Here is a 72,089-nt window from a genome sequence, read left to right as displayed (position 1 = left end):
AGCCCTATGTGTTCAGCCGCCTGCCTCAGCGCCGAGCATATCTCCGAGGTGCTGCAGGTGTTGTCCGTCACCGGAATTCTCGCGTCGAGGATCCTGTCCGCTATCCCCAAATACCCGGATGTTGCTCAGCACTGTGTTACGGGTGGATCAAAACACTCTGTCTTGCAACGTCTAAAGACAAGCGAGGAAGAGCAGGACATGACATTACAGCAACGAAAAGAAAGTAAGGCAAGCACGTGAAGTGGGTGCAGTTATCGTAGGTTTGCGCAAAGATTTTCGTTCGTAAGTGCGGTTTGCTGTTGGCCGGCCGCCTTCACTATATATTAGTATGCCCAACATCACGATTGACTCACATCTGCTCTTAAGAACAGTTACAGCGTAAGAATTTTGTGCGTGTGCGTGCGCGCGTGCGTGCGTGCGTGTGTGTGTGCGTGCGCGCGCGCGTGTGTGTGTTAGCGAATATGGGGCCCTAACTCTTTGTTGGGCAAGCTTGTGCCCAGAAAGACAAATAGCGCTCAAATAATAAGGATAGCAGCGAGCACACTCGTCAGTGATCGAATATGACCTCGCGGGTCGACTGCGTCCGCTACTTATACGTGACTCGCCTTTCATTCCGTGCAGAGTAATTGCCGACGCTCCAGTTCGTTCGAGAATGTAGAGTACTATTCGCGACGCGCGTACGATCTGATCAAACAAGCCTCCTTCGCTTGAGAATTCGCAGCGACGTTCGAGAACTTTTAAATATTTTAGGTGCAGCTTACGCCGAGCGTCGGCTTCATAACAACGGCAATCCGGTGAAAACCGGCACTGGCAAAAAGGGAGGTCATGACGCGTGGCAATACAGGGATCATCGACTATTTGTGGAAACGGCCAGCCGATGGTAAATAACACTTAAAAACGAAAAGCTTTGTCGATTTAGTCGCTTGTTCTCTCAGAAGGATAGGGCAACAGAAAACTAGTTATTCTGTGCACACTTGATGCCGACCTCGCTATATTCTGAGAAAGAGAAAAGCTTCAGTTCTCCGAATAAAATTTTCTCATGCTTCTGGTAGATTGTTATGTGGTTAGTTTCGACATTACACTGGTTAGCGTGAGCAAAGCGCGCCTTGTTTGACTGTAGGAGTAGCTATAAAGATCACCTGCATTCTAAGCTTCAGGTAATCCCCGCCCGAAATTATTACAGTTGTTGATAGAATGTTCTATGCTCGTTCTACTTATTTGTGAGTACCAACGCTTATAATAAAAAATCATCTTCCAAAGACTTATGAAACGAAACTGTAGCACAAAGGCAACCAACAAAACAAACTGGTAGCATTGTGCCCAGGCTTAATAACGTGAGACAACTGATTACACGCACAAACGTGTCACGCTGTCCCAAGTTTGTTCGCTTCATAGAAAAAGAGAAATAGGAAAATTTTCTTCCTCAGCAATAAAAGCTTCATTGAACCAAGCAAAGAACGATGGTTGCAAGAGTCGGCGAGTTCATTTATCCATCGCTCATTTCCTGGTCCTTCTGGGCAACATTAAAATGAGCTTCTGTTCCTTCAAATCAATACGTATTTTAGTGTTCGTGGGGGAATAGCAAATGTGTTCTCTTGGGCCCACGCACAGAAGCAGCGAAAGAAAGTACATGTAAATGTCAAAAGCATTCCTTTTTTTTTTACCCAAAGAAATGTAGAAAAAAGCAGAGCCACTGTGCAGAAAGAGCGCTGAATAGTTGGTGACTTGAAATTAGGCTTACTGATTTGCCCTAGATATTTTTTCTTCCCTCCGCGCCTCTATTCAAGTAAAAGAAATGAATGCTTTCTTTCAAATTTTCCATGTTGTCAACATTTACCGGCACTTACAGATTACTTCATCATGTGGTTTTGTTTTCAGAACATACAGTAATTTGCTAGTCTAGACAGTCATAACTGATTACACAATGAATAATTACATTATACATTTGATTACATGATGAATAATCAAATTTATTTTTCCTTCACCTCAGCGCAGCAATCGTACTCGGTTGCAGAATTCTAATGGCGGCATTTGGGCGACCGCTGTTACTGGCACTTACAGGTTGCTTCAAAATGTGGTTTTGCTTTCAGAATGTACAGTACTCTGCAAGTCTGGACAGTCATAACTGATTACACAATGAATAATTACGTTATAAAATTTATTACACGATGAATAATCAAACCCATTTTGTTTTGCAGCTCTGCGCAGCAAACATACTCGTTTGCAGAATCATAATGACGACATTTGTGCGACCGCTGATTTATAAAGATCGCCCAAGGCACTCTTAATTTCATAAACTCGAGAAAAGTGCGCTAATTTGCAAATGCACTTCAGAGGAAACTTTACCTCGTGAGTACCTCAGTAAAAATATGGGAATGGAGAAATAGTTTTGCAAGGCATCACCCAAATTGAGGAAGTTTATTGTACTTCAAAGAAATGAGCGAGCTTCTAGTGAATAGCAAGTTGATTTTTTTTACTTAGGCAGTGAATTTTTTTACAAGAATTGTTGAAATTTTCAAAATTAAACAGAAATTCAAGTGTTAATTTTTTAAGTAATAGATAACAGTAAATTAAGTAGTAGATAACAATATCGCATACTTGTTAAGCTGCACATATAGAGGCGTCCAAGCGGACAGAATCGATGCGTAACGCACCACTCGGTAATACATCGCTGATCTGTAGGAACGACTTTCGCAACACCCTCGTGAACATTGTAACAATTACACGTGAGCTGTGTGCCACGCTTATCCGAATAATCGATATCTTCAATTATTCTATCGAATACATGCTATTCAATATTTGCTTCGGTTCGAATTTGACTATTCGTAATTTGAAAAGTATTCAAAACGAAGGACTATGAATGTTAAACCATGTACACTCGGCAGTTCCGGCTTTGGTAAGAAAGTCGTCTAGCCATCAACATTGCTCGTGGTCAAGACAAGCCCAAGACGAACAATTACAGTTGCTGACTGTGCGCCGGCCGATTTTAGGACCTGCTCGATTATTCGAACATCCTTGCGGCACCGTCACTTTCCCTATCGAACTAATCTACAACGGCGACGGAAGTTTCGAACACCGCGCGGTGTATCGCTCGATTTTTTTTCAACGTGATCCGAGCTCACAGTGTTTGAAAAATGGCAGCTTTGAAAAAATTCGGTGCCATTCAGGTGGCCAACCGTACTCTCGCTTTCGTTGGCGATGTTTTGTTGGCTTCAGGAGAGCCGTACAGCCGCTGCGAATAGAGCTGCTTCGACTCAGCATCGAACCACAACACTGAAGAAAAGGCAATACTCAATTCATGTATTCACAAAACAGTACTTGCGCTTGAATTGTTCGCACGAGCATACGCCAGTCTGCCGAGAGGATGGACATACAATCAGCGAAGGCGGCCGGCCAATGGCAAGCAACACTTACGAACGCTAACCTTTGTGAAAATCTTCTCTGTACTGCTGGCTCTGTAAAATTTCTCATCTTGTGTTTTTGCATAAAGATACGCATTGAAATAACAGTACCCTTAAAAAAAAGAAAGAACGATTAGTTTCAGACATGAAACTGCTTCCAATTCATTGCAAGGAGCCTTATTTGTCCAGGTTTTCCAATTATTCGCTGTTGCTTCAGTGTTTGATGTAAATCCGACTCGAACTAATCGCTTCGGATTTATTCGACACTAAATTACTAATTAATAACAGAAAGATTGATACTTGCACAAACCTACTTTAAAATGTATCGAATTTGTCTGCTTCAGGTGTTTTACAGATGGAGCCAACAGAACTGCATTATCGGTGTTTAGTTCAGAGTTATGATTTGTAAACTTCATGAACTTTTGTTTTAGGCTTGCCGATTTTCGGCAATTTCTTAAAAAAGTGTGAGCTCCTAAATCAAAATTACATTTACTACAGTTGCTAGAGCTTCACTCTCTGAAATGCAACAAATTTCATGCAAACCGGTCGAGCGGTTGTCTCATTTGAGCATTTGTGCGTTTTACGTGTATTTGAATAGGCAAATTGCAGTTGGCCCCGAGTTAAAGCTTCATCCTAACTGGCAATCAATGGCGGAAGTAGAATTTGTTCGAACATGGGGGCCACTTTCGCAGTAAGGCAAGAGCGTTTACCGTTGATGTTCTCTGCTAAAATCCTTTTACCAAATGCTCTTAATTTACTCGCAAAATGGTCCCTAGAGCTGAACAACGCAAACGCAGACGAAGGACAGATCTGGTTTATGAAGTTGGTTGGCCCATTTTCAAAGGCTCAGCGCAAGGGAAGGAAAATCGACAAGAAGATACCGACAAGATGGAGTATTGTCTTCTGTTTGTTTATTCTTCTCTTTTGCCCTTGCACAAAATTACGTCTGTCCATTTTAACTTTTCACTCGAGCCCATTCCGTGCCATAAGTTTTACTACATTATACAACTAACGTCGTTGTTTGTCTTGAAAGGGTGTCTTGATATTTAATCAACATTCATAACAGTCGCAAATTATCAATCACTGACAATGGCGAGAGAGAAGTCTAGTTCAAGCGTACATTTTGGCCTAATATAGCCATTTGCGCCATTCTGTATTTTGTGCTCCGTAATGTGAACAAGGTCCCCGTAGCAGAAAGTGATACTAAAGGGGCCCCAAACGAGGGCCAACAAGGCAATGAGGCTCAGAAGCGATTATAACGGAGGAGAACTTGCACGTTAATCTTGTAAACAATATGACTGTATTACACTGAACGGGAAGGGCACACTAACTCTGTAGTCCATGCATTGATTCAAGTCAGTTTGGGGCCAAATTATAAAATATCTCCGAGAAGGAGGAGCAGGAGGATGTTGGCTCCAGGCAGATTTATAGCCTTGCTGGAACTGCCGGCACCGGGCCAGCGCCGTCTTTAAGAAGAGAAACCTGAAATCTCTAGGTGCGTCGTTCAGTGCGCCCTCATTCAAAGCTCATCGCAAGACTGGAGAACAAGGCGACAGAAGCGGACTCTCAGCGCCAAATTTGACAGTGGAAGGCTGTTTCCACGCCTGGCCTCGAGCTTGTGCATAAGGTTAAAGCAACGGAAAGCTGAGTAAGGTGGGAATGATTTGGGATTTTAAAAACAGGTGCAAAAGACATGGACCCAACAGAGAATGAAAGAACGCCACTAACAGCCGCGTTGTGCTTAAGATTATATAGGGTTGTACGTTTTCGAAGTTTATTTTTGAGCTAACTCACAGGGTGTTTGTCGAAATTAGCATTTTAAAAAACACATTCGTAGTGTTTCGGTGCGTTTAAATTTAGCATGTGGTTACATGCTCCAATATCGGAGTTTTTCGGGCTTTATTGATTTCTTTCCACATTTAGCAACTGTTCTCTAATACAAGGACACATTGTTATCACTAAAAAGCTTTATTGAGCAACTGGTACCAGAATCATGGTCGCTGGTTACAGCTTGTAGTGATATGTACAAGCACATTTTCTAATATTTGCATCCGCAACTGTGCACGCCCCTTCTTGTTCATGGCACGGAACATAAGAGAGCGTCTTTTCGACGTTCGCACTAGATACTGGCAACGCTTGGAGATGCAATGCACAACATGAAATGAGAGGTCAGTCGAGAGCACGCACGCATACTCCAGAACACCATTGGCTCAACAATTTCTTTCGCATCATATGCCTGATACTGCAAGAAGTCTGCCGCAAGTGGGGGCACATAATTCTTATCCGGTGTAACTATGACAAACAATGGAAAATATGCCTCGAGTGTAAGTCTCGAATCACTGTTTACGTTAGGGCTTGTAATTTTCACTCAATGCCAGAATGAAGCGCTGTTACACTGCAGTCCACTGGCAACGTTCCTTTCGACAGCACGATTCCGCTTATCAATCACTGTGTGGTAGTACTTCCTAAAAGAAACAACGGCTTCCGATCGCTTTTCCTCCTCAAGAATGTCGAGCATACAATAAATAAACGTAAAAATCAAATTTATTATAGACTGAAAGCACAGCAACCTCTACTGCGGCTTCAAACCATCGCTTCGTTTGTGAGCGAATCTTAAGCCTAGACAGCTACAAAATTAAGCTTGGTGGTGCCACCCACCGCCCCGTCACAAAGGAGACGCTCCTAGCATTTATCCAGGAGGGGTCTGCGCGTGTTCAAGGCGTGTTCTGGCAAAAACGAAAGCACGTGCAGCGTGGCCGAATGGGAGCTGGAGATACAGGAATATACTCTAAAGCAAGGAAACTCGCTTAGAATATGTTTTGCCTCTCCAACTAAGTTTGTTGGCGTGTGGCGTGCGACTTTTTGCTAAAGGTGCCATGTATTACGGGGTTCGCGGTGAAATGCGTGGGCAAGTCCGAGAAACAAAAGCCATTCTCGTTTACTTTAAGGCTACAGTCCCTCAGAATCGGGAGTTTCAAGGATAATTCCGAATTCGATAAAAACGTTACCGGCCAGGGTTTTCCGAAGTGTTTCAGATTTATCCAAAAACGCAAAACCCTAGTTTTATCGCCAGAAAAGCGTATGGCAACAGCAAGGCGCCGCATGAACACGTCACTGGAAAAACTTAGCTAGAAAGAATCTGCAGCTGCTATCGGTGTCACGGGGCTTTTATTTGGAAGCGGTTTAGTATTTTAAGTTCTCATTTTTCCCCTTCACTTTAGAAAATAAGAAATATACGTATTCTCAGTATGAACAGTATGCAGTAAATCTCGTAGGAGTATGGCAATAAACAGAACGCGGCCGAATGGCATGCGACTTTCCCATACCGTGTCCGTCACCAACTGGGAACTCTAGCTTGCGGTAGAGGGCGGCCACGCGTTCAGCCCGGAATCCGCACGTCTGGCAGCGCCGATTCCACTCTTCCCAATCCTCAGTGGTGGGTCTGGAGTGGATCATGCAGTAGAGGTTGGAGCTGCCACCTAATGCTTTCCCACGGGGCCACCGCAAACTCTGCGTTCAATTGCGATCGTCCGCTGAGGAGCGTTGACGTTCGGCTTTGTTCGCAAGGCATAATTTGGATTGTTTGAGAGCATTTAGAGACGGCGACAGTAAGTGCGACACACGCAAGCGCTAAGAATAGCAAAACCCTCCTTCCGTGCGAGAATTAATCAAACGCAAAGAATGTTCCTTGAGAAAAGAGGCAGCCCGCTTTAACGGGATTTTTCAAGGAACTTGCTAACAGCGGGTGATTACGTCGACAGCTTCGGTGACGCACTGGGCTTCCTCAGCTTCAGGTGCCTGCCGTGATAGCCGTTTGAACCAACGAGAGCGGCTCCACCGTCGAGTGTTTGGGCTCAATCGCCAATTTGCGACAAAGGGAGAGCAGGCGGCTCACGTGACGCGGTTGGTTGTGTGAGTGTCCGTCAGGGCACCTAGACAATCCTAAGTCTGCGGAGACGTTTAGTTTAAACAAAGCATGAAGAGCTTGCCCTTCAAACGAGGCGTCTCGCTTACATGCGAGGCCATTTTGGGCAGTGGCGCACCGACCACGCTCACCGTTGTTATTTTATCTATCTATCTATCTATCTATCTATCTATCTATCTATCTATCTATCTATCTATCTATCTATCTATCTATCTATCTATCTATCTATCTATCTATCTAAATAATAATAATAATAATAATCCAAAGTTGTGTCATTTGGGTCATTGTTCTATAGAGTAATCAAAATAACTTCTAGCTTTGCGGATAAGAGTGGCATTTGTTTAGCTGTAGTGACTAGACTATTCACTTGGCTAAATGACTCAAGCAGTTTTACGGCGTGTGCGGTCGTTTCCGAGGTTAACAACGGTACTGTTTAGGGCGTTGGCATTATTGTGAAGGTGGCACTCACAGTACAAATAAAACAGATGGTTCCTCAAGGATCTAACTTAAGAGGACGCGTTACCATGGGAAATATATCTTAATATATCATAAATGAGATATCGTTTTGTTCAGCGTCCTCTGAACTTACTTCAATGAGGCATGTTGCATGCAATAGAAAATGTTAAAATATACCAAGTGCTGGCAGAAGATCTCCTTTTATTTAAGCCAACAACTGTTTTACAGACTTTGCAGAAAGTTGAAAATTTTCGATACATAACATTATAGCCTTGTAACTCAGCAATAAAAAAAGATATATTGTAAACTGCATTTATTGGGACTCCTAAAGCAAACAAAATTGATATGCTACGCGCCGAAGTACAGAACAAATTGTGAGTAGGCTCTTTGCAGAACTCGCGTAAACAACATTACAATTTGACCCGAGCTGTAAGTTAATAAGTAATATTTGTTCGCTTTGGACTATCTAACAAATAATTTGCAGAATTGTGAGACCTGTTTTGGGGCACATCTACAGAGCTGTAAACTTAGTGCTCTCATATTTTTTATTTGCCCATTATTGGTCAATTCTTGCAACTCTGTGGCTCTATGCCGCAATTGTCTATCCAGCAGTCAATATATTTAGAACTGCAGAAAATTGAATTCAAATCTTTTCAACGGTATCAATGGAAGCCGTCTTACGTTTCTCATATACTTAAAATGGGACATCAGAGTTGGCTCCCGTCTTAAGCTTCCTCTTGAATGGCATCCACGAAACAATGATCGAGCTCAAATGAAGGAAGAAAAACGTGGAGATGTTTGCAGAGATGTGTTAAGTTAAAAAAAGAAGTGGACAGCATTTTCTCCTGTCGTTGGTTGATAAAGGCTACCTGGTTGTAGTAGCACTGTAGAGCGTCTTTCTGCGGCGCCGTCACGAAGTGCCAGTCAATGGAGGTCGCTTGTAGCGCCAGAGAGAGCAGCGGCACAGAGGCGTACCACGGAGCTTCACCGCGGCCAGCTTCTACAAGCAGAACTTGCGCCGGACTACCGTCCACCCCGACGGCGCCGTCCAGAAGCCGCCGAGCCAGCACGGAACCGGCTGTTCCCGCTCCCACTTCGGAAGTTTTCAGACGAGTCAAAAGGAACGAACAAGCCAGATTACTCAACGAAAACAAGCTAACAAAAAACAAACAAGAAAGTCGCAGTTTTGCCCGAAAAGTGAAGCATCGATTGTGATAGCAAATTAAAACAGCTATACGAAGTAAGGATAATAGTTTTATCGGCCGTATGAAGTTGTAAACATTCGTTTACTAACTAAATCAGCAGGCATGGTGTCAGGCGCGCACAAGCAAACACGAACACATATCTCACTCGATGAGCGTGGATACTCGCTGTTAAAACGCTGGAGTGAGGAAGTGCGGCAGCTGCAACGAGCGAATTGACCTTCGTGCTGCCCCTCGCTCCAACGCGAACTAAGCGGCAAGAACACAGCGCACACGAATCTGCGAGCCCTCGGCGCACTATAGACTGTACTCATCGCAGATCGCTTTCAAGCTAGGGCCCGCGCGGCTTACTGTGCTCATGGCAGATCAGTTTCAATATCAAGCGCGCGCGGCCGGGCCATACACAGCCGCCACGGGAGTAAAAGGCCGTCTTTCACTTGCTCCTAATTCTGTGGTTCGGATAAGACGGTCAATTGGAGAAATCACTGATGACACGAGGGGCCGCGAACTGACAAAGCTTTTGTTCGTAAGCGCTCTTTGACATTCCCCGGCCGCATTCGCAAATATGTTCACTACAAGGCGCATCTCCGCACGTGAACCACTCCATAGCATGCAAGCTTTTTAGCGAATGCAGGCCCGGACTGTAGTGCACGTCGCATTTCTGGTTAATATCCTTGCCTTCTCTCTTTCTTTCCTTCTCCTACGATGATTGTCATGTATAATAGTTAGTAACAGGAAGTTTTACAGACATATTGTGCAGCGTATTCAGCCTAACGTGCAGGAACCGTATCGCGCCAGAGCCCGTATTCATTAAACTTGCCCTACGTCAGAACCATCCGCGATTGGACATCGCAGAGGCGGACGTCTTGTTATCCCATTGATCGCTATCCTGAGCGGCGGGCACCCGAACGCCAGCCAATCAGCAGATTTATTACAGAACAGAGGTTTTGTGTGTACGATTCGGCGATGATTATAGCGAGTAAGAAAATGTTTATAAACATGTACGTGAGAAGACAGTGATTTCACGGACGTAATTATTCCATGCAACCTTGAAGCTGTCAATTTTGTATGTAGACGGTCGATAATAAGAAAAACTTCAGCGTTCCAGTTGTAGGTAAAGTATGGTTAAGAAAAGGGGCAAGGACAGCTTTCCAAAATCTGTTCGCTCATAAGCGCTTATTCTGATTGGTCGGCCCTTTGCTAATAATACGTTCGCTGATTTTATTGCGCAATTATATGGACACTCCAAACGCATTTCTGCCGCTGTTTCTGTATAACGTCTAAGGGCGATAAAATGGTCACCGTGCGCCGTATGCTGTATGCGAGAGTGAAAGCAGGTGAAGGTGAGCCGGCAATCGCGGCTCAATCTCGCGCACGGAAGGTAGGAAAGCGGGGAGGAAGCGGCAGTCTTCCGTTGCGCGCAAGGCTCCAGAGGGAGGCGAGGGGGTGGGAAGGGTGTTCTGGTCCGGGCGGCCCGGGCGGCCTCACGCACCGTCCCGGGCTGCTGTATCTTGAAAGCCACCTGCGACGGGTGCAGAGTCTGCCGTGCGCTGTGTTTTTGCGGCTTAGGTCGCGTTGATGCGAGAGGCAGCAAGATCTATTGACTCGCTTCTGCTGCTGCCGCGCCTCCTCACTCCAGGACGTTGACAGCGAGTTTTTACGGTCATCGAGCGAGTTGTGTCCTTGTTTGCTTGTGCGCGTGTGACACTATGCTTGTTAATTTAATTAGTACGCTTATGTTTACAAGTTTATACGGCCTATAATACTACCATCCTTATTTCGTATAGCTGTACACTAATTTGCTATCGCAATCGATGCTTGGCTGCCGGCTGACACTGCGACTTTTTTCTTCTTACGAAGATAATTAGCCTAAGGATCGCTTTGTGAATACGGCCCCACCTGAATAATTTGGGAGTGTTTGCTTTAAAAATTTGAATTATTCCTTTCACGCAAGACATTTTCCGGAGGCCAAACGGGGACGTTAAGTATACAACGCCTGAATCCGCTACGTTTTCGCTCATCTTGATCTAGCGGTTAGCGTGTTGGTTAGCGGTGAAAGCGAGGCTATGGGGTTGCACTTTTGGCCCGTATACACAAAAACGTTCTTACGCATAAATTGAGCATAAAAGCAGGTGCCAGCCAATCCTGATGTTGAACATATTGTTAACGAAGGCGGGTGGCCAATGGCGGAAAGCACTTACGAACCAAAGGCTTTGTGTATTCACTCCCTGGGCCTGCGTATTCACAAAAAAAGTTCTTATGCAAAACTGTTCGTAAGACCCTACCCCAGCCAATTGTGAAGCCGGACATAATATTGGCCGATGGTGGTGAGCCCTCACGCACGAAAAACTTTGTGAATTCGGCCACTGGGCGCGAGGTCGCGGGTTTGATCCCTAGCGTGGCGGCCGCGTTCAGTGGGGGCACAATGCCAAAACACTCGTGTACCGTGCTTTGGATGCATGTTAAGGAATCCCAAATTGTCAAAATTAATCCGAACTGTTCCACTACGGCGTCCCCGTGCACTGTACATTCTTATGGACTTTAAACGCCACAGTTTAGTTAAAGCTAGACATAGTGGGGTTTAACGTCCCTATACTGGCGCAGTGGGTTATGAAGGACACCGTAGCAAGGCAGTTCGGGTGAATTTCGAAAATGTGAGATTCCTTAACATGCACCCAAACCACGGTACACGAGCTATTTTTCAATAAGCCCGCATCGGAACGCGCCCGGCGCATTCGAATGGGAAAGGAGTCGTTTGGTTATGCCGGTCTAGAATATTCTTTTTCACATGCAATCATGCTTGTCGGAAAAACTGCCACATAGATTAGAAAAACAGATTCAAAAGAACATGGTTGGAGATCAATCAGACACACTTACCGCAGAATAGGGTAACATAGACTGAAATTTACTTTTCTTGGTGGGGGGTTATTTTCGAGGAGAATTGAATATGACAATTTCAAGAAATTATAAGCTATTAATTTCGAGTTGAATACTGAATATTTTTGTCTATATTTAGCACTAGAAAAAGCTAGATCAAGTGGAAATGTGGCAAGAATGATCTATTTCCTTCAACACCTACAATGATTTTCGGAAGCGGGTTCAACTTGGCAACTTGTAAATCAGCAGAAAACATGAAAAGCCACCACCACTCCTGGTTGGCTTAAAATGGGCACTGTTGAAGCAGCTGGTCGGGAATGTACTGTGTATGCATTGACGCTTTTGAAGGAAGACAAGATCTAGTAATCCGAGGCAACCTTGTGAAAATATCTGACCCTATCCGAACAAATCCAATATCTAATCCTCGAAGCAAATACCTTGACACACCGACTCAAAATAAATGTAATCGATTTGACATTTTGTATATCGCACACCCCTGGAGAGAGAAAGAGATAGATTCATTATAAGCAAGAAGCAAAGAAGTCGGCTTGAATCAGTCCATTCTATAGCCAGTTACTCAGCGTCGAGATAAAGAGAGAGGGAACAGAAGAAAACACAAAACACAGAGACTGACGTTGATGACAAATCGGAAAAATAAGATGATGAATATGAATAAAAATAAGATGGAACAGACTTCATACAGTCTCATATCAGCTTCATCATTGATGACAAATCGGAAAAATAAGATGATGAATATGAATAAAAATAAGATGGAACAGACTTCATACAGTCTCATATCAGCTTCATCGGACCTCCGAAAACTCAGAATGGTCTTCATGGGCTCCAACTTACTAGAGGTTTTATATACTTTAAAGACTTTCATCTCTTGATAGGCACTTTTGGAACACGTTCTCTGTCAGACGGCGTGTTTCAGTCTAGGTCAACGAGTATTTTTGTAACAGTAGTTTTTCTATAGTGCTGTTCTTCAATGAGCATGTTTGAAAAATACATAGCAATTTTTCTGAAATGTTCTCCAAGCACAATCACAAAATTTACCTCAGATGTGTAGATGTAAACCTCTGATGAAAGCCACACCTGCAACCAATAACTGAGCAGTTTCGACTGCCACCGATCCTCAGAAGAACTTCAGTTTGGCCTAGTTGGTGTTTACTGCATATCATATTAGCCGCAAATAAAGAACAAAGTGTTTGCTACGTTCTGCGCATGTTCTATTTGTCTATATATTGCCACGGGTTGCCGTGAGTAAACCAGTTGAAAGTTACCGCCTGTGTCGTTTTTGTGTTTTCTTCCGCTGTCCCCGTCTTTATTTGCGGTCAATATGATATGCCACCGATCCTATATTGCAATAAACTGAACTCAGCTGCTTTGATCACGGGCACCGCCGTGCAACTTTTTCACCACGTCGCCTAGTTTACGGACTGGCCGCGCAGTGATGTACGTCGCTGTATTTACGTCGCTGAATCGAAGGTCGAAAATTCCGAAATACGCAAGTTGGTATGACTAACCTTAAAACTTGTAGTTGTAACTGAATTTAAATTCGGCGAAATCACTGCATGATCAACCATACCGACGATGTAGTCGTACTCGGGATCTGGAGGCATTCGTATGTCCTGGCAGCGTCGAAGGTGATGCCACAACACCGCCGTCGCGATGCACACGAGGTTCAGCACCACAAGCTCTGCGGAAAACGTTAATGTAGCGGTTAAGAGTTGGCACTGAGCCGTTCGAACATTTCAGCAAACGTAGCGTAAATTTGTTGCGGTGATGCAGTGACGAAAAAAGTGATTTTTCTTGCAGTGCTTCTCTCTAGCGATAACGGAAGAAGATAAATGCGTGATAATATGAAATAGTAATTAAAAATGTACTGATATTTTTGTTAATGGTTCATGTACAGGTGTTGTAATTTTGGATTCGAAGGCAGCCAGCCTATCAGTGTTCAAAGTATCGCAGTTCAGCAGTAATCCTCAGACAAGCTTCAACTTTGCCGTGAAATGCATCACCGAGACGCTTGAGCAGAGGTTGAAATCACAGATTCGCGTGAAGCGCCGGCGTATAGAGTCGCATGTTTTGGGAATGAATATATGGAAGCTTGCACCAGTCCGATGATTACAAGTAAATGCATACACCTTAAACAGTGGTCGGCTTCATTTTTGACGCTATAATGTGGGCCTAAAACTAATAGTGGAGATATTGACTGACTGATGTCAGGTGATCAGTGTGATGATCACAACAAACGGATGAAGGAAAGCTTTAGCTAGTAAACTTGCATATGAAAAGGGAACAGCGTGAAGCGACGAGGTAGAGACGGAAAAACTAACAGGGCAAGCGCGGAACTCACACCTAAATATCTGTTTTTTATTTTGAAATAGCATGATAATATAAACGCACACACTCTTCAAACGTAAAAACAAAATCAGAATAATTCAAGTGTCAGCAAAGAAAACAATTAAGAGGAAGCTTTACATCAGGAGCTCCTATATAAAGGCATCGGAATGGATATTGTGTTTCTAGCCATCCACAGTACAAAATCGGGTGAGGTTTGTTTCATTTTGACGAAAAGTTAGAATATACCCACTCTACGCAGAAGACTATTCCATCATCAATATTCTTGAAAAAAGATCACTTAATATCGCAAAATGAAAAAAAGAAGGAACTGAGGCATTAAGTTAATAGGAATAAACCCTTTCTGATACGCACTCAATATCACTAAGAAATTCGCTAAAGAATGCTTAGAGATTTGGGAACGCTTCAGGCTTAAAATGCGCAGAGATCACAATGAAGACCACAGAGACGAGTGAAAGTAAAGAGGTCCGCACTGCCGTAAACCGCAATGGACAAATAACCGGCAATTTCGAATGGTATGAGTGAATCACCTACCTTTTTTACCGAACCTCATGTTTTTCCAGTGAGTCGAAATCTTTCCCCACAGTTCTCAGATTTGCGGTGCACACTCTGTAGCTCAGGCCGATCAGGCTCCAGCTAACAAATGCAGGCTGAACCTCTCTTCGAAGTCACAGAAAAAAAAAAGTATCCCGTCACTGCAGCCGTCTTGCGCCATACACCGCTTTTCTGGATTCACGGACGCTAAGCACGGGCGCAGTAGCGAAGACCCAGACAGGGACGCCGCCGGTGGCACCCGCTGACTCAAGAGTATGCAGCCAAACGCGATTAAGATACGCAGGGTTTCCTTTGTTCAATGGGGGCATTCTCCTTCGCTGCAACAGAGCAGCGGCTATGGCCAGCGCAAAACCAGTTTCTGTCTTGCCGGTAGCCCTGAGCGATGCATAACTGACGCAATGCGGTCGTCTCCTGGCACGGTGTTTACAACTTGTTTTCATAACCTTCCGTCGAGTGCAACGACGCGATTAATAAAAGGCTCCAGGATGGACCCTTCTCTCTCCAAGGCCGTTCGGGCACCCCTATAGAAGCAAAGGGGTGTCGTCAACTGAGGGCGAGTTAGCGCTTGGCGCTGAACGGGTTCCCATGGAGCGGGCGTCGGGCCACTTGAGATGAATTAAGGCCAGTTAAGATGCGCTGGTACGGGCGTAGTTTATACCGTCCACAAATGTAACCCTTCTTCAAGTCGTCTGACTATGTTTTGAATGGGACAGAAAGCTATTATTCAGTTCTTGCAGCTTGTTACTTTCACGCGTGCACTGTTTAACTTCTTTGCCGGTGACCGTTTTTCCCCGGATTATCACCGTTATTGCCGTATCGCTCGACGCAACATTGCCACTATTATACATATCTGACATTTCTTGAATACTGTTGCTGATATTATAGCGGAAGAGTCTTGTCTAGCCTCATTAGACACGCAACGAGAATGGTGTCGTAGGTTCTCGTATGTATGCGAGCACCGACGATTACTCTGGAAATACAACGAAGCATGTATGAAAAGCGGAGGGACCTGACCCGTCGTTTCACTTTCGACGACCAACAATTCTGTTCTCATCAATCGTTCTCATTTAAGCGTACGGCTTTCTGGGCACAACTTTGCCTAATGAAGACTTAGATTATTTTCTGTTCTTTCTTTTTTTCGAAAGTTTGTCCAAAGGCATAAACGATTAAATATTGTAAGATTTTAGGACGATACCACCATTGGCATACAGCTATTAGAGTTGTCGGACGATCCCACCACTGGCATACAGCTATTAGAGTTGTCGGACGATCCCACCGTCTTTACCAGTTGTAGGAGTTGTCGGACGATCCCACCGCTGCCACCAGTTGTAGGATTTTGCAGTCGCATTTGTAGAGATGAACTTGACTCTTCGTCGGGACTTAGGCGAACAGGGTTCATTTACATTATTTACAGTTGAAACAAGACATACATAGACAGCCTAGCGTGGCTCCCAAATGGAGTCCGCAAGACAAAGCATACAGCAAACGAGCACACAGCTCACGAGTACATTTAGAGCACAGGGCACGACGACGAGCACACTCTAGCTGCCGACAATCGGTGCTTATAAGCACTTGGTTCCCCCGTGATTCCAAGGGGACGGAAACGTTCGTCCTGTCATTGTAAACACTCCGCCTCTCCCCGAGACGGCTTACACACACACACACACACACACACACACACACACACACACACACACACACACACACACACACACACACACACACACACGCACGCACGCACACACACACACACACACGCGCGCGCGCGCACACACGCACGCACACACACACACACGCGCACACACACGCACGCACGCACGCACGCACACACACACGCACGCACGCACACACACACGCACACGCACACGCACGCACGCACACGCACACACACGCACACAGGTGCATGGCCGGAGCCAACATCAGAGGGGCTTCGTAGAACTAGCACATTGTCTTGCGGCTTGGTCGGCGCGTGGGAAGGAGCCTACGACGACGTTCCCGCGGCAACTCCCCCACCCGTAGCAGGTCAGGTCCGCGTTGGGGAGTTCGGTAACAATAGTTGGCCCGCCGAACTGATTCCGTCACAACGGCGCCGAGGCTAGAGCGTAACGGTGGCGGTTTCAGCACAAAGCCTGCTTCGTCAAACGCATCCTAGCTGAAGCGACGGAGATTGGAGGACATGCGCATTGTTTCCGACACAAAGTCGACTTAGTCACGCCGTGGCTAGAGATTGGCGGCGGCGTTCCAAGATGAGGTTGCCACCGCTGGCGTAAATGGCTGGCAAACTTGCACTGCAGCTGGCCGTTCTTAACAGCGCCTTCATGGCCCGGAAAATCTCGACTGTCTAGTGCTGGCAACCGCTGGGCAGGAAGAGAATGGCTGGCGAGCAAGACGATGGCTTTGCTCTCTGCAACCCCTGCGCTCTTGGAATGCCTTCAACCATCTCACAACAACTGGCACAGAAGAGTCGATCCCGGCAACACAATACCACTCCGCGTGCAAACGCCCGGAATCAGCTGTTAACCCACCAGGCTTCCTATCAAAATTTCCATGCAAGCCGCTTAACTGGGAGTCCCAAATTTTGCCCCAAAATTTTGTGCCGCCAAAGCGAGCGTTCACGTTCCCCCTGAGTTTGACCAAACCTGACCGTCGCGCTGCATAAGAGCAAAGGTTTACGTAGAACTAAACCGAAGGCTTCTCCACCACCAATACCCAAACGCAACTTAAGCAGCCTAAGTCCACGAACAGCCTGTTCTTACCCTATCGCAGTGGCGTACTTATCTCATGTACGGTTGCCACTGAACCGTCTGGCCAACTCCACAGGTACGTAATCACAATCGCGCAAGCTTTGTGCTCCCTATTCCGAACACGTGCTTGCGTCGCACGCAAACGTTTCATCACGCTTACTCACGTGTCTTTCTCTAGTCCAATCAGGACAGGTAACTTAACCGAGCAACTACACTGGCGTAACTTACGCACACCGCAGAACCCTTAAAAAATGCGTCTGCTAATTACTAGTTCTACGCATGCTCACTCAAGAAGTCAGAATACGGCTGCCCTTAACACACAGGAGCAACCCAGTCATAAATCTGCTTCCTTCCGTCCACACAGGACACGCGCTAACGGAACTACGAACTCTTAGTGCAAATCACGCACTTACTGAAAACCTACGCGCTTAACCTTAGAAGATAAGAAAACAAAAAGAAGAAGGTTAACTAAAACACACGCGCGTTACCATAGGCCTCTCAACGATAACCTTGACCTTCAGGTTACTCACACATACAAAAAAAAAAGAGCCTATCTACTCATTAATTAACACCTCGCCAGACTACATGTTTACATAAAACACCTCTTTCAAACCTCGGAGCTTCTCGAACGAAAACACAAAGCTCATACCTTACCTATTGAAAGAGTCTCAAATCGCGAAAATTTTCAAATGCTCAAAAATAAAACAAAACAACATGTTTCACTTCCATGGAAGTTGCCTTCGCCTCCCGTTTCAAATGTTTACATCTGACTCATACTTTTGAGCCGTACTCGAGGTGGTCGCGGTTCAAAAGCTACTCTGGCTACCGAGGAACATCAAAAGGGCTGACTCCCTATCAGCTCCTGCAAGACGTTAGTCTCCTGCCAATTTGCGTTCTGGCGCCCTTCTTTCATCACGAACTCGATTGACCGCGTCGCGACTCCCTACCACCTGGTCTCGTCTTGCCACCTTGCGCTTCTTTGTACTACACGCTGAACTTCGAAAAGAACGACGGAACGACGAAGAATATAACTGCCCCGTGCCCTTTGTCCGCGTCCATGCAGAACATGCTTCCCGGCCTCCTTTGGACCGATTGCTAAAACGTGCTTCATGCGCACACGTCGTCAACGACGACCGCACCCTTCTTCGCGCTCTGCCTTTTTGCGTTTGTCGCCGTATTTGGTGGCGTTCTATTACTCACCGCATTCTGATCTTTACGACGCTTCTTTTTACGGCGCTTTTTCTTTGAACTCTCTTTCATGCTGTCCTCTGGCGCCTCGTGCTGGCAAGTACACATCTCGTCGGCCCGGATCGGTCTGTTACCCGCACAGTCTGAATGATTCCTAACTAAATCATCGCTCTCGTGGCTACCTAGACTCGCGGAGAGCCGCACCGATCCCTGAACCATGCAGTGGTCTTCCCTTGAGCTACGGAGCTCGCAGTCCTGCGAACTGCCCTCAACAGCATCGTCCAGCTTGCACTTCACTTCGGCACGCAGATCTGACTCGACATGGGTGCTCGCGTCTGTCGGGTCAACAGTACTCTGTACCTCGCTAACGTTGCAAGCGACGCACACGCGCGGTAACTGTGCCAGTTCATTCACAGCTGGCCTAGCTGTCTCTACAGTGCTCTGTTGGCACAGCACCTCGTCGCTCTCACTACGGCCTTTACAGGCCTCTGCTGCCACTAAGGCATCGTTAGGTGCTAGCACTTCGAGTTCACCTATGAACGTGCTGCTAATCCGACAGGTACTACTACTTCTCTCGGCTTTCGACTGAAATCTACTGTCTACTTCCTCCCACTTTCGCTGCGTCCAGCCTACAGATTCCTCAAGCCGCTGTTGACCTCGTGCGTTTAACTGCTGCAAATTTTGCATCTGTGTTTTCACTGCTGCAATTTCTTTTTCAACCTCGTGCCGTGTTTGCTCACGCTCTTGGGGTTTTCGCTCGCGCTCTTGGCGTTCTTGCCTAATTGATTCCTGTTCCTGTCTTTTTCTTAGAATTCGGTTACGAATTTGTTTGATGAATTTCCAATCATTGCTACTTTCTAGAATGGTTTTACGAATCTCTGATTCCTTCAAGTCCTCCTTTACGTCCACCTCGATCTCCACACACAACCACAACAGGTCAGCTTTCTTCAAACACAATAGGACCATCGTCGCTACTTTAAGCTTTGGCTCTGCTGTCACACAATATTTGTTGCGATACCCACGCAAATAAAAATACAAGTAAAAGATCCCAGTGAATCAAATCTGCACACACAGAGAAATCGAAGCCTGGTAAATCTTACAGCCAAAACCAAACGCTTACACACTGAAGCAGCACCATATCACCAGTCCTTCTCCGCCGTACCCAGTCAGTTGCAAGAGGTGGTCAATCCCAAGTCGCCTCCAACTTGATCAGGATACCGGTCGGTCACCATGTGCCAACGTCCGTCAGCTGCCGTTGCTGTCTCCGAGTCGTAGGCCGATCTACGAGCCGTAGGCCGATCTCACCGCTGCCATTCAGTTATAGGAGTTGGCGGTCGTAGTTGTAGGGAGAACATTGACTCTTCGTCGGGACTTAGGCGAGCAGGATTTATTTACATTATTTACATTTGAACATGAGATACATCGAAAGTGGAGTCCGCAAGACAAAGCATACAGCAAACTAGCAGACAGCTCACGAGTACATTTCGAGCACAGAGCACGACGACGAGCACACTCTAGCAGCCGACAATCGCTGCTTATAAGCACTTGGTCCCCCCTTGATTCCAAGGGGACGGAAACGTTCGTCCAGTCATTGTAAACACGCCGCCTCTCCCCAGGACGGCTTACACACACACACACACAAACACACACACACACACACGCACGCACACACACGCAGACACACACACACACACAGGTGCATGGCCCAGAGCCGACGTCAGAGGGGCTTCGTAGAACTCGGAGCCAATCCGGGTAGCGCGACCGGGTAGCACATTGTCTTGCGTCTTGGTCGGCGCGTGGGAAGGAGCCTACGACGACGTTCCCGCGGCAACTCCCCCACCCGTGGCAGATCAGCTCCGCGTTGGGGAGTTCGGTAACAATAGTTGGCCCGCCGAACTCATTCCGTCACAACGGCGATGAGGCTAGAGCGTAACGGTGGCGTTTCAGCACAAAGCCTGCTTCGTCAAACGCATCCTAGCTGAAGCGGAGAGTGGAGGACGTGCGTATTGTTCCCGACACAAAGTCGACTTAGTCACGCCGTGGCCAGAGGTTGGCGGCGGCGTTCCAAGATGAGGTTGCCACCGCTGGCGTAAATGGCTGGCAAACTTGCACTGCAGCCGGCCGTTCTTAACAATATACAAATGCAGGCCGGTTTCTGTCATGTACTTCAGCAAGCTCGATGGTTGGTCGCACGGAGCCTAGAATCATAGACCGGAGGTCTTCTTGGTTGAAGGCTGACTGCCTGCATATATATAGCGTCGTTGGCTTTGGTCAAGGCGAGGGAATGCCCACAGTAGGTGCTTGATTGTAGCTGCGGATGCTGGAGTTGGGCAAAAGGAGCAGGTATCCCCACGTGGTCCACGGAGATGTTGTGGTCAGGCATAAGTGACCAATGGTGTTAGTGCTGCCCCCCCTCTACCGGAGCCTCATCAACAGCACCTCCTCCTGAAGGTAATGCCACCTGGGAGGTTTTAACTACAAGGAGGGATTAGATCCCCTCGGCGGAGAATCTCTTTGTGGTAGAGGAAATCTCCCTGAATGTCACTCTGGAAAGTAGAGGGAGGCGATATGGGCTTGTTGGTCGGTCATCATTGAAAGGTATCTGAATAGCGAAAAAAAAAAGACACGCGAAGAAACGAGGGCGAAGACAAGCGCTAACTATTGTCTATTGTAATTTAAATAATTGCTTTCATACCGCCATGTACGTTAGTGTATCTTCATGGTTGATATCGCTGTGCACGTGGTTGTTTGGGGGTATAAGTATGACCGATCCCGGAAGTAAATTTTCATTGTCGATAGCGCTTGTCTTCGTCTTCGTTTCTTCTTGTGTGCTTGTTTTGTTGCGCTATACAGATACCTTTCAATGGTACCTTTCACTTGGGAAAGGTGCGTCTAAAGTAGGTGATAGGCTACTGTGGGTAGCGGTGTCGGCTTGTATATGAACAGAAATAGTGTGCCGTGGAATACACTCTATCCGAAGTTGACCGGGCGCCTGTGTAGCCATGCGGTGTATTTCCTGTGCCACAGGGTGGGCATTGTATAATTTCCGAATTTCCTTTTTGTTCGAACTAGAATATGTGCGTATTATCATAACCGATGTCGGTGACGCGGAAGCATCTGTCACCAAGTGTGTTGCAACTCGTAGGGGCAAAAGTTTAGCACTGACGATTGAACCAGTATTGTCAGGCGGACATAATTGACACTTACAATTGGGAGCCCAGGCACCACGGTATACCTAACCACTTGCTTGTCCGTGCAGCTCGCATCCGCATAGGACACAAGTGAGCCTGTCGGGATTGCGGCATTTGCGTCTTCTATGTGGCGCCTGAAGGCGGCCGATGGACAACGGACCGGATTTCGGAGGCGGCCGATGAGTTTGTTGTCCATGAGTTGCTGGTGGCCCTAAGGATGAAGGGTGTCCACCTAGTGTGCTGAGAGGGAAACTGCACGGCCCATGTGTATTTAACAAGTGATCAGGTTGGAGAAAGTATAGTCTGAGAGTCCGGTCTTGATGCCGTTGATGGATTAACTCGTCAATGGTGTTTAGTTGCGCGGGACTCAATTGTAGGGATTGGTCTTTACCAATTGTAGGGACCACGTCTTTACGTCGGATAAGTTCTGCAGTAGGAAATAACCGTTTTTTGCCTTTCTTACTGCCGTGGTGCCGGTTTGTCCTAATGAGGATAACTGTAAGAAAGGAAATGTGAGCGGAAGTATAGGCCCCTACATAAAGGCAATTCTAGCCCGTAGCGCAGGAAATCAACGTGTAAGCTGAAATAAAAATGACCTAAAATGAACACCGGAGCGATAAAAGCGCTATGAATTGGCGCGAAACAGATGAAATAACGCAAAAGGAGAAAAAAAAACATTGCGCAGGAACCATCGACGATGATTGTCAATGTAAGCGAATAGCTTGAGCGAACGAATGAAGGAGCGAAGGAGAGCGAGTGAGAGAGCGAGTGAGAGAGCGAGAAAACGAACGTTTTCCTTGCCCAGTGCAACCACCGACCCTCGACCGTCCACCGACCACCGACCAACCACGAAAACGCCCGAAAGGGCCAAGGAATGCCATTCACTTTAGTAAACGACAGAAGAGGCTCAAGTGTTATTTTTTGTCTTTTTGTTCCTTTTCCCCACCGTCTTCTTGGCTCATTCCTTATAATGTACAAGCGACATTATTTAAGGAGCACGCAAGCGAGTGAGCGCAGTAGAGACTACCACTTCTCCATGTACACGGTTCCTATACAAAATATAACTGTCGGAATGATTAGGTCACTTATACTGCCCGAAAGCACTTCGGTGTAGTAGAGATTGAATTGCGAGCTTTAACATCGGAAGCGAAAATTATTAATGGGGTTAGCATTCTTGAGAAACTTCACCCATTTTCGTTATGTATGTATGTATGTATGTATGTATGTATGTATGTATGTATGTATGTATGTATGTATGTATGTATGTATGTATGTATGTATGTATGTATGTATGTATGTATGCATGCATGCATGCATGGGATACAACCGTGTATAACTTTTCGACGCATGCTCTTCCATAAAAAAATATTTAAAATGTACCTTCTTCTTCTTCTTCATCATCATCAGTCTGTTTTATGTCCACTGCAGGACGAAGGCCTCTCCCTGCGATCTCCAATTACCCCTGTCCTGCACCAACCGAGTCTAAATAGCGCACGCAAATTTCCTAATTGCAACGCTCCACCTAGTCTTCTGCCGTCCTCCACTGCGTTTCCCTTCTCTTGGTACCCATTCTGTATAACCCTAATGGTCGAACGGTTATCTAACCGGCGCCTTACATGACCTACCCAGCTCCATTTTTTTCTCTTGATGTGAATTAGAATATCGTCTATACCCGTTTGCTCTCTAATCTAAACCGCTATCTTTCTGTCTCTTAACGTCATGCCTAGCAATCTTCGTTCCATCGCTCTTTGCGCGGTCCTGAACCTGTTCTCAAGCTGCTTTGTCAATCTCCAAGTCTCTGCCCATATGTCAGCACTGGTAAAATACACTGATTGTACACCTTCCTTTTCAATGATAAGGGTAAGCTTCCACTCAGGAGCTGACAATGCCTGCCGTATGCGATCAAACCGATTTTTATTCTTCTATGAATTTCCTTCTCATGATCCTGGTTCCCTGTGGTTAATTGACCTAGGTAAACGTACTCCTTCACAGACTCTAGAGGCTGACTGGCGATCCTGAACTCTTGTTCCTTTGCCCGGCTATTCATCATTATCTTCGTCTGCGTCTTTGCAATGTATCTCATGCTGGGTGGAATCGAAGCCGCGTCGCATAAGCACAGCAGCCCTACGTACGAAACGCTAGAAAGAATCAGGGCTGCAGTGCACGCCTCATACGTGAAGCTTTTCGGTGGTGGCGATACGTGTGTCGCTACACTGCTGAAATGCAAATCGCATTTACCTCGATATTCATCGTGAGATGGGCTTTCTCGAAATTTTCTATTTTCTTCAGCCGTTCCGTACAATCTATATACCTTGCCATGGTTATTGCTTACAACCAGCTTCTGTTAGTAGCGTTTCTAAGGCGCATAGTTACATAGGCTTATCTACCGGAGAGGTAGATAAGCCTATGTAACTATGATAAGCCTATAAACCGTCAGAAGTGGGTGGGCAAAGTAGTCCCTTTGCCCCCGCTTTCGAAAGTGGCCACTGTTGGCTACACACTGGAAAATCCAACAAAATAACAAGGGAGGCCAAATAGTCTTTCAGAATAGCGCCCCCACAAGTATGCTTCTTTTACTACTTATTCCCTGCTTAGGCAGCGATTATTGCCTTTCTGGCCTTGCAGAAAACGCTCAGACGGCTGCGCTAACCAGAGTGCGGAAATTCTTCGTGGTTCGAGCCGCCTGCGGGACGCTCCTTGCACGCCCGCATGGCGGAGGAGGCCTGTTGTCGGGCGGTCCTAAACAGGTCTCATCTTCCATCATCTTGTGTTTGTTCGGACCGTCTAACATAACCAGCTTTGAAAACACAAAATCAGCATTAGTTTCTTTTTTTTTAATTTAAGGGTGTGTCTTGCCATTTTATTGATCGTCTTGTCTGTTTAGCGACAAAAGTTTCTATCTAGTGACTGGCGACTTTTTTTTTTCTTTTGCGGCTCGAATGAAAAATTGGCGACATTTCAGCGACCTAGAATGTCGGAAAGTCGTTTCAAAAACGGTTTTATATAATGCAGTTTGTCATTCAAAAGCTACATGTAAGTGGCTGAAACTCGCTGTACAATGCAAGGCTCCGTGGCCATGATGAAACAACGGTTAGCTCCACATTGGTAGTCTTCGCAATGTGATTGTGCTTCACAGCAGAGTGGTCTGTCACACACTTCCCATTGTGCTCACAAAATTGATGTTTCTTTTTTATTCTCTACAAAACCTATTTGAATGGGTTGAAACGATGTCGGTTTTGCGGCATCACTAAATGAATTAGATTGGAGGACATTCGCAAGCGTAGCAGTAAATAGTTTACCAAACCAATTGCAATAAGTTTTATGTTTGTATAGACTATACAGAAAGGCGTAGATCTCGGAGCGGCTGAGTTCGTTGACGCCAATGTGAACAAATCGCTTTCTTTTCTCATGGCTTTCAGACTAATGAATACTTCACGGTGGCTTTCAGGGAGATCAAGGGCGGAAGCAGAGTTTTTGACCTGTATTTGCCATCAAATAACGTGGTAATTTTCACCACCGTGTTAACAATATACGGCGAAGAAGTTACTTCTCATATCACGAACGTCGAGAACCCGAAAATTTTATGAATGATGCTAACTAAATGGCTTTTCATGCTATGTAGACTATGTTATTTGTGTTCTTTTGAATCGGACTGCATTTGCAATCTTGCGATCTGAAAGTAAACGCAAAATATAAGTTGTCATAATCTGTAATTTAAACGTATTATTCAGATACCAACACAGGTTTGGAAAAGGTTATTGTATATCTGCTCAGCTAATTCAAACCGTTTTTAATTTCGCTGTTGCAATTAATAATGGTAACCAAACTGACGCAATTTTCATAGATTTCAATAAACCATTTGACAAAGTTAGCCACAGAATGTTACTTTAGAAATTAATCGAAGCCCTCAAAAACGCACAATAAATAACCTGGTTGTTAGACTACCTAACAAATCGGCAGCAATATGTTGTTTGCAAAGGCCACTCTTCAAAACGACCTTCAGTATACTCTGGCGTCCCACAAGTACTTGGGCCACTTTATTTCTGATATTCGTTTATTTCATATTATTATGAAATATTATGAAATATTATGAAATAAATGAATATTCGAAAAAAAGTGGCCCAAGTGCTTGCGGGACGCCAGAGTATACTGAAGGTCGTTCTGAAGAGTGGCCTTTGCAAACAACATATTGTTTCATTAAAGACATAATAATGGATATTTCAGTTAAAATTAAGTTGTACGCTGATGATTGTGTTATATAGTCTGAATAGAAAAAGTGCTTCTGACCGACACAAGCTGAAACAGTATTTCCTGAAGAATTTTGAATGGCGTCAATAGTGACAAATAGAAATAAATTTGGAAAATGCTTCTTGTGACTGTTACTCTGAAACAAAAGCCTTTAAAATTTAGCTGTTGTGCAAATAATCTGCTTCTTGCTAAAACAACTCACTCTAAATACTTAGTACATTGAATCAATAATACCCCTCATTGGTCAAAGCACATTGACCACGTTACAACTAACCCAAACCGGAAACAGTTCTTTCTTCGAGGAGCTTTAAAATTATCAACCGCTGCTGTTCAGTCGCTATGCTACTGTTGTCTTGGGAATACTAGCCCGTGCTTCTAGAATCTCGGGTCCTTTTATTATCAGAACAGAAAAAGTACCAAAAACATTTTGTCTGCTTTAGGTATAACAGTTTTGGCACGCTATTTAATAACAGCACTGTTGGTCAAGGCTAATTTGCCTAACATGTCCTAGAGCAATCTCTGTTCCCGTTTTAATTTTTGTTACCAGCAAATTAATGAGCTCTACAACACTGATACATGAAAAATAATCTCCTTGTGATCCAGATATACGAACCGCCAAAGCATAATTTAACATTTACCCGCTTTCGTGCACGCTTTAATTGCTTAAAGTACACCTTTCCGAGAGTGGTTAATGAGTAGCACCAGTCTAAGTAATTAACTAGTTCTTCAACGAAGTCCTGAGTCTCTGTTGCGAAACTAGTGTGGTGAAATTCAGTACTTTGTTTTCTTTTTTGTATTGGCGGCGAGGAGTTACGGAGTCGCCATCTATCGGAAGCGCCTGGCTGGCGTAGTATGAGGGATCACGTGGCGCGCTCCTCATAGGTTTTGCTGTCAGCGCTCACTGAAAACACCACGCGCGAGCTCTCCCGGACATTTCTGTAAGTACTTTCGAAACGAGAGAAGTTTCTTACTGTCTAAATAATAATCTTGGGCAAACTGAAAGCACACAATCGTTTACAGACGCTATCTCTTTACCGAATACGTACAGTGAACGCCACTGCGCGCGGTCTCCGCGATGGAGTCTCCCGAACCGGCTTCTTGCGTGAAAGGTAGGTAAACGCTGAGAGCAAACTATCTGAAATGTGTTCTTATAGTGTTTGTATAACTAAATGGAGCGTAATAGAATGAAGCCTCAATGCAGCGATCGCGCAGATTTCGCAGCGACCGACTGCGCGTCTGCATGCTTGTCCGCGCACTGTTTCGCGCGCGCGTTTTCGCACCGTGCCATGAGCTTTAGGCCGCAGAATATGAGCATTTGACAGTATACAAGCAACCATTGTTGCGTGGGCGCTATCAAAGCTGTTCAAAAATAATTTCATTGTAGAGACTTCGACGCCTACGGGGACTGTGATGAGCCGTCGCGACGATTCAATCTTTTTTTTTCTTCTAAATTCTTTGACCTTTCAATACTATTTCTCGAGTTGCGTCGCACTGTATGTTTATCGGTGTTCTCAGCGTGCAATTCCCCGCTGCTCCTTTTTTGTAATCCAGTGCATTAATTCATAACACAAACATGACCATATGCCATGCTTTTTTTAAATGTGCTTCTTACCGCTGCCTTTCCACTCCACTGAACTTGCCAGTTTCTAAAGCATCTACAAGTTCATAGACCAAACCGTCATGACATTAGTCGGGCAGCGGACTCGGGCGAGCGTCTCAGTGCGCTTTTTCAGAACATCGCAGACCGGGCGCCGTAGCAGAAATCTTCCTAGCGTCTGTGCTTGCTGCATGCCCGAGTTGTAGCCGATGACTGTTTGCCGGTTTTATATTTCGCGAGCCAAGCTTCACACAGCTTCTTGTCCTGCGGCTACGTGTGAATAAGGCTGACACCGTGCTCCGTTGCGTGCGTCCGGCATTGCGGCACCCAGCCGTAGCCTACCATGTTGTGCGCCTTCAAAGGCAGCCACTACCTATTGTAGTGCTTTCAAGCGTTGTAAAGGAGACACTCGAAGCGGGAAAATCTCGCCACTAAATGAGGACCGCAGCGTACGAGGGAATTTGAACTCTAGTTTTCAGCTCGCTTCGGCGCGCCCGAAGCAGCCGACGCGGCCGCTATGTCCACGTGATTCCTCCTAGCACGTCACGCCGACGGTGGCGCCAGCTTTTCCAGTGGTGGAGCTCGAGGCCAATACTGCCACTTGTGTCTGTATTTTGTATTTGCCAACTTTTATGATTTTATAAACTGTATTGTCAAAGTGTAACACCCGAACTCTCTCGAGTGAAGCTAGCTCAGCAGGACCCTTTGAAGAACTATCAGACATTGTTTGGGATATTGACATGTGTGCTTTATCTTTTTCGGGTGACCGCTTTTCATTGTCTAACTAATGTCGTCGCTCAGCGCGGACGCGTCCGCATGCATCGGACGTTTCTCGAATGTTATCGATTGTTCTATCTGTATTCTGTTGTCACCAAAGCTTGCGTAATCTGACTGCATGTGCGACGCGAATTGTGTAGAACGTGGAAGCCACGCGGGCACCAGCGACTACTCTGGAACCTTCGATAACTCATGTATAAAAGCCAACGCGCTTGACCGGCAGATTAGATTTCGATGATGGCCGACCGTGTTCGCCGCTATCGTGTGCTTTGAATGTAACTTGGGGCCGTATAACGTAAAACTATTCCAATATATTTTTATTCCATTCTTCTGACGTCAAATTTGCGTAACCTCCGACGCAAGCATCGGGCGGTCACCCGCAGTGCTGTCTCAACAAACCAATCAAATGCTCCCCTCGCTCATAGGAGGTCACTTTTGTTTGCTTGAAAAACGAATAATATTGCCTGCACTGAACGGCTTGTCTTACCTAATTGGCTCACAAGAGGCGAGGATCGTGTTCAAGAGGAGAGGGATTCGATGGGCCGAGCCACTGCAGTGAATATCGATAACCGGATGAAGAGGGTGGTGCCGGTGTGTGCGATTGGTCCGCTTTCTCTTACTTAGCTTGCGGTGGCTCGTCGACAATCGCGGCGGCATGCAACGGAAGTTTAAAAATGACGCTAAAACGGATCCTCAGCAAAGAAGAGTTGGCCGAATGAGGTCGTAAACGTACTGAAAGTTCTCGAAAACGTTACACGGCCACGCAAAAAGTTTTATTACACGCAAATGAACCCATGCTCTCCGGCAGGTTGCGAGTACCCAGCGCCTGAGCGATCGGCGGCAGCCATCTTTTATTCCTTTCGGAACGGGGCAGCCTGCGGGTATTCCGAAGAAAATTCAGTTTTGTTCGGCATATTCATGCGTCTTTAATGCGTACACGTCACTTTGACGAGGTGAGTTTTCGCGGTTTTGTGACGTCGTGTGACAGGCAGGAGAAGTGGGTGCAGCCCGTAAACTTTTGACCAATAGCCGGGGGCTAATGGCGAAAAGGCGTCGAATCAGAAATAACTATTTTTCTTTTTTCGGTCAAGCCATGCATAATCAGTGTGCACAAGTCATTTCAGATGGAGAGCTATCGCGGTTGTCGTGACGTCGCATGACTGACAGATGAAGGGGGGGTGGTCCAAAAATGTTTTTGACCAATCGCGGAGAGGTGATTACAGAATTGGAATAGAAAAGTTTGGAATAGTTTTACGTTATAGCGCCCTTGCTTTTGTGGGCACAAGTTCGCCAAATAAAAGTTAATTTCGCCATACCTAGATTTGCCGCTGTATTATTCACCGTCACTACAGCATGACAATATCAGTGATCTTAGTGAAGGTAGAACTGGTAAGGCTTATACAGTGCTGGCTAACGGCCACGTCCTCTGCCATAGAAGACTCCCACGTAAGAAGCAATACGGGGTAGGATTCACAATCCATAAGCACATGGCGGGCAACATTGACGAATTCTGCAGCTTTGATTAGAGGGCAGAAGTAGTCTTACTCAACAGAGATATAAATTAGGATAGATTAAATAGAGGATAGATTAATAAGAGGTATTTAAAGGCGCTACAAGCCTACGCTCCAACCTCCAGTCACGATGATGATGAAACAGATCAGTTTTATCAAGATGTTGAATTAGCGATGAGAAAAGTGCAAACTCAGTATACTGTACTAATAGGCGAATTCAATGCAAAAGTGGGGAAAAGCATGCTGGTGAACAAGAAATTGGCAACTACAGCGTGGATTCTACAAACGCTAGAGTAGAGATTCTGGTACAATTCGCGGAAAGGAATAAGCTGCGAATAATGAACACCTTCTTCAGAAAGCGTAGAAACAGAAAGTGGACCTGAAAAATCCCTAATGTTGAAACAAGAAATGAAATAGACTTCGTACTTTCTGCTGATCCCAGTATAGTGCATTATGTAGAAGCTTTAGGTTGGGTAAAGTGCTGTGATCATAGATTAGTGTGGTCTAGGATTCACATCAATTTGAAGAGAGAAATAGTAAAATTGATCAGAAAGAAACGGGCCAACCTAGACGCAGTAAAGGTAAAAGAAGACCAATTCAGGCTGGTACTCTCAAACAAATATGCAGCCTTAGAACAGAGAGATGAAGATGACATAGAGGTAATTAATGAAATCTAACTAGGCTGGCTTCAGAAGCAGCAATTTAAGGGGGAGGTAAGGCACCAAGCCAACCAGTAGGTAAGCTCTCCCAAGTAACAAAGGACGTAATAAAGAAACGACAAAGAATGAAAATGTCCAACTCAAGAGATAAGATAGAATTCGCAGAACTGTCAAAACTGATCAACATGGAGAAAATAAGGGATATTCGAAATTATAACGTGAGAAAGACTGAGGAAGCAGTAAAACATGGACGCAGCATGAAACTAGTGAGCAGGAAACTTGGCATAGGACCAACCAAGATGTATGCACTGAAAGATAAGCAGGGTAATATCATCAACAATCTCGAAGGTATAGTAAAAGCCGCGGAAGAATTCTTACTGACCTGTACAGTACACAGAGCGGCCACGATACCTCCATTAGAAGTAACAGTGAACAGGTTACAAAGGCTCCTTCTATAACTAACCATGAAGTTAGAAGGGCCTTGCAAGACATGAAATGGCGAAAAGTGCCAGTTGAAGATAGAAACCAGTCTATTTAATGAGAGATGGCGGAGACATAACGCTTGAAAAACTTGCGACCCTTTATACGAACTCTCTATCGACCCCAAGGGCTTCAGAGAACTGGAAGAATGCCAACATTATACTAATCCACAAAAGGGAGACGCTAAAGAAGTGAAAAATTAAACGCCCATTAGCTTACTTCCACTATTATATAAAATATTCGCCAAACTAATTTCCGATAGAGTAAGGGCAACACTGGCCTTCAGTCAACCAAGGGAAGAGGCTGGCTTCAGGAAAGGTTACTCTACAATGGATCACATCCATGTCATCAATCATGTAATTGAGTAATCCGCAGAGTACAATCAGCCTCTCTGTATGGCTTTCATAGATTACGAAAAGGCATTTGATTCAGTAGAAATACCAGCGGTCGTAGAGGCACTCGTAAACAATGAGTACAGGACGCTGACCTAAATATATTGGAAAATATCTACAGAGATTCTAAAGCTACCTTAATTCTGCACAAAAAAAGTAGGAAGGTACCTATAAAGAAAGGGGTCAGACAAGGAGACGCAATCTCTCCATTGCTATTCACTGCGTGCTTGGAAAAAGTATTCAAGCTATTAAACTAGGAAGGATTAGGAGTGAGGATCAAAGGCGAATATCACAGCAACCTTCGATTTGCAGATGACATTGTCCTGCTCAGAAACACTGGGGACGAGTTACAACAAATGATTGAGGACCTTAACAGAGAGAGTGTAAGAGTGGCGTTGAAGATTAATATGCAGAAGACAAAGATAATGATCAATAGCGGCTCAAGGAAACAGGACTTCAGGATCGCCAGTCAGCCTCTAGAGCCTGTGAAGGAGTACGTTTGGTTAGGTCAATCACTCACAGGGGGGACACTGATCGTGAGAAGGAAATTGACAGAATAAAAATGGCTTGCAGCGCATACGGCAGACACTGTCAGCTCATGACTAGAAGCTTACCATTATCTTTTAAAAGACTGGTGTACAATCAGTCATAGGCGGAAAGTTTTCATTGTTTTCAGGAGGCGAGGGAGGGCTGACCTGCTTTCTATATATATATATATATATATATATATATATATATATATATATATATATATATATATACACACACACATCTATATATATATATCAACGAGAAGAAAGGGGGTTAACCGAGGGGCCCGATTTTTATTAGTCATATCATAAGAAGCCAACAAACACTGACACCAAAGACAACATAGGGGAAATTACTTGTGCTTAATAAATGAAACAAAGAAACTATAAATTAATGGAAATTAAAGTGGATGAAAAAACAACTTACCGCAGGTGGGAACCGATCCCAAGAAAGTGGATGGGAAATCGACGCCGAGGTAGCTCAATTGGTAGGGCAGCGCACGCGAAATGCAAAGGTTATGGATTCGGTTCCCACCTGCGGAACGTCGTTTTTTTTCACCCGCTTTACTTTCCATTAATTTATCGTCTGTTTTTTTTTTCATTTATTAAGCGCGAGTAATTTCCCCTATGTTTTCCTTGGTGTCGGTGTTTGTTGGCTTCTTATGACATGACTAATAAAAATAGGGCCCCTTGGTTAACCCCCTTTCTTCTCGTTTATTACAAAACGAGGGTCTCGAATCCGGCAACATTGATGCCTTCAGGTAGCATATGTGGGTTTATTGACTAGTTGCCTTCCCCCAAAAAGATCACGTTCTCGTGACGCATGCGGCAAAAAGGACTTTCTACGTCCGCCGCCAAGGTCTGTTAGTGGTGGCGCTGGCTAACACTTCCAGGTTTCTACTAGGACACATAAATACCCAAGAAAGTGGATGTGAAAACGGCGTCGCGGTAGCTCTATTGGTAGAACATCGCTCGCGAAATGCGAAGGTTGTGGGTTCGGTTCCCACCTGCGGCAAGTTTTTTTCTATCCACTTTAATTTCCATTAATTTATCGTTTCTTTGTTTCATTTATTAAGCACAAGTAATTTCCCCTATGTTGTCCTTCGTTTCAGTGTTTGTTGGCTTATGGCATGACTATATATATATGTATGTATATATATATATATATATATATATATATATATATATATATATATATATATATTTCTTGCACTTCATGAAACTTCGTGTGACCTCGAAAGGTTGTTCACTGAAGTGACTGCCTTATAGGCGAACTTACAAGACCTCATAGTAGGAGGCAGTTCAGTTAGACAGCCTGAGTCCTCTCCCAGCACCAAGAGTCTGGCGTCCCTCGCTGGTGCAATCTTCCTTCGTGTAATTGTCGTCTACTTCGCAATCACTAATACTGCTTCGCCTTTCCGAGAGAACTGAAGCCTTCCTCTGCCTTTCTTTTTTTCTCTGTGAGTCCGAGTATTAACTCCCCTGTGCAGGCTGCTGTTGATTTTCATTTTGAGTGAATCCGCCTTGGCCTTATTTCGGTTACTGAGTAAATTATACAGGGTGCCTCAACTGTCATGCAGCAACACAATTAGAAATAGCAGCCGTGTTACTCGAAGAAAACCTTATGCGTATTGTTTCCAGTACAGTGGAGCAGCCGCCAGTAATTATGTTGTTCCTGAAATTTAATTCGACAATTGCAATGAATTATATAATTCGAGAAGTACTGCGCTAATTAACAATGTGCCAATGTTGCATTTGTAGGCACACCCAGGCACTTACAAATGGCGTCTAACTGCTGTGTTTTCGGCGACGCACTAATAGCGCGCAATTTTTTCCGACTGACACAGAAACCTCACGAAATATGCAAAATACCACGTGACTTTACTCCCAGCAACATCATAAAGCAGCGCCCTCAAATAAGCTGACTAAAGGCAACTGCATTGCCCGTCGCAAACCCGAAGAGACAGCGCATCACCTTGATGATGGTACGGAAGAAGCACCAATAGCAGCTTTCGCGGCTTCGCAGCGCCTCCTGCTTCTCTACGTCACACTTATTATCCGTCTCTCAAGGCCGACTGATCACATTGATAACAAAAGCCCCTTGATAACGCAGCCGAAGCGCCACATGGCGCCGCTCTGACCACACACGAAACGCGAAAAGCAATGTAATAGGCATAGCATGTTTCAAAATCCCGGTTTTGCACGCACCGCATCGACAGAGTAAACGCGCAGCTATATTTCGTGCCAGGAGCTTGCTTCGGACCAAAGCCAAGTTAAAGTGACGGTTTTAGTTTTTATCAGAGTGTATACGGTGCTGCAAAAACAGGTTCATGCCATAAAATAAAATGGAAATAAACAGACCGGGAAGTGATCGATCTGTTGAGAAAGGCAAAACCGATGCGTTCAAAAAAGTAAATCACTTCTAAATGAGCCGAATTGCAGAAAAAAAAAACATCAGATTTCAGTTTGCCCTTATATCCATGAATTCGTAAGCGCCGTTGAACACCAGCTGCTGCCAAGAGGACGTGTTAGAACAGGCCTCCTGCAACTACGTAGTACCGAGTCCGCTTTATCACATCTTCAGTGACTTTCTTGGTGACCGACACTAGAATTCTACGGCAGACATCCGTTATCCTTGTCTTGAGCTAATCTGACGTCCGTCCCGATCATGTAAGTACGATCTTTCACATAACCCCAAGGAAGGAAATCGAGTGGAGGGAGGTCAGGTGACCTAGCCGGCCAATTTACAGGCCCGTGCCTTCCAATTTATTGCGCATGAAAAGTCGTATCCAGCCAGTTTCGTGCTCGGCTGCTGCTGCGTGCTGGTGTTCCATCTTGCTGATATCACACAGATGGAAGGCGTGACAGCGGGACTTCACTTAGAAGCTCATCCACCACTCCTTGAAGGATTTTGTCCACGTAACGTTGTCGAATCAGTATGTGATCGAAGAAGATGGGACTGATTATAGCACCGGCGTAAATTCCGCACCCCACATTGAACGACCAATGGTACTGGTGCCGATTGAGCTTTACCCAGTGTGCATTGCAGTCACTACAATCCTGTGCATTCTGCGAATTTACCCGCGCGTTTCTGTGAAAGTTGGCTTCATCTGTACCCATGATGTCGCTAAAAATTCCGATGACTCATCGGCTTTTGTGAGGACCCAATTCGAGAAATCTTGACGATTCTACAGGTCACTATCTTCCAATCATTGGTGCTGGTTAAGGTGGTACGGGTGCAAGGCCATAGTTTAGAATCCTCCAAACTGACGACTTGGAAATGGTACTATGCGCGGCCACGTCCCGCACGGTAGCATGAAGGTTTGATGCCATAAACACTAATACGTCGGTGCGTAGGCTAAGACTCAAAGTCTGTTTCTTGAAGCTGCCGGTTGGTCTCAGGTTTTCATCATTTCTGATGATAGTCGACGCCTTTGGTCTACCGCCACACTTCCATGACGAATATGTATTTGCGGCCTGCCTCTTGTTGTGATTTGCAGTTCCCAAGGCAAGGATCATTTTACCTTCTGCTCATTAGAGAAAGACATGGCGACTGGGACGAAACAAAATGCACGTTTAAACATTTGCACTGACGTTGTCAATTCGCTTTTGTGGTGATAGGTGTGGGAAAAAAAAGAACCATCCATGCACTTTATCTACGCTAAGACAACAGCTATAACAGCTTGTTTCGAACTAACGCCAAACGCGACGTGTTACTTCGGCCGATGCGTGGCAGATAAGGCACTAAGCTCGATCACGGTTTTTTACAGCGACGCTGCATACGGCTAGCCGATTCGTCCGTCAGCCCGTGTGTCGCCTGTGCGCCGAAAGCTTCTGCGGCGCAACCCCATGCGAATGCTCGAGAAGAAAGAAAGCGAAAGAGGGGGGCGCGATTGGCTGCGCCAGCAGTGACGTCATTGCTCTCCGTCACAGCCGAGCAGGCGCGCAGCAGTTTCTCTCCGGCTCTGACACGGGTAGTCGACGCGTCATACGTACTGCTGAGGAGCAGGCAGCTTTCGATAGGCAACGCCGCGAGCAGAAGCGGGAATGAGCTCGTCCACGCCGTCCCTATGCTGCAGCCGGGGCACAAGAACAGGCTCGTACAGGCGAGCGCAAGCAGCAACTGCGCACCGAGGATCCGGCAGCCTACCAAGCCATCGTTCAATAAACCGTCTGGATTAACCCAGTGATAAACACCGGAGCCGCACGTTTCAGCTTCGCTGGCTAACCATCTGTACGGAGTGCTTGGGCGGTGATTTTTTACAGCGAAGCTTTATACCTCTACCGTCGAAAGCAATTTTCGTGTCGTTGGCGTGGTAAGCAAAAAAAAAAAAAGCTCCTCATACGTGGGCCGATCCCGGAGATAGTGCAATGCCAGGGCGACCCGCGGTGGAGGTGAAGCAAGCGTTAAGCGCTCCCCCTATGTGGGCCGATCCCGAGGATGGGGCAATACCGGCCCGACCCGCGGCGGAGGTGAAGCAGGCGTTAAGCACTCCCATACGTGGGCCGATCCCGAAGATAGTGCAATGCCGGGCCGACTCGCGGCAGAGGTGCAGTTCGCCATTGAGGGGCCCGCATACACAGCTTCGCTGGTCATTCTTCTTCACAGAGTGGAAAGGCACTGAGTTTATTTCTTTATTTCCTTCATGTCGTACTCGCTAAGTCAGAAGGAGCCTGTTCCAGGGCGCTGCTTTATGATGCGGGTGCAATCGCAGTCACGTGGTATTCGCCATATTTCGCGGGGTTTATTTATCAGTCGGAAAAATTAGTACGGAATCAGTATGTCGCTGAAAATAGCGCATTTAGATGTCCCTTGGCTGTGCCTACAAGCGCATCATTGCCACTTCAATGATTATGATAGTACGTCTCGAGTTAGGTAATTAATTACAATTACCTGATTAAATCTCAGTAACGACAAAATTACTGGCAGATACTCCACTGTACTGGAAACAGTATGCACTAGCTTTTCTTCGAGTAACGCATTGCTTTTTTTTAAATCTTGGTGCATGATAGTTCATTGGGACACCCTGCATATACTTATGACCTCTGCATGCAAATGAGGATGTTTCCATCCCTAATAAATGTTGTAAATTAGTAGAATGTTTTTTTTAATGAATCGTTAGCTTTGCTTACTGGGAAGAGAAGCGATACTGAGACACATAATTAACGTAGATTTCACACGGCGCTGATAAGACTCTGCCGAAGCGGTCACTAACCTCTACAGGTTTGTTTGTTTTTTAACGGTCAGAAAACCACGCGAAGCATTTTGAAGCGAGGTGAATCCATACCTTTACAAATAATTGTTAATTGGCTACCTCCTTCTCTTTAATTATATAATAAACATTGTCCTGTGTAATCAGTTAAATCTATTGTGCATGTGCCTCGTGTTTACAGTTATTGAAGTGTGAAAATACGGAGAGGCAGCCGCCGCTGGTACTTGTAATGCGCTTGTTCTCCTATTACCAGAATTTGCACAAATAAAGCAAAGTATGAATTAAAATCCGTGCACGTCCGCGCCAACAATTCTGCAGTAAGCCAGTAGCCACAATAAAATTTTAAGTGAAAAGATCGAGGCAAGTAAAAAAACCTCTAATAGTGTGGGGGACAAAACTCTGGCAATGACACGTTAGGGGGGGGGGGGGGAGGGGCTAGCGGCTTCGGAAAACTCCGGAGGGGCTCGGGCTCCGGAGCCTCCTCAATGCAATCAGTGCATTCTACCGGTGCTGACATATGGGGCAGAAACTTGCAGACTGAAAAAGAAGCTTGAGAACGAATTATGGACCACGCGAAGAGCAATGCAGCGAAGAATGTTAGGCGTAACGTTAAGAGACAGAAAGAGACCGGTGTGGATCAGAGAGAAAACAGGGATAACCGATATTCTAATTTACATTAAGAGAAAAAATTGGAGCTGGGCAGGTCACGTAATGCGTAGGTTAGATAACCGGTGGCCCATTATGGTTGCATGATGGGTACCAAGAGAAGGGAAGCTCAGTAGAGGGCGGCAGAAGACTAGGTGGGTTGATGGATGGATGGATGGGTGAAAAACTTTATTAGGGTCCTTTAGGGGGAGCACTAGCGCGCAGCGGGCCACTCCCACGTCGGGACAGAGAGGCCGAGCCTCTCCGTCGCGTCGCGGGCCCGTTGGACAGCCCATAACTGTTCATCGAGGTTGGGGCTGTGTAGGACCGCATCCCAGCGTGAAGAAGTGTTGCTTTCATCGCCACGTAACGCGTTGCATCGCCAGAGCATGTGAGGTAAGTTCGCTAAGTCATCGCATAGTGCACATGCATTTGTTGTCTGAATTTCGGGGTACATCTAGTGAAGAAGCAGGGGGTTTGGGTATGCCCCCGTCTGTAGAAGCCTTAGTGTCAAAGCCTGAGGTCTATTGAGTTTGCAATGTGGGAGGGGGTAGATAATTAAGAAATTCGCAGGGGCTAGTTGGTACCGGTTGGCGCAGGACAGGAGTAATTGGAGATCACAGGGAGCTCACAGAGGAATATTTGATGTCCACTGCCTTCATCCTGCAGTGGACATAAAAGAGGCTGCTGCGTCTGCTGCTGCTGATGATGATGAATGATGGATGATGTTATCGTAAAATGCCTGATTTCTAGAACTTGTTTACGATTGTCGTATTGATGCCAATAATCTTACGGCTTTCCATTTGCGTGATATTTAAGGTTCAATTGACCTCAACAGAATGCAAATATGTAGTCGTTTGGAGACTTTTCAGAGCCTTACTTTTTAGAGGTGCTAAGTTATTGCGATCTACCGGTGGCAGCGCCACCACTAAAATGGCAGGTGAACTTTTGGCCGTCATTACATGTATATCTTATTAATAAACAACTTGAACATTTTCATTTTTCTATGACGGAAATAAATTTTTATGTGAACATTTGACGCATTTTGTAAGTTCCCCTAGAGAAGAAAGTCGGATATTTTTTTAATGAACTGTCTGCGTCTTAAGTAATTAGAACAGTTTTCGCTTTCTTTCACAATATGTTGGTCCTGTATTATTTACATTTTATCAAATTTAGTGATCAGTTTTGTTTCTTAACCTGCCCAGCCAAAATGCCCATTGGGGATTGCAGTAAAAATAAACATATAAATATATTTTTCTGCACCGTGTTGGCAAATCCACTCTTTATCAGTCACCTGCACGGAGATTAGACAAATGTCAAACGTCTAGGTATATGATTTACTTCACGTTAGTTTGGATTATGGTGTTCCAAAACTCCTGCTTTATTTCAAATTCATTGGACAGTTTGAGTGGAAATTATATTGATTTTCGGGTTCATTTCAGCGGCCCCCTTCAAGAAACGTTTTTAACAGTGGATTGTAATGGTTAATTATGTGTCTTCATAACCAGGTACTAAAGAAAACTCTCAGTGACGCATTCTTCAGTCCCTTTGAATTCAGTGATAATCCGCAAACACACACACACACACACGCACACACACACACACACACACACACACATATATATATATATATATATATATATATATATATATATATATATATATGATACAACTAAATATTTCTCTTGGGTGATGGATTTTGCAATGTATACGAAAGGAAAGCACGAATGTGCCAAACGTTTACTTCCTACCAAGGTTACCGCCGGGGTCCCGCCTTCGCCATGGAATATATATATATATATATATATATATATATATATATATATATATATATATATATATATATATATATATATATATATATATATATAACGAGGGAGACGGACGGAGTAACATAAAGGCGCGGAGGCTTCCCCTCCCCTTCCCCCCACCTCGTAGAATAGTTGCTACGCTAATAAATTGTGTTTGTTAATATCGTATTAATCTTCCATACTGCTGCGTTGCGTGAATATTAGGTTTATTGTACTGGTGCTTGCTTCGCTTACTAATTCCTTACGAATATGCTAACGCACTTCCCCCCAAACACGATGCCTCCCCGAAGGCCCGTGAGGCACTTGTAAATAAATAAATATATATAACTAAGGACTCGTATCCGATTCAAAGAGACTATCCTTCCACTTTTTTCTTCCACACGCAACCTGACTGCCCTTTCCTGGAAAAATATAAGCGAAACACGTTTGAACTAAGGAGGCGCACCATTTTCAAACGACGATACACGCCGTCACAGAGATCATACCCAGCAACATTGGGCGTGTGTCGCGGCCGCCGGCTTTGCCGTTTTGAGTGTTGCACCAAGAAGCGCGTACGAGGGCGAGTAGTGAGGATCATCAACAAAAAGAGATAAGGAACTAAAACATGAACACAATGACAACCTGCCGTTCAAGCCGGCCTGACGCACGAACTTCCCCAAACAGTGTTGATAGTTCACAAGGCATGCGGGGGGCGCCGTAGTCCATGCCGCCAGTGAGCTAATGCTACGTCCTCTGTCGCAAGACGAGGATAGCAGGAAGATGGGCAGTAACGAAACATGCGGCGCGTGTGGCTGCCGCAGTTATTTGTCGTATCTCCCTCCATCGCGCGCAAGGTATGACCGCTCGGCAACTGTAGGACTGCTACTGCCCTCTATCAGCCACGTTGAGAAGCTTGCCGAGTTTTTGGCGCGAATAATGAACTCCACCGATAATAGGATGTCTTGAAGTGAATAATGTCCCCATTTTCAGAAATTCGGCGCTTGAAGAAGCGCAAACCGAGTCTGTGCTCGTCAGTTGTTATTTCGAATTCAGGATATTTGTGCGCAAAATGTGCGCACAAATGTGCTTTATATGTGCGCAAGTGCGCAAAATGATGCAAATGTGTCAAGGAAAGATACAAACAAATATGGTGACAACAGTTCTAAAGTTAACATAGAGACAACATATAAAGCGAGCAAATAAATATGTTCTTCTGAAAGTACAAATCACGTCCCTTTGCAAGTGTCATGCAAAGCGGGAACACGAATATTTTTGAATATGTATATAAGAAGAACAAACGAGCACAATTACAACTTCTTGCCTTGTATAAAGCTACATTGATCTGATTTAGAGACTTTTAGATGTTCTTGACACTCCACGAAGTTATAATAATGCGCCTGCGGCACTGTGTTTCAATATATCTGATGGCCATGAAGCCCAAAGTTTACCTTCATAGCTCATATCTTCGCGGAAAGCCTCTTCAGTATCATAAACATAAATGTTGCGCAATGTAAAATGAAGACGCACTGTGTCTTCAACAGCCTCTTCAAATAAATCCACATTGGTGTGTATCTTTCCTATTCTGTACGATATCATCAGACGTTAACAAATAAGGATACCAAGGACAACATAGGGGAAATCAGTTGTACTTAATAATTGAATTCAAGCATCATAAATTAATGACAATTAAAGTGCATGAAAAACCAACTTGCCGCAGGTGGGGAACAATCCCACGTCTTCTCATTACGCGTGGGAGGCTCTAACCAATTGAGCTACCGAGGCAGCGTTTTCCTATCCACTTTCTTGGGTATTCACGTTTTACTACTAGAACTAACCTTGGGAGTGCTAGCCAGCGCCACCACTCACAAACTTTGGCGACGGATGTGGAACATCCTTTCTGCCGCAGGCGCCTCGAGTACGTGATCTTTTCCGGCGAAGCCAACTGGTAAAATAAACCCACGCATGCTACTTAGGTGCGTGAGCTTACGTCCATATAGGCAACAGGAATAAGTGCGCCGATCCTGTAGATAGCGCAATACAGAGCATGCGTTCCCGAGCGGGGGAGGGGGGGGGAGGGTACCCTAGCCGGCTTACGCCCGTGTCACTTCGTCACTTCGCGGGGACAGCCATGCGTGGGGGGCCGATCCTGGAGTCAGTGCAATGCCAAGCCGACCCGCGGCGGAGGTGGAACAGGTTTCAAGAACTCCGTTAACTTCCAAAAATAAGTTAAATATCATGGGTCCCAATAGAACCACATAAATTCGGCGTTATAAGAGAAACAATATATATATATATATATATATATATATATATATATATATATATATATATATATATATATATATATATATATATATATATAATCTTACTTCGTATCCCCAGCCAGAAAGATCGTTCATATGAAATCCGAAATTAAAACAGTAGGTTTGAGTAGAACTAAAGGAAAGAACTGATAGTTTGGAAGCTAGCGTGGAATTTCTAGGCATACTCGTCGACAAGCTGAGTGCCGAAAACAATGAGCTAAAAGCCGAAAACAAAGCTTTACAAGCAAACAACAACACTCTCACAAAGAAAGTTGGCGAGCTCGAGCAATATTCTCGATTAAAGAACGTCGAGATTAAGGGCATTCCTTGCACACAAGGAGAGGACTGTGCGACAGTCACACAAACTATTGGCAACAAAATCGGTTGCCCAGTAAGGGCCACCGACCTCGACGTTGTTCATCGCGTTGCTACTAAAACAGAACATAAAAATATCATCGCTCGCTTCTGCTGGAGAACGAAAAAAGCTGAGTTCGTCGCGAAAGGACGGAAAACTAGACTCTGCCTTAGTGATATTGGCCTCGCAACAGCAAAAGAGAACCCTGTCTTCGTTAATGAACATTTAACACTTCAAAACAGAGCTCTCTTTTCCAAAGCTTTGGGTCTGAAAAAAAAAAAACGAGAAACTGGAGATTTCTGTGGACAGAAAACTGTCAAATCGAGGTCCGGAAAACAACTGAAGGCCGCGTCTTTCGCATCGCAACCGAATCCGACCTTTCAGTGATAACCTAACTCTAATCCACCTTTGCGCCACTCCTGTCACCTAAGCAAGTATCACAATTTCGTCCTATCTAACAGCTAACCAGTTAAACAATCTTCTTTCAAATCATCAGTGATCTGTCTTGCATTTGAATGCGCGCAGTTTGCGCAAGCACTTCGATGAATTCTCTGATCTCGTTTCTTCATTCACCTTCCCATTTTCTGTCATCGGAGTATCTGAAACTTGGTTGAGCGACCAGGATAAACCCCTTTTCTGTTTTTCTAGTTTTGTTCCTGAACACCCCAGTCGTCCGTTCAGCAACCATGGCGGCGCAGCGCTGTATATCTATTCAGATATTACTTACCAGCGAAGGAACGACCTTGAGCTTAATGTAACTAATTGTGAAAACGTTTGGATTGAACTTAAAGATGACTTCCTCAACATAGACAACAAAGACCTGATAATTGGTTGCATATATCGTTCACCCTCGTCATCAGCAATAGATTTCTGTGCTGCTCTCCATAACGTCATGGGACTGCTAGCAGATGAAAACAAGAATGTACTAATTAAAGGCGACATCAACATTAACCTCGCTAATAGCACGTCTACTAATGCCTTACATTATTCTGATTGTTTTAACAGCTTTGGTTATGAATGTTCAATTATGATACCGACACGATGTGCTAACCACCCCATAGGTACATGAATTGACCATGCATTATCCAATTTGGCATATCCACCGAACGCAGGTGTTATAATGACCGACATAGCTGATCACTATCTTATATTATTAAACTTTCACTATACTCATGGCTCCGAAAAAATCACGTACACGAAGTTTATACTAGACAAACAATCATTCCTTGAAGCCGTGTCGAACCTAGACCGGTGCCCCATCTTTTCTACGAATAATCCACGAAAAGCATTTGCACTGTTTATCACTATGCTTAAGTCATGTTTTGATCTTCATTCCGCTCAAGTTAAATGCAAAAAGAAATTCGCGTCGCCTCAAAATCCATGGATAACAGATACGCTCTTAGCTTTAATGCGCAAGAAGGATAATCTATATAAGAAAACCAAACGACAACCATTTAACAAGAATTTAGCCATTCGATAGAAGTTTTCTAACCAGCTTTCTGCCACATCGAAAAAAGCTAAAAAACATGGTACGAAAGAAAAATTTTGGAATGCGGTAAAAACGTGAAAAAGAAATGGGAAATTGTTAACTCCTTCTTAAACAGGGTAAATAATCGCGAAGCTATAACAGAAATTGATTATCATGGTAAGGTATACAAGACCGCCAAAGAAATAGCTGATGCGTTTGCCGATTTCTTCTTTAGCAGCGAGCTACAGTCGCCTGCGCATGACAATCCCGTGCCCCAGCGCCTACCACAGTCTTTCTTTTTTATTTCCAACTACACCCCAGGAAGTTCTAAACATTATAAACAACATGAAAATAACCGGCGCCGGCATCGATAAATTACACCCTTCCCATATAAAATTAATTGCACCCTTAATAAGTAATGTCCTTGCAGACCTAATCAATGCCATGAAAAGATGACCGCTCTTTAATTTCCAATTATAGCCTCATCTGTGTATTACTTTTCTTTAGCAAGGTAATTGAAAAGCTAATAGAAAGACGTTTAACTAATTACCTTACAAAATTTACCATTCTCTCACCATTCCAAAACGGCTTTCGCTCAGATTACTCGACCAAACTGGCTCTCGTTGCTCTAACCGATCAACTAAAACTCGCTATCGATTAAGGGAATTATGCAGCTTCAGTATTTGTAGATTTAAGCAAAGCGTTTGAGAAAATAAATCATCGCATCTTATTTCGTAAGCTTGAATCATTAGGAATTACCGGCCCAGCACTTTTGTTACTACAATATTACTTAACAGACAAAATGCAGGTAGTAACTGTTTCAGGCGTTCATTCTAAAACCATGTTCACTAATATTGGCGTGCCCCAGGGTTCCATATTGGGTCCTCTTTTATTTTTATAATACGTCAATGATCTGCCTAACTGCCTGTCCTCTTCGAAATGTATACTTTATGCAGATGATACTACTATCATTAATTCCAATAAGTGTATTACAACCTTAGTATCTAACCTTAATGGCGATTTACACAGCCTGCTGGAGTGGTGCCATACTAATCAGCTACAGATAAACCCATCGAAAACAACATTTGTTGTATTCAATTCCCACCAACGAACCACTTCACTCCATTCCTCCTATCTTTTTCGGCGCAAGTCCTATCCGGGCCAGTTTTTCATGTAATTATCTTGGCATAGAAGTAGACAGACATTTAAAATTTATTGAACACTTAACCAAACTAAAACAGAAGATTACCTACGGGATTAGGGTACTTCTAAAAGCACGAAACATATTTGACCATCAAATATTACTATCATTATACTTTTCCTTTATTCATTCCCACATTAACTACTGCGTTACTTGCTGGGGAAACACTTACGTAACCCACTTAAACTCATTGCAAATCCTACAAAATCAGGCTATAAGGATAATTACATTTAGCCCATATAACAACAACGCCTCATATTTTTTACGAACTAATCACATTCTTACAGTCTTTTTTTTTTTTTATTGCGATGAAGGCTTGCCCTTAAGGCATAATTCGTGGAGCGTATATCTGTATTATGTGTGTGCTGTGAGGCCTGTGTTGTTTATGAATTGAAGCAGTGTTTTGTGGAATCTGTTGTCATGTATCCAGCGGTCATAGCTGGTTGTGACACTGTAGCGGAGGCCGGCTTGCAGTAGGAGACGCGAGCGTTCCGATTGTAAACCCGTACATGTCCATATTAGGTGGTATGCATCTGATTCCACCACAGGAACGGAGCAGTATGGACACGTAGCACCCAGTGGTAAATGCGACCAGTTCCACCTTGAGACAACAGCCGGTGTAAGGGCCACCCCGGCCCGAAGCCTCCTAAGCACAACTTCCTCCGCCCTAGTTAGGTGAAGGGGGAGGGAGCAGACACACGGTGGGATAAGAGCGCGTGTGTCCTGCCGGAGAACATTTTTACGTGCTGGCAGCGAGTTACGGGGTTGGGGTGGGAGGGGAATAGGTGGAGGATCAGGATTAGGAGGGCAGTGTGCCTGCTGGTCAGCAGCAATGTTGTGAGGGTTCGCTGAATGGCCTTGAATCCAGTGTACCTTGACGGAAGTAGCTGTCTTACTATTCATAGTGTGTATTCTCTCGCAGATTTCCATCGCCTTATCAACCTTCTTGAGTTCCTGAATAGCCGCTAAAGAATCAGTGAAGATATCTAGTTGCTTGATGGTAGGCAGCTTAGATGTCGCATCTTGCACAGCGTCGTGGATGGCTTGAAGTTCCATTACTAGAGCGCTGGCTTCCGTAGATAAATAGCGCTGGTGGCCGCTGATGAAATTATGCGTAGTACTCAGGAATGATGTCCTTCCGCCGTCTGGGAGAATGGCAGCATCCGTATAGACTTTGCAGGTGTTAACGCATGATGCATCGACGATGTTGTGTTCGTCAATAGTACCTGTTGTATCGCTGCGTCGTAACTTCGTTGGCTTACGACGCAGCGATACAACAGGTTTCTTACAGTCACACAACTCGTTAAATATAACCTAGGTACCTTTTTGTTCCATCAAATCAATTACACCCGATGCCATAGCTTGATACCACAATCTTCTCTATTAAATACTAATATTACTAGGTTTGCAATGAATAGGAACTTCATTTTACCCAATATACATACTAATTATGGCAAACACAGCGTCCATTTTTCATCTATCGCATTCTAGAACACACTACCATTATACATAAAAACACTTAGAATTCACGAATTCAAGAAACAGCTAAAAGATTACATAGTGTCGAATACTGATGCCTAGTCGATACACACAACCATTCTTTCAGTGTGCCTTCCCTTCCTTTTCATTTCCATACCATTAGGTTTCTGTTTCTGCCTCACATATACATTTGAGTTAGCAAATTATACTGTTCGTCACATCACCTACGCTGTTACTTTATCAGTTGTCAACGAGATTGTGTTACAACGCTTTTTTTTTTCATGACGTTTATGCATATGTAATTCTTCAATCATGCTATTCATACTAAAACCTGTAATTTTTCTATGTTGTCGATTTGTTGAAACTGCTGTATTTTTGTTTTATTACGTTTACTTTGTAAAGGAGGTCCCATTGCAGTCTTTGACTTCGGGACCTCCTTCTGAATATTAACAACTTGTAAGCTTTCTAATAATCTCAATAAAAACCGATTCTGATTCTGATTCTGAGAAAGTGCACTTAGCGTGGGTGAGTGAGTGAAACATGTTTATTCGGTCCACAATAGACGCGAGTAAACTAAACGCCACCTGGCTAGGGCCCACTCAGGGACCATCTGGGCAAACCTGACGGCCCTCTCGCATGTTTGAGGTCTTTCGCATTTTGGATGATACATAGTGCCTGGGGAGCCACCATTCCCATCTGAAAGGCTCTGATATAGCGGTCTTGGAGCCTGAATAAATCGTGTCATGTACACCGTCCGTCAATGCAAGAGCAATTTCAACATGCTCTGCAACGCTGGAACTAGAAGTACGGATGGTAAGGCAGCTGAGGACTTTGGAATCACAGACTATGAACACTGAGGAGAAGGCTTCCTCTTGAGTGTACGAAGCAGCGTCTACGATCTTTTTGGGCGAAGGCTAATCGTCAATACAACCACGCATGCTACGTAGATGTGTGAGCTTACGTCCATATAGGCAACAGGAATATGTGCACCGATCCTACAGAGCATGCGTTCCCAAGCGCGCGGAGGGGCCGGGGGGAGAGTACCCTGGCTGGCTTACGCCCCTGTCACTTCGTCACTTCGCGGGGACAAGCATGCGTGGGGGGCCGATCCCGGAGTAATATATATATATATATATATATATATATATATATATATATATATATATATATATATATATATATATATATATATATATATATATATATATATATATATATATATATATATATAGCACTGTTCCTATTAGAAATTTGTACTTTTTATACCTCTTACTGTTCAATGTGCCCCCCTTACTTTATGCCCTTCCATAGGGCCTGTAAGGTTCTTTTGAATAAATAAATAAATAAATATATATAATCTCTGTAATCTAACTTCGTATCCCCGGAAAGATCGTTCATATTGCTTGCAAGAATCACTTATAGTAATGTTTGAACCGGAAAAAAAGACAGCGTGGCGTTGAAATCCTAAATTAAAACAGTGGGTTTGAGTGTCGTATGCAAGTGGTTGTACGCTCTACTTACGCGCAGTTCTTTATTAGGTGCGCGTATTAAGCTTTCAAATTTTCTATTGTGATGGCTATGCTTTGCGCGGCTGCGATGCTGTTGATTCCTCCAGCTGTGGTGGTCTAAACATTTGCAATATTGATTCCATTATTCAGGGTGGGTTGCGAAGTGGTAAAATAATGATCAACGTATCTGTAGCAATGTAGTTGCAAAGCGTGGTTTTTTGGAAACTATACAGATGATATAGCACTCGCCCAAGCACCATTATATGATCACGCGACTGCAACAGATGTTGTCATGTTTTGTCTCCAAAATTTTCCAATAATTGCATTGGAAGCCTTTGACTCTTCTCAAATGTTACCAGCAAGACAATTATCTTCAAAATATCGGCTTGGGGTGAGGGGCAGCAATTAAAATCTATCCCTGAAATCCCCAATAAGTTTTCCGCAAGCACGTCGCCTACTTGATTACTATGTTCATCTGGGTTGATAACTTTCTGCTGTATATTCAGGAGGTGCTCCTATGCCCCGAGTGAACATATGGGAGAGAACGACATTGAGGTCAGCTGTGGCGGCGCAATGGCTTTTGCCCAACCGGGCCTTAAATACTTCATCACAAGATCTCGAATGTTAAAAAAAGCAATGTCATTGCTCTGCTTGCTCATACGGTGAACAGAAGCGTGGCATTGACAGTACCGCCTTTCCAGTCGACTAGAGCGTTTTCTTATTGACTCCCTGATTTTTTGGCTATATTTTTGCAGTATGCATTGTAGTATTATAACCCCACAGTACGCTATGTATCAACATATTTCGCTGCAGTGGTCACTGGTTCATCGTCCCTGTGCTCTTGCCTCACAGCTTTCGGTGACTAAAAGGTTTTCAAAGACTGTATTCGTAACTGCATATCATATTGACCGCAAATAAAGACGGGGACAGAGGGAGAGAACACATAAACAGCACGGGCGGTAACTTTCAACTGTTTTATTCACAGCAGCCCGTGGGCATATATAGGCAAATAGAACATGCGCAGATCGCAGCAAACAAGAATATACATCAGCTAAGCGTGGCAACCAATTATCAAAAAAAAATCTATTTCCGATTGAAACAACCTAATGGAGGTATCGCTAACACAGTCTTGGCCTTTCTTTTTTGTGTGATAAGCCTCCATCAGTTCACGTGCAGTCTGGTCATGGCTGCTCCCCAGAATCTTTATCTCCTCAAAAAGAGGTGCACAGCGACAGGCATTGCAGTGCGCAGGTAAGTGCGCCAATTCATCTTTCGTTAACTTTTGTTCATGTTCCCTGGCTCGATCATTTAGGCACCGTCCAGTCTGTCCTATGTAGGACTTGCCACACGCCAGGGGGATTTCGTACACAACTCCTACATTGCATTTTGCATACGGCTTGGTGTGGTTCTTACCACAACCTTGCCTTCCTTTAGGATCACGGGAGGTGCGGGGGCAGAGCCGCGGCAGCTTAAAAGGGGCTGAAAAGACAAGGGGGACTCCAAACCTGCCTGCCACCTTCCTTAGGTTGTGAGCGACCCTGTGAATATACGGCACCACTTCAGGTCTTACGGTCATAGTAGTCGTCCTCACCCTTGCTTTGCCCCTAGATCCTTTTACCTTCTGCAGGAGGGTTTCCACCACTGGCGTTACCATCGAGTCAGGGAACCCTGCCGTCTTAAGACGGGAAATCTGATTGTCAAAGGCAAGCTGCATCTTGTGCACACACGATTTGCGGAGAGCCGATTCTAAGCAGAGCATCGCTACTCCTCGTTTAACAATCTTTGACTGGGAGGAATCATATGGCACCAAGCCCTTCTGTGCCCGAGGGAAGTACTGCCAGCACGCGTGGCCTTTAGCAAAGGAAATGCGTAGGTCTAAAAAACGCAGGGAATTGTCGAGTGGAAGTTCGTGAGTAAAAGAAAGCCCTTTCCCAAGTTGTTTAAAAACGGCTAAAATGCTGTCACAAGAAGTTAAACTTCCTTGCCCGTTAAAAAGAATTAAAAAGTCATCCATATACCTAAAAACATTTAAAATGTTTAAAAACGCCCCCCCCCCTCCCCCAAACGCCTCATCAAGCGCTTTGTCAATGGTAGCTAAAAAAATGTTACACAAAAGTGGCACAATGCACGAGCCGATGCAGATTCCACGTTTCTGCAAATAGAACTGTTCGTCATAACTGATAAAAGTGCTATTAAGATAGGTTTCTAAAAGAGTTGAAAAATCTTCCACCGAGATACCAACTGCGTTCTGGAAGGGAATGGTGCCGTTTTCTTCAATACACATCCTCACAGCAACAAACAAATCTGTATGAGGAACGGAGTAGAAAAGATCTTCTACATCAACCGAAAAAGCCGGACCTATGTCCTGGTTAGCCCTTAGAAATTAAACAACCTCGTCAGAGCTTTTTGCAACAAAGGGGTCAGATATAACAAGCGTCTTTAAACTCCTTAAAAGGAAGCGGCTAACTTGAACCTGCCACGTTCCACGCTCGCTAACTATCGTCCTGAATGGGATGCCGGATTTATGCGTCTTCGCAGTAAAGAAAACACTTAGCGCGGCACCTGAACTCTGAACAGGCGGGCGGCGAAGAAGGCTCCGCAGGATCACCATGACAGGTGCCTGTTGGAAGGTGTTGCCTGTCTTAGCAGGAGTGTCTCGCAACCAGCTTCCAATCGAACAGTATCCGCCATTCATAGGACTTTGACGTTTTGTAAAGACAACGAGGTTGTTCTTTTGGAAGCCGACAAAGAAGCGGGATTTGTTGTGCTCCCGAAGGGCATGTTTGGCTCTAAACCCTAGGCACTGAAGAAGAATTTTAAACCTATTAGGAACTCTGAAACTAGAGTAAAAATGAGGGTTATAAGAATGTGCAAGTCTCTTAATCTCGATAAACTAGCTAGGGACGTCATTAGCGCTTCAGGTGCCGCGCTAAGTGTTTTCTTTACTGCGAAGACGCATAAACCCGGCATCCCATTCAGGACGATAGTTAGCGAGCGTGGAACGTGGCAGGTTCAAGTTAGCCGCTTCATTTTAAGGAGTTTAAAGACGCTTGTTATATCTGACCCCTTTGTTGCAGAAAGCTCTGACGAGGTTGTTGAAATTCTAAGGGCTAACCAGGACATAGGTCCGGCTTTTTCGGTTGATGTAGAAGATCTTTTCTACTCCGTTCCTCATAGGGATTTGTTTGTTGCTGTGAGGATGTGTATTGAAGAAAACGGCACCATTCCCTTCCAGAACGCAGTTGGTATCTCGGTGGAAGATTTTTTAACTCTTTTAGAAACCTATCTTAATAGCACTTTTATCAGTTATGACGAACAGTTCTATTTGCAGAAACGTGGAATCTGCATCGGCTCGTGCATTGCGCCGCTTTTGTGTAACATTTTTTTAGCTACCATTGACAAAGCGCTTGATGAGGCGTTTGGGGGAGGGGGGGGGCGTTTTTAAACATTTTAAATGTTTTTAGGTATATGGATTACTTTTTAATTGTTTTTAACGGGCAACGAAGTTTAACTTCTTGTGACAGCATTTTAGCCGTTCTTAAACAACTTGGGAAAGGGCTTTCTTTTACTCACGAACTTCCACTCGACAATTCCCTGCGTTTTTTAGACCTACGCATTTCCTTTGCTAAAGGCCACGCGTGCTGGCAGTACTTCCCTCGGGCACAGAAGGGCTTGGTGCCATATGATTCCTCCCAGTCAAAGATTGTTAAACGAGGAGTAGCGATGCTCTGCTTAGAATCGGCTCTCCGCAAACCGTGTGTGCACAAGATGCAGCTTGCCTTTGACAATCAGATTTCCCGTCTTAAGACGTCAGGGTTCCCTGACTCGATGGTAACGCCAGTGGTGGAAACCCTCCTGCAGAAGGTAAAAGGATCTAGGGGCAAAGCAAGGGTGAGGACGACTACTATGGCCGTAAGACCTGAAGTGGTGCCGTATATTCACAGGGTCGCTCACAACCTAAGGAAGGTGGCAGGCAGGTTTGGAGTCCCCCTTGTCTTTTCAGCCCCTTTTAAGCTGCCGCGGCTCTGCCCCCGCACCTCCCGTGATCCTAAAGGAAGGCAAGGTTGTGGTAAGAACCACACCAAGCCGTATGCAAAATGCAATGTAGGAGTTGTGTACGAAATCCCCCTGGCGTGTGGCAAGTCCTACATAGGACAGACTGGACGGTGCCTAAATGATCGAGCCAGGGAACATGAACAAAAGTTAACGAAAGATGAATTGGCGCACTTACCTGCGCACTGCAATGCCTGTCGCTGTGCACCTCTTTTTGAGGAGATAAAGATTCTGGGGAGCAGCCATGACCAGACTGCACGTGAACTGATGGAGGCTTATCACATAAAAAAGAAAGGCCAAGACTGTGTTAGCGATACCTCCATTAGGTTGTTTCAATCGGAAATAGATTTTTTTTGATAATTGGTTGCCACGCTAAGCTGATGTATATTCTTGTTTGCTGCGATCTGCGCATGTTCTATTTGCCTATATATGCCCACGGGCTGCTGTGAATAAAACAGTTGAAAGTTACCGCCCGTGCTGTTTATGTGTTCTCTCCCTCTGTCCCCGTCTTTATTTGCGGTCAATATGATATGCAGTAAGTACCAACTAGGCCAAAGTGAAGTTCTTCTGTATTCGTAACGTTGTCGAACCCTGTAACAATATTTTCTTTGTTAATCTTGACCTCGATTACCACTCCAGCGCTGAACGACTTTCTGCAATAATGAAGGGAAGTAACTGCGGAAAAACGCTGAGTTTGGAGAATATTTTAGCCTTATAAGTTAGCTTGCAACCAATTTATGAAGTGGAGTCCTATGCCTATTGCTTGCTTAAGTAGGGTGTGCAGCACAGAGTCAAATACAAACAGAAGAAATAAGAGGAAAGAGGAAGAGCTCTCTTTTGATCTCAGGTTGTTTCTTCTGTTGGTGCTTAACCTTGCGCAACACACTTTCTTAAGCTATGCACCAACTAGACCAACATGATACCCTGCTAAATTTCCTACTGTTTTCCTTTCGCCGAGACACAGTGTCAATATACAGGGTGTCCCAGCTAACTTTAGCCAGAGTTTAAATATATGCAAATGCCACGTAGCTGGACAGAACAGAGGTAAGGTTGTTTGTCATCGCTTGGTCAGATACTCCAACGATATTTTTCATTCCGCCTAATTAGATAATTAGTCTTAATTTATTATACAAACTTCTTAAATGCTATCATTAGATGAAAAGTGTCAATGATAAAATTGTAGAGCGACATGAAAAACTACCTATAGAGCTTTCTGTTGCTCAATACGTAATACATAAAAGTATTTTTACGAGCGTGAAAGAAGCCCGCAAATACACGCAAAATTGCCGCGCGACTGGTCGGTCGAGGCACTTTAAGGAGACGTATTTTGTGCACTTGCTAGTCCCATCATTTGTCAGCCTCAGAAATGCTCGGGCGGATCAATTAGAAGCCCAGTTCGAGGAACCAACCACGTTAAAAGCAAGAACAGCAGCAGTATTTTAGGTAGATACTATTTTCTGTCTTGCTTCGTTTCAGATCTTTGTAAGAAAAAAGTAATTCTTGAACGACAGTGCTATCGAACTTCTGCCTTCGAGCACAACAGCCCAATGCTCTAACTGCTAGACCACGATCGTACGGATACTCCTCTCGGGCCAAAGCCGATTAGCTCTTTGAGACGTTTGGCGCGTGCGTCCCGTGCCAGTTTCTCGTGTTCTTTCATCGTGACAGCTCGCGCTTTGAGACACTGTGTTATATCCCAGTGGGAATCAAAGTTATGCGAATCACTTTGCAGTTAGCTGATTATGGCGTCAGCCCTAGGGCGGTTTGCCGTGACTGGTTCTTTGACTCTCACAATGAGTTCCAGGAGGCGTTCATTATAGACGTCGGAAATGCTAAGGGTGAGAAAAAGCCTGGGATTGCCTAGTTGCTAGCTCATTGCCAACACGTTTCTCTTCCTTTGCGCTCAGTAGTACCATAGTAGCCCGCCATCCTCGAGCTGCTCAAGCTTAAACCCCCGAGGAAAGCAAAGTCTGACTTGACGCACGTTTTGACCAAGCTGCGGCCCCCTAAGAGCTTTTTTGTTAGCGTCGCTGTAATGACGCTGCCATGCTGGAGTTCGGCGCTCCGCTTGTCGTACTCAGACTCCGTGTGCAGCACGAAAGAGTAGGCTTTAATGTTTGATTAAATGGCCTAGTAAATACGAGAAGGGCCGTAAAAGTGCGGTGCGACCGTGGGGAGGGAAAAGAAGGCGGCGCGTTGCTGTCTGGCGATCGGAAGTCAAAGCTCGTGGGAAACTTGTAGGGGTGTGCGAATAGTGATTTTTGAGACCGAATCAAATACGAATCGAGTAGTCCAAGAAGCGAATCAAATTGAATAATTTTCGAATAGCATTCTAATAATGAGCAGCCGTTAACACAATAAATATACAATGATGTTCACTTCCTAGTGTTCTTAAAGGGTCCTTAAAACGCTTTGGACAAATTCTGTAGACCTGCAGGGCACAACTACATTAAAACATTCGCTCCAACATTTAAGAGAAGCGTCTCATATTAAGGTAGCTACGGACGATTACAAGTTACCCTCCTCCCCAGCCATGCTTTTTCTCCTCAACTCGTTCGCTGAGTGATCGGGGCTAAGCTCCGACTTCACTGCCCCTGCATCATGACGTGACGTCGTGTCGTCTATACTTCGGGTTGTTTTGGAGCCAGCCAGTGAAACCTCTCCACCCTCCCCGTTAGAAGCCTGGCTGTCGATCCCCTGCGAGAGGTAGTGAAGCCGCGTGCGTTGCGAGCAATCTTTCGAAGCACCGAGCGCGTCCGGTATTCCGGTAGCCGCAGGCGAGCTGGCCGTTTAGACGGATGGGCGGGTGCGTAAACTAAAGCCCATCCATACTACTACCGCTGTGATGAAGCGGCTTTAGCTTAAACGTGAGCGGCCTAAGCAGCCTGCACGGCGCAGCCGCCTGGTAGCGCAGGGCTTAACCAGCCAAACACAGAGCTAGTAATGCTGTAACCAAGTGTAAAACATTTGAAACATTTAAATAGACAATGTGTTCACGGTTACGCTCCTGCCGAAAACTTACACCAGCAGCAAAGTAGAAAAAATTGGAGTACGCTTAAGCTTCGCCTTTAAGAGTGGAATGCGATAGCATTCAACGATCCCCGACTGCTTCTCATGCTTCCCTGCAACTGCACCTTATGTAACCGTAATGTTTGCCGGGAAACGCTGGCAGCGAACGCTATGCCCGAAGGCGAGCTTTCAGGTAAAAACGCGGCCTCTTGTGTGGGCCGCGATGCGGCGGAGGTGAGTGCCATCTGGAGGTGTTGCAAGGAACCAGGCGCACCACTCCGTGGCCTCCTAGATTTGCGCGCGCTGGTGCCCACAAATTTCGGACGCCGACGCTGCTCTATGAATGATAGAAACGCTGGGAAATGGGTTTATGTGTGTGTTTCCGCGTAACAGAATTACGTTTTCTCGTACATTCAAACCGCAGTCCGATGCTATCATGTCTCTAGGTTGTGTGTAAGTCGTAATTTACGAATTTTCTGGCGTGTTTGACTTTGAGAAATTTATTTAGTCCAATACCTTCATTGCGCTACACAGAGGGCCTACGTGGTTGGGTATGCATGGTTCGGACTTATTTTTTTTTTTCTGAAACGAAGGTCGACGCTGGACGCGGGGCCTCGACACCGGCTTTTCTGCACAACGGGGCCCTTAACGCTATCGCGTTAATACACTTGGTTGCTGCTACATTAGCTCTGCAGTTGTCTGGTCTACCTCAGTGCCACGAGGTAGCACCACCATACATGATCACGTATGCGCCTGCGCTCATCCAGCTGAACGCCCTGGCCCAGACCGCTAGTCACCGCAGAGGCAGATGCAAATGTCGTCGGCGTATATTGAGACATGAGCTGTCCGCGGTAAGTACTTCACAAGTCCTATGAGGACGAGGTTTAACAATATTGGGCTCAACACTCCACCCATCGGCACACCGCGGCAGATATAATGTTCCGAAGTTGGGCCGTCTTCGGTATGCAAAAAAAGCACCTTTTAGTCAAACAGTCCCGAATACATCCGGCCACCAACACCCATAGCCTCAAGTGAGTTCAGTACGGCCTCATGGGCGACGTTGTCATATGCTCCTTCGACATCTAGAAAAAGTGTCACTGATAGGCGTTTGAAGCTTTTTTGTTGTTGCAACCAGGCAACGAGGTCAATGACATTGTCGATGGACGAGCAACCTCGACGAAAGCCCGCCATGGCGTCTGGATCGAGACACCAAGCGAGCAAGAATAATTTTTTTCATCACTTTGCCGACGCAGCTCGAAAGCGCAGCCGGACGATATGATGATAAATCAAGCGGAGATTCTTCAGGTTTTAGAATGGGGATCAAACGGCTCGATTTCCATTGTTTAGTAACGACGCCGTTGTGCCAAGACTCATTGTAGATGAGCAGCTCACCACGTGCGTCATGTCCAAGGTGGCATAGAACAGCGTAGGTGATGCCAGCTGGTCCTGGTAACGAAGAACGTCTGCAAGTCGCCAACACAGCGTCCAGCAAGTTCATTTCTAGTACACGTGCCTCAGGGACATCATTTAGCGCTGCGTTAGTAATGATGACCACGGACCCAGCAACCTGCGCAACCAAACTCTTCAGCCACTTCAAGCTGCGAGAGGCGTTGGTAGAGGGCCTGAGCAGCAAAAGGCTTCCGTTAATGCGGACGTGAGCGAAGACCCCTAACCGTTCTCCATAAGTGCGAGAGCGATCTTCGGGGATCAAGTGACTGACAGAAAGATTTCCATCACTTGTCTTCTAATTTAGCCATACGAGGTTGGACTTTCTTTTGTGTGCGTCATGAAGCCCTCAGATGTAAAACGGACTTTGTGCTCCAATACCTTCTTTCCGCCTGTCGGCGTGCCGCACACGGCCAACCAGTTTTATATCCACGTATCCAAGTCTGTTCGCCTTGCTGACCTTGTAAGCAAGCAAATAAATGCTTTCATTGCTTTTGCGATTGCATCTCCAATATTGTGTGAAAGGCCTTCCCGTCATGTGTCACCCATATGCTCCTGAAACCTTGACCAATCAATTGTACGCAAGACAGTAGAGGAGCATTGCTCAACTGCGCTAACATTTATGTATGTTGGAATGTGGCCGCTTTCGTGTGTCTCTATGTTCGTAAACCATTGGACGCTCGAGGCGAAGCGCCCTGAAACCAAAGTCAAATACAAGCAGCTACTATAGGTCGTTCCTCGCAGAAATGTGGGCCTGCCATCATTCACACAACACATATCATGGTCGGCAACAAAGGAGGCAAGACTCCTGCCTTCTGGAGTCAATTTTAGTGCTTCCGCGTAGCTGATGATGATACGCGTTAGTCACCTGTGATAACTCAGGCCCCATTAGTCATTAGTAATATTTTCCTAAGCCTATAGTCGTCAAAGTGACCCACTGGGGATATATAGGCTCGAATGACACAGCCTTCTTTTTTACTTGTAGGCAGACATATCGGTTTCGTCATGAGGCTCTACCGCGTGGGCGACATACCTAAAGTCTGTGCGGATGTGGATGATTAGTTTGGTGCGCGCACGTCATGAAAACTTCGTAACCAGACAGTCTGAGTGGAGTCAATGTATTTGGTTCGCAAATGACCAGTACGGGGAAGCGAACGAATTGACGAAAGTCTGATATACGGGTCCTGAGACCTCTGTCATTCCATTGAAAGATCAATTCAGCTTTAAATTCAGTTCAGAAGGGGACCATTGGTCGAGCAATGGTGCTTAAACGGCCCTAGCAAGCACTGGATTTAGTGCATCCAATATTTGCAGAGCACTTCGAGCTGCTGGTGTTTCCAGCTTGTTCAGTATCTTGCAGATATGTGTTAATTATGGCGATATCAGCATTACAGTCACCTGCCTGTCCTGGTCGAACAAATCGCCTACAGAAGAGAGAGAGAGCAAACTTTATAGAAAAGAGCATATGAGCGTAGGTAGCTCTGCAGTGGGTGTTCCTCTCAGTCCAGGAGCCCAGCGGCCTTGGCTGCCTTTCTCGCTCGGTTGACCAGATTTACTGGGCCGTCGAGTCTGAGCTGTACAGCGCTGCCTCCCTACAGAAGACGCCCGGGTGTTGTCAATCGAAAGTTTGCTGTGATTCTATTGGTGATTGCTGTCGTTTTGTTAGGACCGACCAAGATTCGACAGATGTGGTATTCTCAGTGATCTTTCCCTTCGGGGTCCTTTCCGCAATGCATGGCCTGGGCGGCAGAAGAGGATGAATTGGGAGGAGACGGATGAAAACACAGGGCAGCGCCGCCACTGCGATTGGTCGAGATGCACATTTTTAAAACCTACAATAAATTACACGTTTATGCGGGCCATTTAAATATGTCACTTAACGATCAGATAGACCTGCCCTCACTACGTTTTTAGAAAAAGCGTCAAAATCGTTTCAGGGTCCCTTTATTGTTAGCAAGTTTCTCGCCCTGCATAGCACGTCATGAAACGCTGTTTATTAAAAGCACAAATGGAGCATTGGGACCCAATAAGCAGTTGCTTTGCATGCACAGGACTCTTCAGAGAGTGCAAATGATCGCTGTGTAGCCTGTAAGCTATGGCTACCTAAGCGACGCAGCCTGCTCCATTACGCAAGTTCTCATGTTTTATGCCTATGCTATACCCACAGGGGTGAAAATTTAGCCTACTTTCCTCCAATTTTATGTTTAATTGAGCGCAGCTCACTTTCTTAAATAATCAAAAAGTACTCGAAAAATATTCGCATTTACGAATAGTGACTATTTGATTTGAAGACCGAATCGAATAGGACGCTATTCGATTCTTTATTCGAAAGTTTCGAATATTTGCACACCCTTAGAAACTTGCTTTTGAATCGCAGTTGGTACGGAGGAAACGACCACCCGGTGTTCCGCAGCCGAGATGCCCGAATCTACCCGAATCTTCCTACGCGCGCCACCTGGCTCAAGTGCATGTAGTACGAGAGAATCAGAGGAGAGTGTCGAATGACGAAGCTTGAATGATCACGATGCGAACAGGAGCCACCCAACTGCTCAAGCTGGTAGTGGTCTGCACCGCGGCGTAGGAGGACAGACAGACAGACAGACAGACAGACAGACAGACAGACAGACAGACAGACAGACAGACAGACAGACAGACAGACAGACAGACAGACAGACAGACAGACAGACAGACAGACAGACAGACAGACAGACAGACAGACAGACAGACAGACAGACAGACAGACAGACAGACAGACAGACAGACAGACAGACAGACAGACAGACAGACAGACAGACAGACAGACAGACAGACAGACAGACAGACAGACAGACAGACAGACAGACAGACAGACAGACAGACAGACAGACAGACAGACAGACAGACAGACAGACAGACAGACAGACAGACAGACAGACAGACAGACAGACAGACAGACAGACAGACAGACAGACAGACAGACAGACAGACAGACAGACAGACAGACAGACAGACAGACAGACAGACAGACAGACAGACAGACAGACAGACAGACAGACAGACAGACAGACAGACAGACAGACAGACAGACAGACAGACAGACAGACAGACAGACAGACAGACAGACAGACAGACAGACAGACAGACAGACAGACAGACAGACAGACAGACAGACAGACAGACAGACAGACAGACAGACAGACAGACAGACAGACAGACAGACAGACAGACAGACAGACAGACAGACAGACAGACAGACAGACAGACAGACAGACAGACAGACAGACAGACAGACAGACAGACAGACAGACAGACAGACAGACAGACAGACAGACAGACAGACAGACAGACAGACAGACAGACAGACAGACAGACAGACAGACAGACAGACAGACAGACAGACAGACAGACAGACAGACAGACAGACAGACAGACAGACAGACAGACAGACAGACAGACAGACAGACAGACAGACAGACAGACAGACAGACAGACAGACAGACAGACAGACAGACAGACAGACAGACAGACAGACAGACAGACAGACAGACAGACAGACAGACAGACAGACAGACAGACAGACAGACAGACAGACAGACAGACAGATAGATAGATAGATAGATAGATAGATAGATAGATAGATAGATAGATAGATAGATAGGCAGGCACGTACCGAGGATTTTTTTTGAGGTGGGGTTCAACCCAAGGTAACTTTTCTGTGCAAATAAGGGGGCAGGGTACCTTTGCTAGTGTAAATGTGAATAATGCACACTGCTCGCCATAAAAACGCGTAATCCCGCAAAAGAGAAATAAAGTAAGGTGTAACTGACAGGTATACGCCTATGAGATAGACCTCTCCTTTTTCTTGACAAACAAGCAACCACATAAAATGGACTCGCGCAGGAAAGAAGCGCAGGAAGAACACAGGCAAGAACAAGTAAACAAGCGAAAGTGTAAAAAAAAAACGATTCCTAGTAGCGTTTTTTTTAATGAGCTCTGGAAGAAATACAAAGAAATATATATTTGCGGAACAATCAGTTCTTTTGGATCCCTCGTTTACTGCTTCCCAAGTTAAGTGCCAAAACCGACTCGTATTGTTATTAGGGAGGTTGCGTAACCATGCGTGGCTGCCAGTCCCATACAGCCGCGCAGAGTGCAGGACGCTGCGGTTCTAGACGTAGTCCGCCCACCACGGAATGTTAGAAAAACATACACATAAGCATAGCAGAGAAATGGCTACGTCAGGCGGTTAGACTGATAACGGTAGAAGCGTCATTCAAAACACACGGAATCTTTCTCCATTTCGGGAGGCGTTTTCTCTACTTCCTTTTTAAATAAAACGGTGTTGATCCATAAATAGTTTCAGAAGCAATGGTTGAATTTGTTAATTTTCGTTTGTCGTTCCTATGTGGCTGTTGCCTCAGCTCTCTCCTTTAGTAGATCGCTTAGTTTCTCAGCTCCTTGCGACTCTTGTTTCCAGTTGCCAATTTTGCATTAAAGGGTTGTACAATTAGGGAAAAACCTGACGAGGTAACGGGTGACATTCATATTGCTTATGGGTTTAACGGTTATTGCAAGATTTGATCATGGCCGCTGTTTCCCATTATTTCATTTTCCAACATATCTAACCTATATCACGGGTATATGTTTCCGAGAATATGCCAGCGCCGCGGCGAGCCGTCACTCGAGGAAATAATGAAGCAAAAGGAAAAGCTAAGCGCTACTGGCATCCTGCAGCTTTCGAATAGCGTTTGTCGCCTAACGTACGTTAATCGTAATCACCTTCGCGGGACGTTACGGTGCGCGTCCTTTCAAGACTTTTAGTTTACCGTACGGGAAAGCAAACGTAATGAAGACGTTATAAAAGAGGGTGCCGTCTGGTGCATCGTGCCAAACTTATACAAGCCACGACAATCCATTACCAATCATGATGTTGTTGTTATGCCTACGCATCTCGTTGCGTACGGGCGCCGGAATCGCTGAACGATCTCAGAAATTGGACGCGCTATGCGCTCATAACTAACGTTGCAGGTGAGTTTAGAGAAAGCGAAAGCTCATCTCAATATTTACTGGCGATCAACACGAGTCAGAGCGCAGCCATCACGAGAATTCACGCTGAAGCGGGAGCCATGCTCGACAATGCTATTTCTTAGCGTACGTAAACATTTGGACGTTAAACTCGCCAAATAACGTACTTTATCATAACGTACGTAAACTGCAGAAACCCAATAACATTCAGAGCATGCGCAGTAATGACAGCGCTATTTCTTTACGTACACAATGCGTTTACGTTTGGTTGCAAACATTGAACAAAAGCTGTCTGTCTCCGGCCGCAACTCGTTCCACGAGCATACGGTCCAGCTGACTACGAACTGAATCCCTTTCCTGGTCACTGGATCAGTCTAAACAAAGATGGTTAAACTGAAGAAGCAACAGCGATGCGCGTGACTGTTGCAATAGATGGTGACAACTGGACGCATCTCGAGTTAATCGTGCGGGCACCGAGTCGATGAGAAAACTTGCCTTCACACCTCAGGAGATGCCGATAACTACCGCCATCCAAAAGGAGTGAAAAAGACAGCAAAATGTTGACCGGCGAATAGCTGTCAAGTCTCGAGAATAATTTGGCGGCCCTTTACGAATGTGAGGAGTGGTGGCGCGGGTAGGGGGGGGGAGAGGAGGGTATGCCGCTTAGATTATGGGGGGGGGGGGGCAGGGTACGAGCCTGTAGGTAGATAGATATATTCAAAGTGCCATAAATTCGCGAAGGCTTCGCATTAGAATGCGCAATGCCCAGAGTGGAATCGAACCCCGGTCACACAGAGTTGGGAACCTTTACCTTTCATACAATCCGCCTTTCTTTCTTTACTGCATGGAAAAAAAGACAGTATCTCCCTGCAAGTGATTAAATTCAAGCACACACAAGGTTAATATTCGGGCAGGTAAATGAATACATAAAGCAAACCCATCCGATCAGGGTGCGGCTCTTGAGCTATACACACGCTACGTACATATTTCGCAGTTCTAAAAAAAAAAAACTATTTCGTTGATAGCGGTGTTCCTGCGTGCCTATCACGCATACTACTTTTCCAGTGGCTATGTAGACAAATTAGTGCAAAGATATCGCGCTGGCGATGTTAAGACATTGTTGGAGGCGAGGGGTTAAGCAAAGCGAGGAATTGGGTCTAGTTGGTATTCATTCATCTTGTCATGCGCTGACTGAAACTGAGTACGGCTCAAAAAGGCATCATCGACAAACTGCCGCTTATGTCCACGAAACGAGAGTATAGAACACTGTTCCATAGGCTGGGAGTGGGCAAGGTCGGTTTTTCGAGTGTTTGCAAGGGCGTCCGTCCGACGCCGTGGCTGTTCACCGTGGTATTTTGCAGTGCGAGCCGCAGCAGCTCCAGCGCCAGGAACGTGACCTCATTGCTTGGTCACGTGGGTTTTGGTACCATCGTGTGATAACAACGGACGGCGGATTTTTCGCTTCATGCGGCATATAAGGCTTTCGACTTCCAAATACTCCGACTGGAGAGCGCGATCTCCAGGGGGAAGGAAGGAAGGAAGGAAGGAAGGAAGGAAAACTTTATTTGGTCCTGCAAGTAGTGATAATTAATCACGAAGCGGGCCGCTCCCACGTCGGGACCGGAAGGCCAAGCCTCACGGCCACGTCGTGAGCCTGCTGGACAGCCCAGAATTGTTCATCCAGGGGGAGATCGCGCTTTTATAAGGCAGTGCTAGTTGTTTTGACGGGCTGACGCCATGCCCCGAAAACTAGCACCGAGGTGAATGAACTTAAATGAAGCCAGCCGTAAAATGCGAAAAGCAGAACAGGAAAGAGGAGCAAGCTATAGCCGCGCCTCTCCACTTCCCCACCGGGAAACGCTTCCTCCAAAATGAATAAGGTTTTCTTCTCGTTGGAGATTTCTCCGTGCGAACCTGTGACTAGTTACTCCGAACGATATCGCTCGAAACTGTGCAAGACTTCATTCGCTTACTATTGTGCTTCTGCCATTTCTTCTGCCGGGTGCGGTTGCAGTCCACTGACGCTGTCATCGCCAGGAGCAGCTATTGCAACACTGTTCCGAAAAAAAAATTGTTCTAAGGTATATTATGTCGTCATTTACAACAAGAAAGTGGCAGTAGTGGCCTGTAACACTGCTACCACAGCGGAGAGGTACTGCGAATGGTTAGAATGTACAACATAACTAGAACCATGACAATAAAAAATCGCCATGGCGTCTATGACAGCGCAACAGAAGACACAAGGGAAGAATGTGCAGCCGAGCCGCCAAGTGTTGTAGAAAGGATATCTTGTTTTTTCATTGTTATTCAATGCAAAAAAAATTGGCTGAAGGCTTAGCTTGGTTAAGCCTGGAATATTGCGAAAGCAATACCCTTGGCTGCGCCTTGGTTCGGCTGATGGTGTGGACATGTGGACATGTGGACACAAGCGAGCTGGTGTCCACATGGGTCCACATGGCTACCACTCTCGGTAGCACCGCAGCAGCGGCGCGCAAGGCTTCGCCTCCACCATCGATGCCGCGAGCTGGGGCCCCGTCTCTCGGTCTGGCGTGACGTCACACGGTCACGTGACGCGCAGCTGCGTAAGGAGGCACCACGACCACCGATGGGCCGCAAGTGCGAGCAGTATTGCTTTCGCAATAAAAAAAACAGAAGTCCGGACATTTGGCTGAACTAACTCGGTCAAGTCGGAACCAAGGATTTTTACTAAAAAGTTGCGACTGTCCCGCTAAACTAGGGACGGTTGGAAACCAGAATGCAAACAATATAGTCTGATACAGTTAGACGATAGTCAAACGAAAATCACAACAAGCCAAGACTCCCGGCCGATGTCAGAAAATCCAGGAGTATCCGCTGAAATGTAGGGTGAGTATTAATGTTTTCCTCGTAGCAACAATACAGCGGCAAGGAGTGAAAGACGTGTGGATGTCTGATTTTCCCTTTAATAATTACTTCTCTCCTCCTTGCGGGTTTCCGCAGAACTACTACGTCAAACACTTGCCTTTGCTTCATGTGTTGTCGAAAAATTCTACTTCGCCCTGCCATCTGCTAGCCGCCTGGTTAGCTCAGATGGTAGAGCGGCTGCCCCGCAAGGCCGTGGTCCCGGGTATGAGTCCCAGACCAAAACGAATTTTTCTTCAACTCTGAGGCTTTTCTTTCGAGGAACCCGTATGGGTTTCCTTTGTAGCAATTGCTACGAACAGGTGGATGTCTGATTTTCCTTTTATTTATTACTTCTCTCCACCTTACGGGTTTCCGGAGAACTACTGCGTCAAACACTTGCCTTTGCTTGGTGTGTTGTCGAGAAATTCGACTTCGCCCTGCATCTGCTAGCCGCCTGGTTAGCTCAGATGGTAGAGCGGCTGCCCCGGAAAGGCCGTGGTCCCGGGTACGAGTCCCGGACCAGAACGAATTTTTCTTCAACTCTGAGGCTTTTCTTTCGAGGAACCCGTATGGGTTTCCTTTGTAGCAATTGCTACGAACGGGGGGATGTCTGATTTTCCCTTTATTAAAGGGAAGCTGAAAGCTTTTCCAAAAAAAATGGGTGAAGAGCAGTACACCGTGGTTTTCAACCCTCTGAAATCGAATATCGCATCGAAAATGAGCGTAAGAAAGCAGAAACATATTTTATTTCGACGAAAAGTGCAGCAGCAGACACGCCCAGCTCGCGCGCCTCGTCTCCGCCTGTGATTGGTCGGGCGCCTCGTGACGTCAACAATGGTGTTCGTCCGAACCGACTGCTGCCGCTACACACGAAGCACGGTGCAAAGTAGTTTGGTGGTGTTTTGCTGAGACGGTCATGGAAATTTTCGAGAGCTTGCGTTTCTCTGAGGAGTTCGGCGTTAAGTGCAAACTCTACGAGAGCGATTTTGCGCGCGACGGTGACGGGCGACGGCTTCGAGCGACAAAACAGGCTGTCGTTTGAACAAATCGCTCGGTGTTGTCGCTCGATCGCTCGTTTCTAGAAATCTGGAACTCGTCGCTCGTCGCCCCGAAATGCTATAAGCGACTAGCCACTTGTGCAAAGCCGAAACAGGATGTGCATAACAAATACTACTGCTTGTCGCACGGAACGAGCAAACTATTGAATTTTACACGTGCAAGAATAAGAACCTAGTGCAAGACCTTCAGAAATATTTTATGCTCCTTCTTCAGTAAAATACATCAACTTAATTTCGGCGCGTATATTGCTGCCCTCATACCGGGAAGTCGTCGCTCAAAGCCGTGGCTCGCGTGGAGTTCGGCTTGCAGACGACGAATCAACGCGACAGCCATCGCCTCGCTAGTAGCGCTGTCGCGTGCAAGATCACCTGTAAGGGGTTTACGAGGTGTGACACAAAAAAACGAGACTGGTCCTATAACTTATTGCACTTACTGAATCAGTTCTCTGTGACATCACCTTCAAAGTAGTCCCCTTCAGGATTCACACACTTCTGCATTCGGTGCTGCCATTGCTGGCAACAGTTCTGGAACGAGGTTTTTGGAAGGCCCTTCAGGAGATTCTCTGTTTTTGCCTGAACCTCTTCAACTGAGGTAAAATGGGTTCCCTTTAAGCGAGATTTAACTTTAGGAAGTATAACAAAGTCGCATGGAGCCAAATCAGGTGAATACGGAGGATGCCCTATCACAGTAATGTTTTTGCTGGTCAGAAACTGCTTGACAGATAGGGCCGTGTGAGAGGGCGCATTGTCCTGGTGCAACAGCCATCCATCACTCCACAGCTGTGACCTTTCTTTCCTAATTTTTTCACGAAGTCTTTTTAGTACTTCAATGTAGTAGTGTTGATTAACAGTCTGACCACTGGGAACCCACTCAATCATTACAACTCCATTAATGTCGAAGAAGACAATTAACATTGCCTTGAATTTTGATTTTGACGTGCGTGCTTTTTTGGGTCTTGGGGATCCTGGAGACTTCCACTGCATTGACTGGCGCTTACTTTCTGAGTCATAGGTAAAAATACATATCTCATCACATGTTACAACCGATTCCAACAAATTCGGCTCGTTTGCAATGTGTTCTAACATGTCCACACACACGTCTTTACTGCACTGTTTTTGGTCAACGGACAGACCTTCGCACAAATCTTCCTCATGTGTAACTCGTCCGTTAAAATGCGTCGAACAGCTTCCCTATCCAAGTGAGCCAACTCCGCCACTGCAGGAACACTTAATCTTCGGTCACCACTGATCACATCACGAACTTTGCCAATGTTTTGGTCTGTAATCACTGACCTTGGTCACCCAGCACGTTCATCATCTTCCACACTGTCCCTTCCCCCTGAAAACCGCTTATGCCATTCAAACACACGTGCACGAGACAAAGTTACATCTCAATAAGCCTCGGTTATTATTTGAAATGTTTCCGTGGCTGATTTCTTAAGTTTCACAAGAAACTTGATGTTGATTCGCTGTTCGGTTTTTACATCAGACATTTTTCTGGCAGAATGCAGTTGCACATGTTCACTCAATGACGCAGCACTCCCAAATGGCGTGATCGGTTTCATCGAAACTGGACGCATGAATAGAGGAGGTGTATGGGATTACGTCAGCAAAACAGTTGTTGCCAACTCCACTCTTTTTTCAAGCTACACACTTAGTCTCGTTTCTTTTGTGTCACACCTCGTATACTTATACATGCTACACGTACGTGCATACTTGTATATACTACATGTACGAGCCGATTGCGAAGAGCCAGCCTCTCCAAGAAGCAAAAAATGCTGGTGCAAGCACTGCTTTCCACGCGAACGAAGGCGAAGTGTTAGCATCGCCTTGTGTTGGAAATGTTCTTTGGCGAGTATGTTTTTTGCTAAGCTGCATTCAGCGTTCCAGTGAGTACGTTTCCGGGCAAACAACTGTAGTGTTATGTTCCTGCATGCCTCCTCGTAAAACGTAAGCGGTGATGCGATCTTCAGCATTTGTGCGCTGCCCCAAAGCTGTCGGCAATCTACACAGACGGTTTAAACGCAGGAAAAATTTACCGGCTGTTGTAGCACGTGTAGTATAGAACCTTCATCAGCGCGCCATTCGCACGCTACTCGTAACCGGCGAATTCCGTCGGCTACGTGAGATGGGCGGTTTCTTATGTGTGCAAGAGAAGGGGGAGTGCAGCGTCTTGGCGTGAGCAGGCTTTCCAACACATGCAAACTTTACGCTTGCACTACGTTATGGTAGCTGCATGCAGGCTGTTTCACAACACACGTGCAAATAGAAAATTCGCGGCGCTTGGCGATGAAACCTGCGCCAAGGGTGGGCGATAAACATGCACCTTCCGTTCAGCGTGCTATTTTGTTTTAGGAAAAACCAAAGCACGCATTATTGATAAACTCCGGTAGTAATCGTCACGGAAGTGGTTAGAGCACAACACTGTTGTTCTTGAGCGCTTGAAGTTGTTTCGCTTCACAGCAGCCTCCCACTTAGCTGAAAGCTTCTTGTCTTGCAGGAACTAACGGAACATAGGAACATCGCCGCGGCCGCTGGTGTTCGTGCAAGCGTAGGCTACACAGAACGCCGGCATGATCGGCCTACAAGTTCAATTGATGCTGCGCACGTCAACTACCACTCCTATATGCACACAAATAAAGAAATGTAGGGTCGAGCGAAGCAGATTAGGACGGCACGCACGCAGAAATAAGCCCGGTCAGGCACGGTCACGGAGACTGCGAAGGAGTGGAACACAAGTGTTGACGTCACTAAGCCGCGGTTTCCGGTCTCCGCTCGCATCATCAGCGTCAGCAGCAGCGCACGGCGCTCGACGGGGGGCGGAGCTGCAGCGCAATTTTAACCGACGATTGCGTCGCTCCTAAGTGCAAAATCCCCCCAAAATTTTACCTTCATGGTTTATAAGGTGCCCACATCCGTATATGAGCGTCTTAATGAATTCGACAGACTCTTCAGCTTCCCTTTAAGTACATCTCTCCACCTTGCGGGTTTCCGCAGAACTACTACGTCAGGATAGAAAGGAGACGGAAGAATCCGTGTCTCCCCACTTCCTTACCGCCGTGAAACGCCAACTACCACATAAGTAGACGAGGTGAGCAGTGACACATGAGCGGCGAGGTTTCGGTCGAGCGAGGTAGTGTATAGGTCGCCGATCAGACATAAGGTGCCAAATTTGAGGAGTCAATATTGATCACAAAGCGCCTCAGAGAGAATAATTTTCGTGATGAGCCCCTGGGCTATGAGAGAAACTACTTGGCACATAGGTCCTTGTTCGTACGTACGGAAGATGGTCCGACTGCCGACCACTACACATGCCAAGGCGTTCCCCAAGGCGGTGTTCTAAGCCTTATTCTTTTCAACCTCACGCTTATTGGGCTGGCCGAATCCCTACCGGAAACAATGAGTGTTTCAATCTATGCCAAAGACATCTACATCTGGACATCAGCGGTCCTTGCCTGCAGGTTCGCACAAGGCTACACAAAGCAGCAACACAGGCATCTGACTATCTTCACACACAAGGCCTTACCATCTCAACGAAAAATGTGCGTTAGTCGCTTTTACGCGAAAAGCGATGTCTCGTTATCTAGTACGCATCAATGGACAGCTTATATCCTACAAGAGAAATAATCGGTTTTTGGGTGTCATTGTTGACCGAGACCTCTCTTGGAGCCCTCAGATTGCTCACATCTATTGTTCACGTCAAGTTCATCGCCGGCAAAACATGGGGATCGTCAGTAGCCTCCATGCTACAGTTATATAGAGCACTTTTTATCAAACTCCTACTCTATAGCTCTTCCGTGCTTGCTAAAACATGCAAGTCAAATCTTCGAGAACTTAAGAGCGTGCAATCACAGGCACTACGTGTTTGCCTAGGCCTTCCGCTGAGCGCCTCAACAGCAGGAACCATTATAATGGCTCAAGACCATCCGATCACGACTTACATTAGCACCGACACGCTTAGGGCCCATGTTCGCCATGTTTCACAGATGCCATCAAGCTCTCTTGCCTGCCTTCCAGAACGACGACCACAGGAATCCTTCTCCAACGAGGTCAACATCCATCGTGCTTCCCTATCATCGGGCTTCACACTCTCAACACGTTCGACCTCAGCTTTCTGGTGTGTAAAACAACCTCAACTGCGTCTTACGGTTCCAGGGATAAGAAAGAAGGCCGACCTGCCGACCTTGGCCTTGAAGCAAGCAGCTCTGGATTGTTCGCACACTTTCTATTTTGACCGAGTCCACATATATACGGATGGCTCTTCCACTCAGACCAGCTCCACCGGCGCAGTGGTTATACCATGACGATCACTAAGCATCCGATGCAAGATTTCTCACTTGACAACATCGACCGGTTCGGAGTTTGTTGCCCGCCGACGTGCCGTTGATTATATTAACAACCAACCAGCTAAACGGTGAGCAATATTCTGCGATTAGAAGGCGACCTTACAATGTCTTCTGTCATCTCTTCGTCGCGGGTTCTGTGAATAACTAGTGTCGGAGATACGAGAAATGCACTATCGTATGGTAGCGAAAGGACACGACGTCGTGTTTCAGTGGCTGCCTCGCCATTGCGGTATCTCCGGCAACGACCTCGCTGACGAAGCTGCTAGGAAAGCACACGAAGGAGCAACCCTTGTTTCTGTACCTTTCAAAAACTGGTCATATTATTGTCAATGATAATTATCAAACATCTGATTTATCGCGGACTGACGCAGCCCAACACTTAAGCACGCTAGCGCACCGTATGACATTGAAGAAGTGGCACACACCTGAATTCACCCAACATCGATTGCATTTCCTCGATCCATCTATGCAACTGCGTCTGTTACCAGGGCTTCCGCGTAATGAGGAAACAATACTGTGCCGCTTACACTTGGGCGTTGCATTGCCCAATGCATATACCTTTTTGATTAGAATGGCTGTTAGCGCCGAGTGCAATGCTTGCGGTGTCGAGGAAACTATAGAACATCTACTGTGCTACTGCCCATCTTTTGAAAATCAAAGACATGACCTCTGCCCATCTCTCAATCAGTTAGATAGAAAACCGTTAAGCTTGAACAAGATTTAGGACCATGGCCTCGCATATCGCTACTACGAAAGGCCACTAAAGCGCTGCTGCGATATTTGAAAGTTACCGGATTGAGTCAGCGTCTGTGATCCGGACTGAGTGACCGAACGATATCCCCAGTGGACTTTCTCTTCTTGTTTTATTCTTTCCGTCCCATTTTACCTTTCCCCAGTGTAGGCTAGCCAACCGGGCTCAGTCCTGGTTAACTTCCCTACATTTCATTTGTCATTTGCTCTCTCTCTCTCTCTCTCTTGACGAGTACAGTTCCGCCGTTCACGTGCCGTGTGCTACAAATATATATTGCCTGATGACAACGCTGCCGTTTCTGTACGCTATTAAATGTTCAGTAACACCCGTACATTTAAAAGAAAACATTATATATATATATATATATATATATATATATATATATATATATATATATATATATATATATATATATATATATGTAGATATGTAGGCGTAGATGCGGTGGAATCCGAGAGGACAAACGCATTACTGGTTTCCAGAATTTCCTCGATGTACGCGATTGTCGTGCCCTTGTTGATGTGCTTGAACTCCTGGCTGAAGTTTGTCAGCAGCACTTCAGTTTTCCCTCCATGCAGTCGAGCGATCCCTCTTGCGACGCAAATTTCACGGTCTAGCAGTAGACATTGGTCGCCTTCGATGACGCCTTCTACATCAGCGGGTGTTTTGGTGCCGACCGAAATAGCGATGCTCGAGCGAGGCGAGATGCTCACTTGATCTTCGAGCACATTCAAGGCGGTGTGACTACGAGGGCTCTCCGGCGGTATCGCTTTATCTTCCGACAGCGTTATTGACTTCGACTTCAGGTCGATGATAGCGCCGTGTTGGTTCAGGAAGTCCATACCGAGAATGACGTCTCGTGAACACTGTTGGAGGATAACGAAGGTGGCAGGGTAAGTCCGGTCATGAATGGTTATTCTTGCCATGCAGATTCCAGTCGGCGTGATGAGGTGTCCTCCTGCGGTCCGAATTTGAGGGCCTTCCCATGCGGTCTTAACTTTCTTCAACTGGGCGGCGATGTGTCCACTCATTACGGAGTAATCAGCCCCTGTGTCCACTAAGGCGGTAACTGCGTGGCCGTCGAGAAGCACGTCGAGGTCGGTGGTTCTTTGTCTTGCGTTACAGCTAGGTCTTGGCGTCGGATCACGGCTGTGTCGCGTTGACTTGTAGCTGGTATGGGACGTCGTCAGATCGTCTTTCGTCGTCGTATTCTTTGCTTTCACACTTCGTCGGGTCGGCGGCGTGTCGTTATGTCGTCGAGGTAGTTTCTTCGGCGTCTTCGGCGGCGGCGGAGGATCTTCGTCAGTTCGACGAACAGCAACCGCACCTCCATCGGTTGCTGCTTTTAGTTTTCCGGATATGGGCTCGCTGACCGGCCCCGGTCAGCGAGCCCATATCCACATGTACTTAACTTTATCGGGCGACCACGTTTCGCCGCCTAACAAATGTTATCGCACAGCGCAAGACGCGCCTGCATGTA

At 45.6% G+C, this 72,089-nt stretch overlaps 1 protein-coding gene and 1 non-coding gene across 2 annotated transcripts in view; both read right to left on the bottom strand.

The window, feature by feature from the left end:
* Nucleotides 1–15,223, bottom strand: part of LOC142572951 (alcohol dehydrogenase [acceptor]-like) — a 16,373-nt gene extending 1,150 nt beyond the window's left edge. Inside the window, exons 1-5 of the mRNA XM_075682427.1 lie at nucleotides 14,760–15,223; nucleotides 13,450–13,560; nucleotides 8,652–8,875; nucleotides 6,728–6,911; nucleotides 1–100 (exon numbers count right to left, since the gene is read on the bottom strand). The exon at nucleotides 1–100 is cut by the window's left edge and continues 35 nt beyond it. Coding sequence (XP_075538542.1) covers nucleotides 1–100; nucleotides 6,728–6,911; nucleotides 8,652–8,875; nucleotides 13,450–13,560; nucleotides 14,760–14,778 — 638 coding nt within the window. The 5' untranslated portion in view covers nucleotides 14,779–15,223. The remainder of the gene's footprint in view (nucleotides 101–6,727; nucleotides 6,912–8,651; nucleotides 8,876–13,449; nucleotides 13,561–14,759) is intronic.
* A 26,652-nt stretch (nucleotides 15,224–41,875) lies between these two features.
* Nucleotides 41,876–42,058, bottom strand: LOC142568126 (U2 spliceosomal RNA). Its single transcript, XR_012825365.1, has one exon. It is a non-coding gene; the product is annotated as a U2 spliceosomal RNA (small nuclear RNA).
* Between the last annotated feature and the right edge of the window lie 30,031 nt (nucleotides 42,059–72,089).

The sequence above is a fragment of the Dermacentor variabilis genome, chromosome 1 (genome assembly GCF_050947875.1).
Source record: "Dermacentor variabilis isolate Ectoservices chromosome 1, ASM5094787v1, whole genome shotgun sequence".
Classification (NCBI taxonomy): Eukaryota; Metazoa; Arthropoda; class Arachnida; order Ixodida; family Ixodidae; genus Dermacentor; species Dermacentor variabilis.
This window is presented reverse-complemented; position numbering and strand designations above follow the sequence as displayed.